General features: G+C 34.2%; 3 protein-coding genes, 1 long non-coding RNA gene and 1 pseudogene across 6 annotated transcripts; 1 reads left to right on the top strand and 4 right to left on the bottom strand.

The window, feature by feature from the left end:
* Window positions 1–21088: 21088 nt before the first annotated feature.
* On the bottom strand, window positions 21089–22998 carry LOC107904001 (cytochrome P450 71D10-like; annotated as a pseudogene).
* Window positions 22999–36833: 13835 nt separating this feature from the next.
* LOC121217206 (uncharacterized) lies at window positions 36834–37412 on the top strand. Its single transcript, XM_041092734.1, has 2 exons — window positions 36834–37095; window positions 37176–37412. The coding sequence occupies exons 1-2, from the start codon at window positions 36871–36873 to the stop codon at window positions 37410–37412; spliced, it is 462 nt and encodes a 153-aa protein (XP_040948668.1). The 5' UTR covers window positions 36834–36870.
* A 5193-nt stretch (window positions 37413–42605) lies between these two features.
* Window positions 42606–47465, bottom strand: LOC107904000 (cytochrome P450 71D10). Of its 2 annotated transcripts, XM_016830241.2 has the most exons (3): window positions 46842–47465; window positions 43999–44834; window positions 42606–43906 (listed from the first exon to the last, which is right to left on the bottom strand). In XM_016830241.2, exons 2-3 carry the CDS (start codon window positions 44674–44676, stop codon window positions 43280–43282), a joined length of 1305 nt encoding a protein of 434 aa, XP_016685730.2. In that variant the 5' UTR covers window positions 44677–44834; window positions 46842–47465; the 3' UTR covers window positions 42606–43279. The 2 variants fall into 2 exon arrangements, with proteins under 2 accessions (XP_016685730.2, XP_016685729.2); XM_016830240.2 differs by lacking the exon at window positions 46842–47465 and having other exon boundaries at window positions 43999–44924.
* Window positions 47466–65870: 18405 nt separating this feature from the next.
* On the bottom strand, window positions 65871–67049 carry LOC121216765 (uncharacterized). Its single transcript, XM_041092176.1, has 2 exons — window positions 66620–67049; window positions 65871–66539 (listed from the first exon to the last, which is right to left on the bottom strand). The coding sequence occupies exons 1-2, from the start codon at window positions 66947–66949 to the stop codon at window positions 65970–65972; spliced, it is 900 nt and encodes a 299-aa protein (XP_040948110.1). The 5' UTR covers window positions 66950–67049; the 3' UTR covers window positions 65871–65969.
* A 1269-nt stretch (window positions 67050–68318) lies between these two features.
* LOC121216764 (uncharacterized) lies at window positions 68319–71346 on the bottom strand. 2 transcript variants are annotated; one of them, XR_005912947.1, is made up of 4 exons: window positions 71130–71346; window positions 70798–71009; window positions 69721–69763; window positions 68319–68437 (listed from the first exon to the last, which is right to left on the bottom strand). It is a non-coding gene; the product is annotated as an uncharacterized lncRNA (long non-coding RNA). The 2 variants fall into 2 exon arrangements; XR_005912946.1 differs by lacking the exon at window positions 68319–68437 and having other exon boundaries at window positions 69323–69763; window positions 71130–71219.
* Window positions 71347–72089: the final 743 nt, after the last annotated feature.

Raw genomic sequence — 72089 nt, 5'->3', positions numbered from 1 at the left:
TTCAATTACTTTCAGAAAACTTTATTAGAAAACAAATCTCTTTACATAGAATGGGCTACAAATAAGGCTTTGCCCTAATACTCAAGACCTTAATCCTTTTAAGTAACGAGACCAACTCTTGTCCTCGGTCTAACTCCAATTTATACTTCACGCTCAACGTGTCGGCCTGTACTGCCAGAGCTTGTAGGTGATCTGCTACCTCTCAAATCTGAACCACATCTTCTCCCATAACATGATCTCTGTCTCTAACTTAATTTTGGAAATACTGAAGTTGATCATTCTGACGACCTTCCTTTGTCTCTAGATGCTCAATCTAAACCTCACAATTCCGCAATGCTGCTTCTAACCCTTCTATTTTACTCTTAATCTCCTCAATCTTGCTTAGACTTGCCTTTAGCTCTACTATAGAATTTCGACTTCTGTGTTGACGAAGAGACCCTTCTAACTCAACAACCTTGTCTTTTAGTTCGCCCTTTTCTTCTGGCTCTTGGACAAGCTCTTTTCTAATACTTCATTTCGTGCTTGAACCTCTTGAAATTTTCTTTCCCACCGGTCTGACTTGTTTGTTTTTCTTATTGAACCTCTTAACGCCACTGCTCTGAAGTTTTTCCAAGCCTGGCAGTTCTCATTGACAAACACAGCTTCTTGTAATCCGTCTTATCTTCTTCGGGCTTATTCTTCCCCTTCCTTAGTTTATCAGCCTCGAGCTTCTGAACATCCACATCCAATCTCAAATTCATCTTTTCCTCCTCCATTTGCTCTATTTTTTTTACTAATTCTGCATTTCTTCTTTCAAAGTCTTGCTTTATGATTTCCAACTCAGAAGGGATAACCCGCAAGTGTTCATCTATTGACTGACTATTTTCTGAACTTGGCCCAGGAATGTTATCGTTGATCCTCTTAACCCACCACTCGCTATACTTAGAAGTTGTCATTGGACCCACAGCTAATCCATTCATTCAGTGAGTCTGATTCCATACATTGGCCATCTCACGAGCTTTCTTTTTGTAACCTTCACCCCCATACAAGAATTCACCCTCGGCCAGTCCCTGAGTTGCGGGCACAAACTGCCTTGACCTGTATTACCTTAGCACTAGCAATGAGGCATAACCAACAGCTCCCCAAATTCCAAGCAAAGGAACCCAATCAAAATCCGTACACCAATATAGGATCTCATCTGGAAGCAACCACGGAGCTCTCCACTCAATATCCTCCTCTTGAAAATTTTGGAAAATTGCCAGCCATTTCTCTTCCGAGATGTCATCCCTCTTTAGTGTAGCCACTATCTCCTTCAATGGTGAATAAATTTTAGAGAAGACCCGATACGAGACTTTATCAACCTCCAAAAGTGACTATGGAACCATGTAAGTAGGAGCTGCATACATCCAATGAATCTATCCTCTCCTGCTCTCCGGCATGTATTCAGTGACCTGAAGGTTTTTGCCAAAATTACCGGGAGTGGTGTAACTCTCTTTTCAAACCGATCAAATAAGTCAGTGACTGTCTCATCAACATGTCCCAAAGTCTTAGGGAACACAACCAAACCATATATACTTAAATCAAAGACATCTACCTTCTTCTTTGTATCTGGGTGCGCTAAAATGAGGTCCTTTAAATTTTTCCAAGGAATGCACCTGCTATCCCCCTTTTGCTTGATCCGAGCTGTAACCCACTGCTCACTTATCCCTATTATATTCATCAGCTTCCTCAAGAAGGTCGGTACATTTACCGCTTTTGAATAGATTCTGTCTATTTGAATCCTTGAACACAGAAGTAAAGCCATGTATTCTTCTATTGTAGGCACTAAATCGACCTTCTCGAACGTGAAGCAACTGTAGGCCGAATTCTAAAACTGGGCAAGAGCTCGAAACAAACGCTTGTCTACCTTTATATCAAGGAAATAAGGTAAATCCCTATAATTTAAATAGAATAACTGTCTCATCTCATTATTCCATTGATCCCAAATCTCCTTCAACTCCTGCAAGTTGTTCTGGGCTACGCTAACACGGGTGAAGTCCCTTAATTCTGATACGTAACCCTCAACCAAACTATCACCATTTTCGCGCTGTGTCATCTCAGTCCAAGTTTGGACAGCCGTATTGTCTTCCACTCTATCAAGAAACATATTTTCCATGATAAACTTTCTATCTAGCAACCGAATACGAACCAATGCCTTTATAATGAAATGCCATGTAATTGTAATGCCATGCAATCAGAGTAAAACACAAAAAGTCAGTATCAATTAAATACAATACAACCAAGAAATAGTAAAAACTCCTAATTAGGTGTCTGCTAAGGTTAAGAGTAATTCTACCTAAAGTGAGTTCTTAAGGTTCACTATATGCGGTTCGACTTCTAGAGCATAGGTACTAGAACCAGCAGATTCCTCGATCCTCACCCATTATAGGCTCACATAAACCGAGTTCGGTTCAGGGGAATACATTTCCCTATGGCTGCACAGAGATGAATATCTCACGAAGACATAGGTACGGATGTATCCCGAAAGTGATCCACTATTCTGCACAGAGGTGAAAACCTCACAAAGGAGTAGCTTCTCACTCCCACTTAAAGGGGTAAAAATGACCGACTTATGAAATGCAAAATGCAAATAAGCTAACAAACTTAAGCCAATCAAACAAGTGTGTGACAATGAAAGCCAATGAATGAAAAGGGGAAATCATGATTTAAAACAACTTTTAGATTTTCGATAAAAAGACAAAAAATAATCAATTCATGGCTTGACTCTTTGAAGTCCCTAGTGAAGTCGCCAAGCTGTCGAAACCATTTTTTTGAAAATAAAAACTAGTTATCGACTTTAAAAACAAAAATAGGAGTCGCACAGATCCTTTATTGAGGTGTGATTAGCTCTCCTTAAAAATGATTTTGGTTCACAAAATTTGAGAAAACGGATTCGAGAGTCAGTTAGTCATGAGGAAGGGTTAGCACCCTCGTAACGCCCAAAATCGGTACTAAATTGATTGTGTAATGTCTTAGTGTCGAAAATTTGAAAAAGATTTTAAAAGAAAATTTTTTATCTTGAATGAAATAAAATAATAAAACATTTTAATATTTTATTTTAGTCTATTCATGTTATGTTATATTATTCCTTGTGTTTATTTCCTATTGTGATTATTTTCTGCAAGACATATTGTTTTATTTTGTGGATGTTTGAATTCTGATTCCTTTCATAATTTAAATTGCAAATTTCATCAACAATAGTCCCTCTTTATTTTTTTAAACCAAATTGATTAAAATCACCTTTGCAAATAATTCACTCAACAGTCCCTGTGAAAACGATACTCTTTACTTACTACTTATTACTTTTACGATCGTGTACATTTACACGTAATCACCGGACAACAACATCCCATAGGTATCAAATTAAAATATTCAATTTTAAACAACACAAACTTTAAAGCCCATTTATATAAAATACTTAAAAATCTCATAATTTAATCAATCCTAAATTTTCACTGTCGAAACCATTTTTTTGAAAACAAAAACTAGTTATCGACTTTAAAAACAAAAATTAGAGTCGCCATCGATCCTTTATTGAGGTGTGATCAGCTCACCTTAAAAACGATTTTGTTCCACGAAATTTGAGAAAACAGGTTCGAGAGTCAGTCACGCACGAGGAAGTGTTAGCACCATCGTAACGCTCAAAATCGGTACCGAATTGATTGTTTAATGTCTTAATTTCGAAAATTTGAAAAAGATTTTCAAAGAAAAATTTTTATCTTGAATGAATTAAAATAATAAAACATTTTAATTTCAAAGAAATAAAACATCACACCCAGTGAGTTAGGGCGCAATATTTTTTAATCTTCAAAATTAAGTTTGTCTTTTGATTTTTAAAACTCATGCATTTAAACCTAAGAAGGATATTCGGTTATTTAGGTCTAATGAAGAAAATCGAAACCCAGTAAGTTAGGGCACAATTTCTCAAAATTCCAAATACCGAATATTGCCCTTTTTTTAGAAATTCTTATTTCGAGATGGCAAAACATCGTGTCCAGTGAGTTAGGACCCAACATTTTTTAATTTCCGAGAATAAGCTTTTATTTGAATCCGTGTGATTTTATTGCAAAATAAATAATTGGCTCTCTAAATTCATCGAAAGAATTGAAATCCAGTAAGTTAGGACACAATCCTTCTCGAAAAACGTGAATGCCAAATATTTTTAAAAAATTAAGAAATAAAATAATTTTAATGCTTTAATTAAAAGAAACTTTTTTTAAAAAAACAAAAATATATACAAATATATTTTAAAATGAATGTTTAATGAAACGATTTAATAGATACCATAAATTTAAATAAATGTTATATGAAAATAATTTTAAAAAATAATTAATACAAAAAAAACCTTGAAATAAAACTACATACCAAATAATTCTAAAATAAAGTAATATGTAGTAAAATGCTATATATGCTTGAAAAATAAGTAAAAATAAAAAATAAACATAACAATGATCGATAATACTAAAAATAATGGTAATATATAATACAATAATAATAATTGTAACTTAATAGCAATAATAATATTAACAAACTAATATTTAACTTCATTAGTAAAAACAAACACAATGGACTAAATTATAATCAAAACAAAATTGAAGAGAGAAGAAAAACAAAATCAAATTAAAACAGAGGACTAATTTGCAAAGTATGCGTAACATGAAGGGCCAAAAAGGGCAATTAATCCTGCTTTCAAAACACTACACAGCATTGGACCAATTTAAAACAAAAATAAAATGTGCAGTAAAATTTAAAAGAAATAATAAATTTAATTTAAACACACTGTAAAAATAGGGGACCAAAAGGGAAATTAATCCCGCCTTCCAGAATGCTGCGTTTTAGTACGAGTCGAATTGAAACAAAAATAAAACATTTAGCTAAATTTTTTTAAAAAATAAGAAATTTGATTTAAACATACTATGAAAAACAAGGGGACCAATTGCACAAATTTCCCATTTAGGGCAAGGACGCGCGGACCCTGCTTGCGGGTTGGGTCAACGCACGGATCCAGCCCACACCAAACGGCGCCGTTTTGCTTTTATGATTAAAAACAAAAAAATTTCTAAAAAACACATTTCATTTTCCCTTTTTTTTTCAAAAAAAGAAAACAGAAGGGCAAACCCTCTGCTAGGGTTGTCTTTAACCCAACTTTCCCTAGCCGCCGCAACAACCTCGACGGACTTGAAGCTCTCCTCCGGCTCTGATTCGAACAAAGGAAATAAGGCTATGCCCTCCTCCACGCAGGTAAGAATCTTTTATCCTTCTCTCGTTTATTTGTTTTAAAAAAAAAGAAGAAAAATGAAAGAAAAAAAACAGTAGTTGGAAGAGGGGAAAAAATGGAACTAATTCGTCACCTTAAAAAATGTTTCCTTTTGATTCTTTGTTTCTCTGTTTTTAGATTTGCAATTGTGTAACCCTTTTACAAAAAATATTTGACTTTATAGCCGAATCTTTACAGAGAAAGCCAAAAAAAAAACAACATTTTTACAACTTTTGCTACATTTTCGATCATTCCCACTATTCGTGGTTCGTGCTTCTGTTGCAGGTGGGTACTGGAGGAGATGTCACGGACTTAAATTTTTCCCACGCGATCCGTGCGGCCTTAGGCAGCTTCTTTGCTAAAAAACGCCTAAGTCAGCCTAACTTGCAACGATAAAGGATTCAACAAAATTCCCTCAAGGCTTCCACGAAGAACAGTAGAAGAACAAAGTAAGAACGAACTTTGAAAGATGAACAAAAGCCACGGAAAAGAAAGAACACTTGAGAGAAAAGTTTGAGTGAATACTTTCAAAATTATTATTGATAACTGAATGAATTACAATGAGTAAAGAGGTCTCCATTTATAGTTGAGCCTCCCTAAAATCAACGGTGTAAATCAAAGTACATCAATGGCTACAATTAAAAGCTGTATACAATCAGAACTCTAAGATTACATAATCATATCTTCTTGGATCACTTTCCATATTTACCAGGCTCTTGAGATGGGCTTTTAATCTCTCCAAGCAACAGGTCAGTTTGATTGGGCCAAATGACCTCCCTCAAATACGATAGATCGCACAAGTTTGTCATGGTTACGTGCTCCCATGCGCAACTCATGACATTCTCTCTTACTTGTTCTAGCGACGCCCTCGTCGCGTCCTCCTTATGGAACTGGTCAATCTTCCCTTGGAACTGTCACAATGCCTCGGTAGGTTCCCAACTTGCTTCGCTATCGGGAAGTCCCTTCCATCAAACTAAGTACTTATGCTGTGGTCGATGCTACTTTTGTTTAATTACCCGAACTGCCTCAATATTTTTGACTTCACGATCGTACAACACCTTTACCCCCATCGGTGCTCGTTCGAACTTGCCTCAATTCGGATCCTCTTGATCCCCATGAAATGGCTTAAGCATGCTTACATGGAAGACCGGGTGGACTTTGATTTTTGCTGGCAACTCAAGCTTGTAGGTCACCTTGCCTACTCTCTTCACAACTTTAAACGGCCCCTCATACCTTCGCACAAGACCCCTGTCCAAGCCAGTATATCGCAAAATCAAGTGTAGTTTAGCAAAGACTGAGTCACCCACTTGAAATTGCACATCCCTTCGGTTCTGATCGGCCCACTTCTTGCTATGCTTACTTGCCTTGTGTAAACAAGCTCTAGCCAAGTCATTCTTCTCTTGCCAATCTTTTACAAATCGATAGGCTGCCGGATTTGGTCCTGTATAATAGGTCACAATAGTGTTGGGTGTGAGTGGCTGTTGACCCGTCACTATTTCAAATGGACTTTGATTCGTAGCCCCACTTCGCTGTAAGTTGCATGAAAATTGGGCCACATCCAATAACTTTGGCCAATCCCTTTGTGTGGCACTCACGTAGTGTCGAAGATATGTCTCCAACAGTGCATTTACTCGTTCAGTTTGCCCATCAGTTTGTGGATGCATGCTCGTAGAGAAGTTCAAATCTGAGCCCATTGACTTGAACAACTCCGTCCAGAACCGGCCTGTAAATCGTCCATCTCGATCACTGATAATAGATAGTGGCACTCTCTAATATTTCACCATGTGTCTAAGGAACAACCAAGCTGCTTCCTCAGTAGGGCACTCCTTACTTGTCGGAATAAATATCGCATACTTTAAAAACCTGTCCACCACAACAAGAATACTCGCAAACCCGTTAGACTTGGGCAAACCAATAATAAAATCCATGGATAAACTCTCCCATAGCCTTTCCGGAACTGGCAAGGGTTGAAGCAAACCGGCTGGAGTCTTTAACTCAACCTTGTCTTATTGACACACTAGACAAGTTTTCACATAGGTTTCCACATCAGCACCCATGCGAGGCCAGTAATAACGATCCTCCAAAATGGCAAAAGTGCGATGCATCCCTAGATGGTCTGGCCATTTCGAGTCATGACACTCCTTCATGACTTCCTTACGTAGTTTCCCATAATGGGGCACATAGAGACGGTGTCTATGAGTGTATAACAGCTCCCCATCAAGCCAAAATCTTCTCGTTTTTCCTCATTGGGAAGCTCAATCAAATTTTTGGCCACGGGATCATGGGACAACCTCTTTAGAATGCGTTCCAATAAAGAACCATCAGGTTGACTAATTGTTGCAAATTCTATCTTTCGACTGAGTGTATCAGCCACAATGTTGGCACTTCCTGGTTTATATTCCATCGTAAAATCAAACTCCGCTAGTAAAACCTGCCAACGAGCCTGTTAGGGAGACAACTTTTTCTGGGTTAGAAAATAAGTATTGGTAACATTATCGGTAAGGACCACGAACCTGGCATCAGTACTCCTCCAATAGCAGAATCTGATGCATCCGTGCGTACCTTACAAGGCTTCGAAAAATCTGGCAAGACAAGTACGGGCTCCCTCGTCATTTCTTGCTTCAATCGATCAAAGGCCTTCTCACATTTCGGATTCCAATCCCATACCTTTCCCTTTTTCAACATGTCCGTTAAGGGATTCGTAATTCTAGAGTAGCCTTCGACAAAGCGTCGATAGTAATTTGCCAACCTAAGGAAAGATCTCAGCTCCGTTACCTTGGTTGGAGGCTCTCACTCTGAAATAGCTTGAACCTTGCTCTTATCCATTAGGATCTTACCACCTCCCACAATGTGGCCTAGGAGTGACACCTCTTGTTGGACAAATGAGCATTTCTACTCCTTGATGAACAACTCATTTTCCCTCAAAGTTTGGAACACCTCCCTCAAGTGTCTCATGTGCTCTTCAACAGACTCGCTATACACCACAATATCATCAAGGTAAACAACCACAAAATGATCAAGAAATTGTTGAAGTACCTTATTCATTAGGGTGCAGAATGTAGCTGGGGCATTCGTGAGTTCGAAAGGCATCACAAGGAACTCATACGAATCGTACCGTGTCACACAAGCTGTCTTTGGTTCATCCCCCTCGACTATCCGAACTTGATGATACCCCGATCTCAGATCTAACTTGGTAAACCATCTTGCGCTACCAAGCTGATCAAACAAATCTGCAATAAGAGGAATAGGGTACCTATTCTTCACAGTGATCTTGTTTAGAGCTTAATAATCGATGCACATTCTCAAGAACCCATCATGTTTCTTTTGGAACAATACTGGCGCACCGTATGGGGATTTAGATGGTCTAATGAATCCCGCATCCAAAAGTTCCTTCAATTGCTTCCGCAACTCTTCTAATTCTGGCGGAGACATACGATAGGGGGCCTTCGCTGGCGGCACCACATTGGACACTAACTTAATTTTATGGTCCACCTCCCTCTCGGGTGGAAAAATTTTAGGCAACTGAGCAGGCATTACATCTCGAAATGATTGCAACAATTGACCCACTTCTTTCGGGGTCTCACTAACAGACTCTGTGGTCTCTTCGATTTTTAAAGTGGCTAAATATGAGACTTCATTTCTACGTACACCTTTAGCAAACTGAATTGCTGACAGTGTTTCTCCCTCAAAGCTTCTTTTCCTTGTCACTTTCACCATACATTGATGTTTCGCGTCTGAAATCACCATGTAGTTGCTCGAAAGGGCAATAAGAGCATTAACCTGATCAAGGAAGCTTAGTCCAACCACAAAATCATAATCATCAAGTGGTATTACCTTAATAGATACCTTCCCGGACCATTTGCCGAGCTGAAGATCCACTCCCTTTGCAACCTCCTTGATTGGAACACTTTCTGAGTTCACTATTTTGATCCGACCCACTTCATTATCTATCTTGAGGCCCAGTTAGCCTCCTCGAACATGAACAAATCAAAAGTGCCTGTGTCAACGAGCGCATTCAATTTTCTGCCAGCCACAATGATGTCTACAAACATCAAACCATGGCTCATTCTATCTTCGACTCCCCCTAGTATCGAACCAAGATTGTTATCCTCAACATCAGACTCCCCTTTTACTTCTATAGCCGTGAGAGCGGCCTTCTTTGGGCAGTCCTTGATCATATGTGGACCATCACAGTAAAAGCAACTTATAGGTCCAGTCTTTCTCTTGTCCCAAGGCTTCTTACCATTGCCGTTCCTAGTGGGCCTTTCTTTATCTCCTCTGCTATTACCCTTTTGATTAAATCTGGGCTTAGGAGAATTGGGATTGTCTTTCTTCCCACCAAATTCAACAAGCAATTTTGCTACGGACATAGCCTTGGTGAGTTCTTGAACTCCTTGGCGTTACAACTGTTGCTTCGCCCGCGGTTTTAATCCGTCCATGAAGGAAAAGAATGCCTCTTTCTTCTCCATATCTGAGATTTGGAGCTTAAGTTCACTAAACTCCTGCACATACTCCCTCACAGTGCCTTGTTGCGCAAGCCGACGCAACTTTGCCCGAGCCTCATCCTCGGCATAATCTGGGTAAAATTGTGCTTTGAACTCACATCAAAACTCCTCCCATGTTTCGATTTCGGTCCTACCATGTCTCACATCAGTGGACCTACGACGCCACCATAATAAAGCAACGTCAGATAAATACATCGCAGCAATAGTTACCTTAGTGACATCCCCCGTGATGCCTTTGGCACAGAAGTATTGCTCGATTCCCCACAAAAAGTTGTCCACATCTCTTGCGGACCTTGTTCCCTTGAACTCCTTGGGCTTGGGAACATCAATATTAGGCTTGAGTGCGACAGCAGCTAACCCACCATTGCCCAAAATAGCCTTATAGATTGTGAGTTCACTCTTCAGCTCCGTAATCTCCCTTTTCAAGGCCGCCACCATAGCCTCAATGGCATCATCTCTACCAGTCAACTGTTCCACATTCTCCGACACATACACTTTGAGTTGCTCCTGCATAGACTGCAATCCATCATGGAGCCTATCATCGACATCATCAATCCTCTTCTTGATATCCCCCACGGAATCCTCGAGAGTGACGACACGGTCCTCTAAAGCTGACAATATGTCCATCGAGCGACTAGCTTTCCTAGACCTCCCACGGGTCTCCATTCCCTCAACATTCCCAACAACTTCTTTCGACATCTTTCGATGGTGGCTTCGAACCTTAGCTCAGATACCAACTGTCACGGACTTATATTTTTCCCACGCGATCCGTGCGGCCTTAGGCAGCTTCTTTGCTCAAAAATGCCTAAGTCAGCCTAACTCGCAACGATAAAGGATTCAACAAAATTCCCTCAAGGCTTCCACGAAGAATAGCAGAAGAACAAAGTAAGAACGAACTTTGAAAGATGAACAAAAGCCACGGAAAAGCAAGAACACTTGAGAGAAAAGTTTGAGGGAATACTCTCAAAATTATTATTGATAACTGAATGAATTACAATGAGTAAAGAGGTCTTTATTTATAGTTGAGCCTCCCTAAAATCAACGGTGTAAATCAAAGTACATTAATGGCTACAATTAAAAGCTGTATACAATCAGAACTCTAAGATTACATAATCATATCTTCTTGGATCACTTTCCATATTTACCAGGCTCTTGAGATGGGCTTTTAATCTCTCCAAGCAACGGGCCAGTTTGATTGGGCCAAATGACCTCCCTCAAATACGATGGATCGCACAAGTTTGTCATGGTTGCGTGCTCCCATGTGCAACCCATGACGGAGACATGCGCGACGTACGCGGAGCGACGTGGGTGAGGTTGCTACTGCGGTGCTGGGCAAAAGGGCTAGGGTTTTTGGAAATAATTTTGGGCTGTATTGGGTTAATGGTTTGGTGTACTGGGCTTGAAATTAATTGTACTTGGGTCGGGCAAAATGAGCTATTACATTCACTAATATAAATTAAAGGAATAATAAACTTTTTCAAATTAAAATAGCACTTTATTAAGCAATCATCCATCCATCAAATTAAAATAACAATACAATCGTTATTAACAATTAAGAGGAAATTGAATGCAATGCGATGGAATATTGTAATGCATCCATCATCGCCAACTCTAATGTAAAAATTTATGATTATCAAACAAATAAAATCAAAAGTCAACATAACTCAAAACTCATAATTACAACTAATCATAGCCAGATGGGTCGATGCAAAATTTTAAATATTTTTTTCTAAATTTGAGTCTAGACTAAAAATATTAAATCCGAGTCCGATTCGACTCGCTTGTATTAATTTTTTTAGATTATTTTTATATAAAAATTAAAAAAATATAATACATCAAATATACTAAAAACATTAACATGTTTCCCAAAACTGAAAATAAATTAAAAAATTTTTTATGCTTAAATAACATTAATATAGTTGCAACTTAGCAAGTACTTTAAAATAGTAGCAAAATTAACAATAAAATAAGAGTTATACAATATCTAAATAATAACAATATAATAGTAATAATATAATAGCGAAATGGTAGCAAAACAACAACAAAAAAGTTTAAGCTGACTCGGGTCCGACCAGACTTAGGCCTAAGCTAAAAATCATACCCAAGGCTTGGTTTGTTTTAAAAAAAAGATCTTATTTTTTTAAAACCAAATTTTCGAGCCTATATTTTTATTTAAACTCTTTCACTTTTTAAACAGACTTCCTGACCTTAACAGGTAACCTGACCTATAATAAGAATGATTTCACGTGTTGTATGTTTGCTATTTTGGGGGGTTCTTATAAACATCAAGCAACCATGAAAAAAATTTCCACGAGAGAAACCAATTTTGAAACCCTACAAAACCTAATGCCATTAAAAGTCACAAAAATTACTTAATAATAATAATAATAATAATAATAATAATAATAATAGTGGTGTATTTAGCAGTTGGCAGAGACCCAACCCTTTTAAAATGGAAAATCATTATTTAGGCTCTTTAAAAATTTTAAAATTTTAAATTAATAAAAATAAAATTATATATTAACCCCTAAAAATGATAAAAAAATTAATTTAATTTTTTAAAAATTAAAATTTAATTTGAACCCCTAAAATAATTTTCGGACTTCGCCCATGAATGATAATGATGGTGGTGATCATCGTGATCATGCAACGATTTTATCCTTCAGCGAAACTTAATGCTAATTAGGAACTTCAATATTTTTATTACTCATATACTATAAGTATAATAAAATTATATCAATTAATGAAAGATTATATATTACTAGATATTATAAAAATAAAATTTTTAATAGTATATAAATAATTATTTAGGATCTTTAAAATAATATAATTTTCACAAATATAAAAAATATCTAATTCAGAATTGAAGTTGACTATTAGACTTAACGATTAGCTTTTAACATGAGCAGTAACAAGGAATTTAGATGATTAATTAAGCGCAACTCCTATTTTGCAAGTAAGGCTAAATTCAATTTTGCTAAATTTTAGAATCCCATTCCTCCATTTTCTTTTAGCTCATCTCCATTCACTCCAATGGATTTAGTGTTTTCCATGGTTTTTCTCTCCGATTCCACGCAAAATGAATTTGGAAGCTACCTTGATTCAAACGAATAGGATAAAAACTGTCACCAGGGCCTAAACAGTAGCACAAAAAGCAAAAGAGAGTGAGTTTTTCATAACAAAAACTTGCATAAAAGAATTTAGACTGATAAATCATAAATTTTTCCTCCTTTTCAATGGTCTACGAATATCCAACTGTACTCAAATACACAAATAATTTTGAAAAACTTTACTCGCTTGCTTTGCATCATACTCAATGAACTTTCCAATGAAATTCCCAAACTACTTTGCCACATTCTCCAAAAAATAATCTAGTGGTGAATCATGGATTTGAACCCAAAAGAAAGAGTAAACTAATGGGATCTACATTGGATCCTCATTTTCTTGTAAACGATGAATAACCAAGAGATGGTTATTAAACGTCCACGGGGCTCCATTAACCACTCGTTCCACATCAATTTCATGATAAAACTTAAACATATAACGTTTCCCCCCTAAATTTGTAATCTGAACCCCCCAAGAGGGTGCCATAAATTCGAAATCGTATTTCTCATGGCTGGGAAATGGACGATACTTGCTGTTAAAAAAATCCTACCAAACAGAATTCATACATCAAGAGTTGAGTATTCACATCACTCGGGAGGCTCCAAGCCTCATCTTCACCATCGTAAATATTCAGATTTGCCATTCCTCTCTCCACCATCGTAAATATTCAGATTTGCCATTCCTCTCTCCATAGGCTTCAAAAACAAATCCAAACACCTAGAACAAGTGAATCCCAATAAGAATGAAACAAAATATTAGATCAAACACCAACGACTAAAAAAACAAGAAAAAGAACCAAAGATGTGCCACAAGAGCAGACTAAATTTACTTATTTATAAATTTTAATTGGTGTATAATTTTAATATTAATTAACCGATAATTGAAATAATTGGAAATCTATTCAAAGAATAATTCTATTTTACATTAATAAAATTAATAAAATTAAAAAGAAAAGAGTAAAATTAACATAACTCATTCATGTCAAAGTTTTATTAACTAATAATTATAAATTATAATTATTATAATTTTTTATCATTTTAAAATTAAAATATAATTATTTTTAAAATTAATTGAATAATATGATGGAAAATAAAAGAGGTTGTGGTGAGACATGATGTAAATAGTGTTGATTTAATTGACATGTTGTCCTTGCCGTTTTAGCTAAGGTTTTGACTTTCATTATTTATGCTTGTTTAGATATCTAAACTAGTTTTCAACAAGAAATTAGGTTGTGTTCTTTATTGCTTAAGAGATGAGCTTTTATAAGGAAAAGTGCTTTTCTCTGAAAAGCAATGCAGAACAGACTTCATTTAATAGCAAATTTCTAACTTATTTGAAGTGTTTTTGGGTAGATGAAAAAGCAGAATTTTTTAGCTTTTTCAGCCAAAAAGTACTTTTGGGCTAGTCTTTTACTTTTTTAGCCACACACACAACGCTAGTTCTTTGCTCTCATCTCTTCTCTCATCGCTGGTTTTTTGTTCCTCTGCTAGTGTTGGTTTTTTGTTCCTCTACTGGCAAATGGATAGTTTTCAGAGAGGTGGTTGATGGATTTGTTCTCTTCTTATTCTATTTTCTGGATGGTTTCAAAACATCATCAGTCTTTGTCCATTTTTATGTGTGTTGTTTTCTGTCTCTTCTTCATTTGCAAAGTTCTTTTTTTCAACTTAATTACTTTACTATATATTAATTCTGATTGCTAAATGCTAGCATTTCCATTCTTTTGAGCTTATCTCTGGAGGTTACACTGGCTTTTTTCTTTTCTTTTTGCTTTAGCTTTTGCCTTTCTGTATATATATTCCCAGGTTTGAACTTAAACATCCAAGCAATTTATTCTATTTTTTGAAATTCTTTTTTTCTCTTTTAGTTTGGTGATTCTATTGTCACTACACCAAAATAGGCTTTTAGCGGCGTTTTTGAAAAAGCGCTGCTACTGCTCAGGGCTTTAGCGGTGTTTTTGAAAAAGTGCCGCTAATGCTCGGGGCTTTAGCGGCGTTTTGAAGTAGCGTCGCTAATGCTCGAGCCTTTAGCGGCATTTTTGAAAAAGCGCCGCTAATAATAATAAAATCTAATAACCATTTCAATTATCTCATTCTTTGATATATACTCAAGTAATGTTTGAATTATTTTTTTTATTATAAGTTTAAAAAATTAATATTTCGTTGTATTTATTATATAGTGGTCAAATTTACATTTAAATGATAACAAATAATATTGTTTAATACAAAATGTTTTTATAATTAAAGAGAAGTCCTAACTCCTAACTGTTTATTATTATTTTCAATCACAATTTATTTAAACTACTTTACTAGAAAAAAATATATTAAATTATGAGTAAAATAAAATATCATAAAACTTAAATTGTTGTGTTGTAAAGAATAAAAAATAGAATAAATTTTTATAAGAATAATAAATTTTGATAGTTTGACTAAATAAATCAAAGAAAGTAATATAAAACACCAATTTATACAAAATTTTTAACTATTAATTATTGTTTAATTGATTTTAACTATATTTTATGATTATTAAAGATTTAGGGATTTTTTTGGATGGTATTTTAAGGAGTAGGGGGTATGGATTTAGGGTTTAGGATTTAAGATTTAGGGGTTAGGGGTTATGCTTTAAGGGTTAGGGGGATTTAGGGGTTAGGGGTTAGGGATTTAGGGTTTAGGGTTTCAAGGGTCAGGTTAGGGTTTAAGTTTAGATTAATTAGTTTTATTAATTTATATATTAAATATGTTCTTATATATTTGTAAAATAGATAATAATAAATTTAATATATTGAAATTATGAGTATAGTTTATATTATTTAAGAGATATATAATAGATAGATGATCACTTTATGCATGTAGATTGATTGGTTAATTTAGGGTTTAAGGTTTATTTTAGACTTGTTAAATGATACAATTAATTAATACTTGTATATTTAAAAACATTTAACCCTAACCATTTGATATTTTTGATATGGATATTTATATATATCGGTAATTAATTATTTAATTTGGATAGGACCAAAATATAAGAAAAATAAAATAAAAAAATAAAAATGAAATAAAAAACTAAAATTTATACATGTATCAAATACTTTTAAATATTACTTAAAATTTTAATAATTATTTACGTAAAATTTAAATGAAAGATACAATAAATAAATAAATAAAATATGTGAGATTTAGCGGCGTTTTTAGCAAAAACGCCATTACTATATATTCAAATTTCCAAAAACGGCACTGTTTCGATAGGAGAATTTAAATTTATTAGTGACATTTTAAGAAAAAAACGCCGCAAAAGGTAGACATTACTGGTGTTTTCGTAAAAAACGCCACAAATATTTATTGCATTTTTCGTTACGGCGTCGTTTCAGTTTAGGGATTAAATTTTAGTTGTGGCGTTTTTCCGAAAAGCGCCGTAAATAATATTTAAACTTTGGCAAAATGACACCGTTTCAGGTAATTATTAAAAATGCCGCAAGGATGTATAAATGTTTTTGAAAACGTCGATTCAGGTAATTATTTGTGGCGTTTTTTAGAAAAATGCCAGAAAATTGCCTTATATTTTAATAAAACGGCGCCATTTCTTTCTGTACTTGAACTTTTAGTGGCGTTTTTTATTAAAACGTCGCAAATGTGGATGCAATAACGGCATTTGTCCGCAAAACGCCACAACTCTGAATTAAAATTACCTTAAACGGCGCCATTTCTTAAGAGGACATTTAACTTAATTCATTCGTGTCGTCCTTTACCAAATTGAGAAAGAGGGAAATTGAAGAGAGGTTAGCAGAGAAATAGCGAATCGAAAGGGAAGAAAATTTCAAAGAAAAATACGAAGGAAAAAAAAAGCAGAGGTTATCTCAGCAGTCAACCGAAACGAAGCAAAGTTGGAATCGATCTTTACACGATTGTTGGGCGAAGCTGTGAGATTTGTATCCCAGGTAAGCCGTTTTTGTCAATGGTCGATTAAATTTTTAGGGTTTTGTTTTAGTCCTAGCTATTTGGGATTTAGGGTTTCGATTAAACTAATTCAACAATGGACTGAAGCTAATTATAATCGAAATAAATTTTTACGGTTTGTTTCTGTGTTGCCTTGTTGCTGTAGTTTCATTTGCTTCCTTAAACGATTAGCGAGTGACTTGAGTCAATTAGTTGAAATCAGTTATAAGTTTTTACTACAGTTTGATCTTCGAAATACTTCTTAATCAATATATTTTATTATAACTATTACTTGCAGATAAAATAGTTCGTTGAACGAGTACAATAAATTATTTTTGAAGTTAAATTGAATATGTATTAATTTATGCTAATTTTATCTACATTATCAGCCACCAATCAATAATCAGTATATAACTTGTTGGATACATATAGCAAAAGTAATGTCCAAGTATTAGAGTCGTGTTTGACATGACAAAATATATGTTGGATTGGTGGTATCCATGCACTAATCTTTTAGAAATTAAAAGACAAAAATGAAATCTGCATTAAGTTGTTTGATTGGTGGTTGATAAATATGTGGTGTATGTTTGTTAGTTACTCGAGAGTTGAGACATTAACAATTACCTTATAGGGTTGGGACCCTTGTATAATATATCTTAGCTATATATGTATGCTTTAAAACATCCACTAGGGTTGAAAATTGGACCACACAACTTTTCTGCAGGCCTATCATTGAGTATAAAGAAGAAAAAGAAAAAGACAAAGAAAACCTTCTTTCAACTTTCCATTGCTTCACTTCAATTGATTGAATCGTACAATTCAAATTTAAATACAAAATTCAATATTAAATATAGTTAATCATTATTTCTTTTGAGAAATCATTATTAAAATTATGGTTTTGGTTTAAAGATATTTTTAAGTTAAAATCTCACTATTTATAAATTTTTATTTAAAAAATTGATACGAGCCAAGGAGGTGACACTCAAGGGGTTGTTTTTCCTAGTGGTCCAATTACTCGAAGCAAGACACGACAATTAAAATTAAAGATGAATGCTTTTGTCCAAGACTTTGTTGCTACAAATTTAATTCATCATGTTCGTGACATTGACAAATACGAGAATGCAATTCACTGGACCAATCTTGGAATAGTGAAAGCCCATAAATTGGTGGATTAATCTTTTATGTATATTATTATTATTTACTTAATTCTCATTGGTTGGGACACATCATTTATGAGTTAAGTAATTTTATTGGTTAGGTTATTATTTATTTATTTTCTTAGATAATTTTAAAGAGTTTTATTAGGATTCAATTACTCTTGTAATTTGCCTATAAATAGGCTTGTTTTCTACACATTGGAGGAATAAAAAGAAGAGTATTTGTTTTCTTTCAAATTTGTGTGAGGCAAATTTTTTGGGAGTAGAGTGATTCTTCTCTTGCTATTTAGTTTGGAGTTTGTTACTTTCGAGGGTATTTCGGAGTTGCAAATATTCAAATTTATTTCCCGTTCATCGTTGTTTCTAGAGGTTTTTTCTTCTAGGGGTTTCGTAGGGAGCCGCTCAATCATTGGCGTTTTTGGTTACAAGTTAACCAAGAGTTCCATAGGGCAAATCTATCTTTTTTATTATTTATTTATTTATTATTATTTTAACTAATTTTATTTATTTTCGTTTTATTTCTAATTTGTGTTTCTCTTGTGTCTAGATCCGGGATTCCGCATAAAAAATAAACGAATTCCTTATTTACTTGTTCCTAAATTTTGCATTTAGGCTGTAGTTTCTGTGTTGCCTTGTTGCTTTGAGATTCTTAGCTGAAACAGTGGCACCCTCATGAAGGAAACACTGAGGTACTTAGCAGGCATTGTAGGCCCGAATGACTATGGCTCCAATATTTGTTCATATGATCTTGTTTGCGCATATTGCTTTCGTATTTACGCTGTAGTTGCTGTGGCTTCATTAAACCCCAAACCGATTAAACGATTAGCATTTAGGCTGTAGTTTCTATGTTGCCTTGTTGCTTTGAGTAATAAGAGAAATATGAGTAATTAGAAAAATTCAAGGGCCAATTTTTTGATTAAGATGTTTCAGCAGTCGCAACATCCGCCGTCATAGTGTATTGTATAAAATTTTTTATCATTTTAACTTTTAACATTTTTGTAAAAATAATATGAATTATATTTTATTTATTGATTTTTATATTATATTATTTGTTTAATTTGAAATATTATATAGATTTATTGCTTTTGGCTGGTTTAGATTTGGTTGCTTTTGATTTGTTGCTACAAGAGGGCTGAAAATATGAAAAATTTTATTTTACAAATATCCCAAAATTAGTGGTGTTTTTTAAAAAAAGCGCAGCTAAAACTCACCAAACAATAGCGGCGTTTGTGGGAAAAGCGCTGCTAAATGTCATATTCTATAGCGGCGTTTTATTTCTATAAACGCTGCAAACATTAGCGACGTTGAATATAGCGGCATTTTTTGCGGCGCTTCCAAATACTTTTAGTGGCGCTAAAAAACGCCGCTAAAAACCTGTTTTGGTGTGGTGTGTTTGAAGTATATATCATGTTGAGTTCATGGTTTGGTAAGGTTTGGAAAGAAGCCATAAATACTTCTAGTTATTTAATGAATTCACTTTAAATTGTAAATGCTATTGTAAAATTTTTAGTATTTATATTTGGTATATAAATATGATCCCTTTTTAAAACTTTAATCTAAATATATGTAATATTTTAATTTGTTAGGTTTATGTTTTCTATGTTATGTTAATATCTAATATGAGTTATATATTCAAATACATTTTAAAATAAAATAATACAAATGTGTTAAAAGCATTAATTAAAAATAAAAATAATTTTTATAATAATACAATTGTGTCAATATCTAATTACAAATATTTAATTAGTATATTTAAATATTTAAATATAGTTTATATATTGTAATTAAATTTAATAAATAATTAATATTAATTACTTAGAAATATTTAAAATTAATATTATATATTAAAATATTAACAATAAGTTATAATAAATTATTTTTTATATTTTTGCTAAAATATCATAATATTAACTAATTTGAACATTATTTAAATACATATTTGTTACTTTATAATATCATGTTTAAAATAAACATTTTATTATTTAAAAGTACTTTTTGACAGTAATACAACACTTTAATTTTTCAAAAGTACTTCTCGGCCCTTAGAAACACGTATTAATAAAATTTATAGAAAAAGAAAACAATAATTGCTACTTTCTGCTGTTCTCACTTCAACAATCCAACTTGTCCTTTTACAATTTTCAAATTTAAAGTTAAACTCGCGAATTCTTGCATCAATACGGATTAACCCCGCAACCTACAGCGTGGCTCCATCATTGCATCACCGCCAACCAAAATGGATTAATACATATTATGGGAACAACACACAAATGACACCACTACAAATTAGGTTCCTTGGTAGGTTTCCAATGGAAGGACGCGGTGGGAGACTAGCTTCCTTGGTAGGTTTCCAACGAAACACAAGTTGACTTGTAAACCCTAACTTTAGAGTTTAAAATTTTATTTGATAATTTATCAAATATTTTTTCTTAAGAGTGAGTATTTAATCGGATCGAATGAAAAATTTTCTAGTTAACGAGTCATATTTTATTATTCTAATTCGATTTAAATTTTTTTCAAATTGAGTAAAATTGTTCGAGTTAAAAAATTAAACATGTCAAATTAAAATCTTATTACAATATAACTAATTAAAATAATTCAACTTTTTTAGGGTTAAATCTAAATTTTTTTAAATCTGTGAAGATTCGAATGGTGATATCAATTATCATAGCAAATTAAAAATAATAATTAAAATTTTAGATGATCTAGGCATTCTAATTTATCATCCAAATATATAGCAGATAGCATTAACGTAGTTAAGGCTATCTAGACAAGACCTATGGGAGGATCTAACTCAGCATTGATAAGGAGGATTCTCCAGTTGCTATCATAGTTTGAACATTGAAATATTTCACATATTTTTAGAGAGGACAATCAAGAGACCGATAGTCTGATTAAACTGGCATATAGGGGAAGCCATGGATTGCGAATTTTTGAAGTGGCCCTATTTAGGGGATTGAATTAGATTATGTAATCTCTACTTATTTTCTTTTTATCAACTTTATAGGTTAGTGAGCCTTTAATTTAGCAATTTTATAATAAATTTTTTATTAAATTCCGCGACTTAACCACATTATAGGAAACACAAACCTATTAACATACAAGTACTGGAAATAAGAATAGTGTGAAATTGAAATCAATAACATTGAAATCATCAAATTGTTCAACGATGCAGAAAATAAAGTCCCAAATCACATCCAGCTCTTAGAGACAAATATATACACACGACACAATGTGAACATAAAAAGAGTTACAAGCACGACACCATATTACAAGCTCATAGAAGTATGCAGCATAAAGGTGTGCCTCTAGGCAATTGTAATGGAAGCATGGTAAGGACTCGGAACTAGGACAAGATCATTTTCCCTCTTCATAGATACGCCGAACTTCTCAGTCATGTTCATATCTTCTTGCTTCATTCCCCCCGGCAATTTCCAATCAAAATGGAACAACAGTTGGGCAAGTGGCAGCTCTACATTTGGCAGGGCGAATAATATGCCTGGACATATCCTCCTTCCTGCCCCAAATGGGATGAACTCGAAATTTGTCCCTATGAAATCAACTGAACTGTTGACAAACCTTTCAGGCTCAAACTTTTCAGGCTCAACCCAATGATTAGGATCTCTCCCGATTGCCCATGCATTCACAATGACTCTGGTCTTTGCAGGTATTTCAAATCCATTAACCACACAATTCTTGCTACTTTCTCTTGGAATCAATAAAGGTACAACAGGGTGCAGTCTTAAGGTTTCTTTTATAACACACTTGAGATATTTAAGTTGATGAACGCCTGTTTCATCCACATTTCCTTTGCCTTCAAACACCTGCCTTGCCTCTGCTTGTGCTTTTGTCATAACTCTTGGGTTTTTAATCATATCCGACATTGCCCATTCTACTGCTGTTGCTGATGTCTCACTTCCGGCACTGAAAACATCCTAAAACAATGTAATAAATAACATTATGGCCATTAACATTTGTGAACAACTACCAAATTCCAAGTCAATGTAGTGAAAGGAAATCGACTTACAAAGAGGACAGCTTTGATGTTGTTGTCAGTTAAGGGAAATTCGCCATCCTCCTGAAGCCTTAAAAGAACATCAACCAAATCTTCCTGGTCTTCATCTTCACTTCTGCCTTTTGCTCTACTTTCTTTGTGATCATTAACAATGTTCCCAACTATCCTGTCGGTTTCTCCATGAATCTTTTCAACTCTATGCTTTAGACCAGAAACAACATCCAAGAATTTAAGTGAAGGAAAAAATTCGGAAACAAAGAAACCCGAGTTCACCTTGCTTTCCTCAGCAACAACTGATATGAAAGCTTCTTGATCTTTGCATTTCTTGCCAAAGGCTGCCCTCGCTGTTATTGTATAACTCATTGAAAAAACTTTCTCGGTCAGATTCACAGCCAACCCTTCATTTGATTTTATGGTTTCGACAAGATTCAACACTTCCTCTTCTCTTATGGATCGGAAGGAAGCGACCCGAGCTGCACTCAGAAGCTCCGATGTGCAAATTTTCCGCAGATTTCTCCAATAGGTTCCATATGGTGCAAAGACAATATCAGTGCACTCATAAGTTGTCATCTTGGCCACAACGAGAAAAGGCCTATTAGCAAAGACGATATCATGTGTTTTCATAATCTCTTTAGCCATTTCTGGAGAAGAAACGACCACGGTGGAAACTTGACCCAGTTGCAGATGCATGAAGTCACCATGTTTCGTAGCCAAGTCACGTAAGGTGCGATGGGGTAGACCAGAAGCGGCGAGCTGGTGCAGATTTCCTATCAATGGTAATTTCAAGGCCCTGGAATCAACTTTTGAGTTAAATTCTTAGCTTTTGATTTCCTTACACTTGTGATTACCATAAACAAAAACAGGAGGAAGCTGATGAGGAGCTGGAATAAGGGTATCTGGAACTCCATTATTGGTAATAGCTTAAAGAAGCCTAGTTTCCAAAGAAAGAAATTGAAAGAAGTGATTTTTCTTTTCTTTTCTTAATGAACCTCAAACTTTACTTGACTTTTCTCGGCTACTAATACAATTTAATAATTATTTATGAATAAGATAAGAATTAATAGCCGACAACGATAGCTGGACTCTCACTTTTCTGGTTCAATTTTTTAAAGTTTATGGATTTTTATTTAAATTTTTAACTTCTCCGAAAATTACTCTCTGTTTTGCATGATATGGATTTGTATCATTCCCAGCTTTCAACTACTATCCTCGTACTTCGAATTTCTTTGAGTATGGACTTAAACAATACGAATCAAACACATAACTAGAAACGATTTAATCATTTTCAGTCAAATAGAAACTGATAGAAATGGTTATTCGCAAAAAATAAATTTTCGGACCTATATACTGACCTTATCCCATAGGCAGCAACATTTTATCTTTTGATCTTTGGACCTATAATTTAGCATGCTTTACACACTATTTAGTAATATTATTACTAGCTATAATTTTAAGTCATACACAATGAAATTACCTAAACATCTAAACTCAAAAACATTATAACTTAAAGCTTGCAGGGCACAAACCGAATTTCTAAGGCTTTTAACACTTGCTTATGCAAAGAAAAAACACAAACAAATGCATGTAATTATTCCCGATAACGATCAAATTATACAGTAGATTCAAAGTTAGAACAGAAAAAAAGTGAAAGGAACTCGAAAATAGTACCTCAAAGGAACTAGGATAGGAGTCAAATGGAGTCTCCCCTACTTCAATAGCATCAGTCCCCATTCAATAGATACATCCCTGACTATATATAAACAAAGAACACTAGTCAAGTAATTAAACAGATCAAAAACTACAAACAAGCTATAAATGATAAAAATTGCAAACCAATCAATCTAGGAAGAAGGAGATTTAATTTATTGACCTGAAATCCAGCTGTCTTCTCAAAGGTAGTAATCTTATGCACAAATCCAAAAGCTGAAAGTACCTGCATTATTAAGTCCTTTAGAAAGACAGAATGGAAAATAAATCAAGTAAAAGGACTCCAAAAAGTCATTACAACCTATAATTTCCATTAATAAATCTGCCAGAAAATAAGGAATGGAGATAACTTCAACTTACCAGGTCTTAAGCATCGAGACAGAAATAATAAAACATATTAACAGAATACACCTTAACAATTGCAGTGATGCATTTCAGATTTTCTAATGATGTTAACAAAAATTATAGAACATGTAAAATCTATGAGTTTGCTGAAGTACTAGAATGAAGTAAAGCATAAAAAGAAAAAAGGATGAAAAAATTGACCTATATGTGATAAGAATCCTCAAATCTTTAAAAAAAAAACAAAAGCTAACAAAGGTATAAAAGATTTTACCCGAGCATAGAAGTAACCACCATGGCATAAGTAATTCTAAAAAATTCAGGAAATAAATGATACCATGCCAAGCAGCAAAATGAGCCAACATAGCATCTTAATCCATGAAATTTTTAATATGACATAAGAAAAGAAATGTTGAAGAAACAAAGTGGCTAACAACTGATACTAAGGAACATAAAATCATGGTAAAATAGTATGAGAAAAGAATTGAGGAAATTATTTTAAAAGAAAGAGGAAAAAACAAAACAAGAAAAAAACCGAACCTTGGTATGAGGCCAAAGTTGATAAGGAGACACATGCATTGTGCAACCTTCTTTACCCGATTCCCACTCCACAACAAAGCGAGCTAAGACACCTGATCCAAAGCAAAACCACAAACTCGACAATCCTACTGCCTCAATTCTGAAAGACCTCCTCATATGTTCTGATAACTTATCGACAGCCTCAGTAGGTCCTTTGCCTCCACCTGGTGCTTTAACATCAGAGTTTGCATTGCCTTCTTCAGGCTTGTCATCTGCTCTAACCCTGAGGGATGAGGGAACATGTAAACAGAATTATATAAAAACATCATAACATATATGAGTTAATTTAAAATATGTAAAATTCATTCCTGCAAGATTCATTAAAGGGTATAAGGAAACATCCTGCCATAGGATTCAATGATCCTGAATTAAAAAGTTAAAACATATTTACAATGGGAAAGATTCAGCATACCACTTTGCAAGCAAGAATGCCACCGAGGATGGAAGTATAAGGAGTGAAAGGATCAGCTAATAAGTAATTCTTAACCAACATCGGAGCCTGATTTTTGTAAGACTTTATAGCCATACTTGTCTGTTTAGGCACTGCTGCCATATATTACAATCACAATATCACCTTAGTAGAAAGAGTACATTCTCCTAGTTTTGTCCCTCCTTCATTCATCAATTCTGTAAGAGCCCATTTTTGCCCGGGCCCATACCAACAAAATAACCCAAATAATAAAATCCAAAATAAAATCCCAAGCCCAAAATTTGGCCCAAAATTAGGAAAACCCTAACCCACAAAACTTAAAAAAAATTTCAGCTATCAAAGGAAACCCTAGCCTCCAAGCGCCGCATGTGTGCCACTCCACCTCCTCGTCTGCCACGCCCACTCGCACGCCTCTGCCACCATTGTCGGCCACGACCACCTGCAAGAAGCCAAGCAGAAATAAAAAAATAGAAAATAAACAGTTGTAATTGGTTATAAAAACCGAAAATCTCACCATTGTAACTTATTCTTCCGATTAAAAAAAACAAACACACTTGAAATAAAATAACAAATTGCTTCCTCTTTCGATCTATTTTATTCATTATTTATCTATTTTTTCATTTTTTTGAATACTTCCTTATTATTATTAAAAAGAAAAAAGGGAAAAGGGGAAGAAAACCACCTGAATCGGCCCACTGAAGCCGTCGTCGTTGTCGGCTCTTCGCCGTCGTCAGACGCGAGTTTAAGGAGAGGCCCGAAGCTTTTCTTTTTTCCCCTCGTTTCCCCCCGTTCCTTGGCCTCGATCTCTGAGTGCGCTGCAACGCGCGGCCTGAAGGCGCCCTTGCATGGCTCCGGCCACCAGGCAAGGGAAGGCACGACGGCGGCTGGGCCTGGAACCCGAACAGAAAAGGGGAAGCCTCCCTTTTATTTTTCAATTTTCTTTGAAAGAGAGTGAAACGGCAGAGGGAGTAAAAATTTTTGCTTTTATAGTGATGAAAACGGCGCCGTTTAAAGGGGAGACCTGCGCACTTTGCCCTAATGGTTTATTTGCGCTTTTGGTCCCTCTAGCTCTGCGACACGTTCCATGTAGCCTTTCAATTCTTTTAATTTTGGCCGCATATTTTTTTCGTCTGCTCCAATTTAGTCCGCGCATAAATGCGACGCTTCAGGACTTGGGCTTATTTCCCGATCAGTCCTCCGTACTTTGCGCGCGTCTCATTTCAGTCCCCTAGCCTTTAAATATCTCATATTTCGGCCCCAAATCATTTTATTTGTTTGCGATTCGCCCCCAAATTTTAGTTTAGTTTTCAATTTAATCCCTTATTTGTTATTTTAGTTATTTTATCATTAAATTAGTTATTTTAATATTATTATTACTATTATATTACATTACTATTATTATTGTTATCTATTTATTTATATTTATATTTAAAATTTCAGTACATATATATACTTATATATTTTTATATATTTTACAACTTATGTACATACCTATATATTTATATACATATTTTCATTTTCATAAATATATACACGTACACATTTTTCTCTAATATATATATATGTATATATATACTCATATACATTTCTTACTATATCTTATAATTTTTATATATATATACACGTACATATTCTCTATTTATTTTAAATATATTTTTTATATTTCAGATTTTCTACATGCATATATATATACTTATCTATTTACATATTTTAATTCATATACCTATACATGTATACATATTTACATATATTTTTATATTTAATAATCTCACAATACGTATACATACATAGATTTTTCATATTTTCATAATTTTGTGTACATTCATGTATATACGTTCTTTACATCTATTCGTTATTTATTTATTTATCTTCATTTTCATTATTATTTATATTTAATAATCTTATTTCCGTTGCTATTACTCGTGTTGTTTTTATGCCATCATATTCATTATTGTTTTGCTATGCATATTAACACCATACATCAAAAAGAAATTTTTTTTAATTAAGGAAATATTTCGCGTTTGGAAAATTCGAGAAAACGTGCCCTAACGTGCTGGGTTTCGATTTTTCGTTCGACCAAATAGCCAAATATCCTTTTTAAACTTTCAAAATAAGGCAATATTTCGTATTTAGAAAATTCGAGAAAATCGTGCCCTAACTTACTGAGCTTCGATTCTTCTCGCGTTGATCCTAAATAACCGAACATCCTTTTGAAATTAAAATAAATGAGGTTTAAACAAAAAATAAAGGCAAGCTTACTCTCGAAAATACGATGTGTTGTATCCTAACTTACTGGACGTGACATCTTGTTACTTCGAGATAAGGAAGCATTTTCCATTTTGATTTATTTGAGTAATTTTAAAATAACAATATAAGGAGGGATCGTATTTTAAATTCTTTTTGAGTTTTTAATTTTCGACACTAAGACATTAAGAAATCAACTAGGTACCAATTTTGGGCGTATCGAGGGTGCTAACCCTTCCTCGTGCGTAACCGACTCCCGAACCTGTTTTTGGATTTCGTAAACCAAACTCGTTGTTTTAATAAAATCAAATTGTTTATCAAAAACAACCATTTTACGAGGTGACCCGATCACACCTCATCAAAAAAGATTGGTGGCGACTCCCAATTTCGTTTTATTTTCAAAATCCAAGTCGACCCCGTTTTTCAATCAAAAAAATGGTGTCAACAGCTTGGCGACTCCGCTGGGGACGTAAAATAAGAAAGTCAAGCCACGAGTTGATTACTTTTTGTCTTTGTGTCAAAAAATTGAAAACTTGATTTAAAGATAAGGTCCTTTTATTACATTTCATTTGCCTTTATTTTGGCTTTTATTATTTGTATATAATTACTGCTTTGTTTAGAGTTTAGGTGTATATTTCTGCACATTCCATTGTATGACCGTTGGTCACACCTTTTAAGTGGGAGTGAGAAACTACGCCTTCGTGAGGTTTTCACCTCCGCATGGGATAGTGAATCGCTTCCGGGATACATCCGTACCTATGTCTTTGTGAGATTTTCATCTCCGCATGGCCATAAAGAAATGTATCCCCCTGAACCGAACTCGGTCCGCATGAGCCTATAATGGGTGAGGATCGAGGAATCTGCTGGTTCGGGTACCCTTACTTTAGAACCAAACCTCATGTAGTGAACCTTAGGAGCCCACCCTAGGTAGAACCACTTCGAACCCCTAATATTCACCCAAATAGGTGTTCTATTTATTCTTGGTTGCTTTTGCTTTATACTAACCTGTTTTCTTTTTGTTATGATTGCATTGCATTTTTATCATAAAAAGAGGTGTTGATTCACGTTCGGTTGTTAAATAGAGAGCTTTTCATAAGGAAATGGGTTTCTTGATAAAGTGGATAATAATACGGTTGTCCGAATATGGTCCAAGAAAACGTGATAAGAGAAGGATGATAGTTTAATGGAGAACTACACAACCATTGCTCCGTGGCTCGAGAATTCAAGGTGACAAGGATTATTCGAGAGCCGCTGAACTTTCTTAAAAGAGAAGCCAACGAGCACCACGAGGTTGAGTGAGCAACGAGTCACGGCCCGGATTGAGTAAAAAGGAGATAGAAGATACGTCCCTTTTGAAGAGTTCGTGAGATTTATCTTAACGCTCAAATGAAGAAGAGGATCGAATGTCTCCGCCTATGAGGGCAGAACCGTATATATATCCATTTTATGTAAAGAGATTTGTTTTCTAGTAAAGTTGTTCTAATAGAATTGAACCAAGAATCAACGTCTCTTTTTTGCATTCATGCATCAACATTACATTGCATGCAATAAATTTCCTAAAATCCAAAAATACGCATTCATGCATCAACATTACATTTCATTGCATATAATAAATTTCCTAAACTTCAAAAATACGCATTCATGCATCAACATTACATTTCATTTTATATAATAAATTTCCTAAAATCCAAAAGTACGTCGAGTTTAGAACTCTAGTACAGAACCAGATGGATGATATAGAATTGAAATTCTTTGAATATATCGATGGCTTGGAAAGTAAAGATGTTTGTGCCTTTGAAGAAGGAATTAAAAAACCTATCAGGGATTTGTTTCTACATCCCTAGAGGTGTTCTAAACAACTGGACTGTAGAGGAGATTCTTGTAATTTTTTAAAACCATTTCAGAGTAATATTTGGAACGCTCTTATTGCTCTAAGCCTGGAAGCAATAGAAAATTCTTTTGTGAAAAAGGCACATGTCCACTATTCTTTATTTCAACGAAATGCATCTTTGTGTCTTGTTTTGGCAAACATTCTCTTGTTCCTCCCATTTCATTCCTACTCATACCATACAGATAATTATCCTTTGATTCATTAAGCTCTTTGAGTCTTCCTACGTCCCTAAAATAGGTCTCCAAATATCAATGATATGAGCGATACTGCTATTGACTCAGAATCTCCTTTTGAGCAAGATATGTGTCTAGAGGAACCTCAAAACTTCGAAGATGATCGAGACTGTAGCTTATCTCCTGATTTGTTAAGGATGGTAGAGAAAGTCGAAAAATAGATCTTACCTTACAAAAAAAATCAGTGGGAAATTGTGAGCTTAGGAGAGGAGAAAAAAGTGAAAATCAGAGCCTGTATCACTCCAGAGATAAAGCGGGACGTCATTGAGTTACTTTGAGAATTCAAAGATGTTTTCGCATGATCAAGATATGCCTGAGCTACCAAGACATGTGGATGCTGTTGAGGCTAAAAACTATTAGAAAATGTCCATAAGTGTGTCTGAGGAACACATGCATTGATTTTGAAATGGCCAAGTAAATCATAAGATTTAGGTACTGCTGGTCCACCATGGAACGGGATTGCGTCAGTCATACCAAGAAATGCCATAAGTGCCAAATTTATGGGGACAAAATTCATATGCCTCTATCTATTCATGTTATGACTTTTCCATGACCTTTCTCTATGTGGGGGCATGGAGGTCATTGAGCTAATCTCGCCAAAAGCTTCTGGCGGTTATCGATTCATCTTTGTGGTCGTTGGTTACTTCATAAAGTGGGTAAAGGTTGTTTCATATGCCAATATCACAAAGCTGACAATCAGAAAATTTCTTGAAGAATCATATGTCAATATGGAATGCCAAAAATGATCATATTAGACTATGCATTGAATTTGAACAACCGCACGACATCAGAAGTTTGCAGTCTATTCAAGATTGACATCATGTCGCCTCAAAATGAACAGTTCAGTGGAGGAAAAAAAAGAGCAAAAATAAAAAAAAAAACTAGAAAATAAAAAGCAAAAAAAACCAAAAATAAAAGAAAAGACCTCTACTGGGGCAACTCAGTTCTCATTGGTATATGGAATAGAGACAGTCTTACCCATCGAAGGTGATATTTCTTCCCTTCGAGTCTTGTCAGAATTGAAGTTAGATGAAGCAGAATGGATCCAGGTCTGATATAATTGAAGAAAAAAGGTTAAAAGCTATCCGTCATGGTCAAATGTACCAAAAGCAAATGATGCGAGCTCACCAAAAAAAGGTTCGCCCTAGAGAATTCCATGAGGGGACCTAATATCGAGGAAGATCCTTCCCATGCAAAAGGACTTCATAGGAAAGTGTATGTCAAATTGGAAAGGACCTTATGAGGAAGGCCTTATCTGAAAAACGTCGATATTGACCGAGATGGATGGCAAGAACCTGCCTAATCTTGAGAATTTTGATTCACGTGATGAACACTTCACTTGAGAAAAAAGAAAAAAGAAAGGAAGAATGAAAAAAGAAAAAGGAGAGGCCAAGGTGAAAACCCGCAAAGGGCGCCTTGAGACCAAAGGGTTTTGAATTGAAAACCCAGGAATGGGCAGTTCAAATTTTGATCAAAGGTGGGGCATGCGGTAGTCTTGCCCTTTCTAAATTAATAAGAAGGAGAGATGCTACATCTTGGGGCATCAACAAAGTCTTCTAGGTCTTCTAGACACATATCAAGTTCAAAAGGGTCTTCAAAATGTTTGGGGCAGAGAAACTCATGCTATGATATCTGGGGCACCTATTTTCATTTCATTCATTTTTTGTATTTTTGACAAAATACGCCACCTTGATTAATGTATTCTCATTTTGTATTCTAGCAAATTTGCTATCTTGATTAATTTGTTTATTTAGAGCTTTACTCTTAACAAATTTCCATCTTATCCATTGTGATAATCTTTTTCATCTTATTCATCTCGTATCTCAGCAAAAAATGCTATCTTGATTGATTTGTTTGTTTAGAGCTTTGCTCTCAACAAAATTTCATTTTGTCCATTTTGATAATCTTTTTCAAGCATTTTTCATTGAAATAACGATTAATGGACTGACAATACTCATGCAGAAGAAGTTCTGCATATTACTCTGAAAGTTTCTAAATAATACAAGGACCTGAAACATGACTATTGTTTATAACTAACCAAACCTAAGGGTTGGAAACATTTGAGAAAGGATAGTCTAAATTGAGACTATTTCTTTGAATCTTCTGTCAAAGATACTTGCTGAACAGGAAAACATCAGTGATAGAACCTTGACAAACAAAGAGGAACGATAACCCAAACATTAAAAAAAGGATCATTCTCATGACATTCTACATTCATGCAAAAATCATTCATACACATCTAGTTAGGAGCATTTGATTTATTCTGATCATGTCATCCTAAACACTAGGCATAAATAGGTCCATAAAATGGATTTTACAGGTCATGTTCCCCAGAGAACAGATCAAAGAAACAGATCCTATACCCCTGAAGTTGCAGTGGGATGGATTGAAGTCATAAAAGAAAGCAGATCTTGTCTTCATGTATTGGCGTGAAGTAGATCGAAAATAGCAGGTCCTGTCTTCCTATATTGGTAGGAAGTGGATCGAAGATGCAGATCTTGTCTTCCCATACTGGTAGCGAAGTAGATCAAAGAAAGAAGATCTTATCTTCATGTATTGGCGTGAAGTAGATCGAAGATGGCTGGTCATGTCTTCCTATATTGATAGGAAGTGGATCCAAGATGCAGATCTTGTCTTCATGTATTGGCGTGAAGTAGATCGAAGATAACAGGTCCTGTCTCCCTATATTGGTAGGGAGTGGATCGAAGAAAGTAAATCTTGTCTTCATGTATTGGCGTGAAGTAGATCGAAGATAGCAGGTCCTGTCTTCCTATATTGGTAGGAAGTAGATTGAAGATTGCAGATCTTACCTTCCTGTATTTGGCAGCGAAGCAGATCGAAGATGGCAGATTTTACCTCCCTGACTATAGTGGAGTACATTGAAGCCGATAACTCTATCTCCCTGTATTTGGCAGTGGAATAAATTGAAGATTGCAGATCTTGCCTTCCTGTATTTGGCAGAGAAGCAGATCGAAGATGGCAGATTTTACCTCCCTGACTACAGTGGAGTACATTGAAGCCGATAACTCTGTCTCCCTAGACAGCAGTGGAATAGATTGAAGATTACAGATCTTATCTCCCTAAGCAGTAGTGGAGTAGATCGAAGATGACAGATTTTACCTCCCTGTGACTACAGTGGAGTACATTGAAGCCGATAACTCTATCTCCCTGGTTGGCAGTGGAATAGATTAAAGATTGCAGATCTTGCCTTCCTGTATTTGGTAAAGAAGCAGATTGATGATGGCAGATTTTACCTCCCTGACTACAGTGGAGTACATTGAAGCCGATAACTCTATCTCCCTGTATTTGGCAGTGGAATAGATTGAAGATTACAGATTTTGCCTTCCTATATTTGGCAGAGAAGCAGATCGAATATGGCGGATTTTACCTCCCTGAGATTACAGTGGAGTACATTGAAGCCAGTAATCTTACTTCCCTGGGAAACAGTGGAATAGATCGAAGATTACAGTCTTATCTCCCTAAGCAGTAGTGGAGCAGATCGCATCCAGTCTTATCTCCCTAAGTAGTAGTGGAGCAGACAAAACCACAGATCTTATCTCTCTAAGCAGTAGTGGAGTAGATCGCATTAAGTCTTATCTCCCTAAGCAGTAGCGGAGCGGACAAAACCACAGATCTTATCTCTCTAAGTAATAGTGGAGCAGATCGCATCAAGTCTTATCTCCCTAAGCAGTAGTGGAGCAGACAAAACCACAGATCTTATCTCCCTAAGCAATAGTGGAGCAGATCGCATCAAGTCTTATCTCCCTAAGCAGTAGCGGAGCGGACGAAACCACAGATCTTATCTCCCTAAGCAGTAGTGGAGCAGATCGCATCAAGTCTTATCTCCCTAAGCAGTAGCGGAGCAGACAAAACCACAGATCTTATCTCCCTAAGTAGTAGTGGAGCAGATCACATCCAGTCTTATCTCCCTAAATAGTAGTGGAGCAGACTAAAAACACAAATCTCATCCCCATGGAGTCGTAGCAGAGTAGATTGAAGCTACAAGGCGTATCTGAAGTTGCAGTAGAGTGGATCGAAGCAACAAGACGTAGCAGGCTGGAATAAGGCTACTTGAAGAAGATGAGCACCAAAAAGTCAAGACTCGGCAAGACCGGGCAAAATTGGCCCTTTTGATGTCTTTGCTCTATTCTCGTTACACGAAAATGAGCAAAGAGGGGCAGCTGTAAAAGCCCATTTTTGCCCGGGCCCATACCAACAAAATAACCGAAATAATAAAATCCAAAATAAAATCCCAAGCCCAAAATCTGGCCCAAAATTAGGAAAACCCTAACCCACAAAACTTAAAAAAAAATCAGCTATCAAAGGAAACCCTAGCCTCCAAGCGCCGCATGTGTGCCGCTCCACCTCCTCGTCTGCCATGCCCACTCGCACTCCTCTGCCACCATTGTTGGCCACGACCACCTGTAAGAAGCCAAGCAGAAATAAACAATTAGAAAATAAACAGTTGTAATCGGTTATAAAAACCGAAAATCTCACCATTGTAACTTATTCTTCCGATTAAAAAAAAACACACTTGAAATAAAATAACAAATTGCTTCCTCTTTCGATTTATTTTATTTATTATTTATCTATTTTTTCATTTTTTTAATACTTCCTTATTATTAATAAAAAGAAAAAAGGGAAAAGGGGAAGAAAACCACCTGAATCGGCCCACTGAAGCCATCGTCGTCGTCGGCTCTTCGCCGTCGTCAGACGCGAGTTTAAGGAGAGGCCCGAAGCTTTTCTTTTTCCCCTCGTTTCCCCCCGTTCCTTGGCCTCGACCTCTGAGTGCGCTGCAACGCGCGGCCTGAAGGCGCCCTTGCATGGCTCCGGCCACCAGGCAAGGGAAGGCACGACGGTGGCTGGGCCTGGAACCCGAACAGAAAAGGGGAAGCCTCCCTTTTATTTTTCAATTTTCTTTGAAAGAGAGTGAAACGGCAGAGGGAGTAAAAATTTTTGCTTTTATAGTGATGAAAACGGCGCCGTTTAAAGGGAGACCTGCGCACTTTGCCCTAATGGTTTATTTGCGCTTTTGGTCCCTCTAGCTCTGCGACACGTTCCATGTAGCCTTTCAATTCTTTTAATTTTGGCCGCATATTTTTTTCGTCTGCTCCAATTTAGTCCGCGCATAAATGCGACGCTTCAGGACTTGGGCTTATTTCCCGATCAGTCCTCCGTACTTTGCGCACGTCTCATTTCAGTCCCCTAGCCTTTAAATATCTCATATTTCGGCCCCAAATCATTTTATTTGTTTGCGATTCGCCCCCAAATTTTAGTTTAGTTTTCAATTTAATCCCTTATTTGTTATTTTAGTTATTATATCATTAAATTAGTTATTTTAATATTATTATTACTATTATATTACATTACTATTATTATTGTTATCTATTTATTTATATTTATATTTAAAATTTCGGTACATATATATACTTATATATTTTTATATATTTTACAACTTATGTACATACCTATATATTTATATACATATTTTCATTTTCATAAATATATACACGTACACATTTTTCTCTAATATATATATATATGTATATATATACTCATATACATTTCTTACTATATCTTATAATTTTTATATATATACACGTACATATTCTCTATTTATTTTAAATATATTTTTTATATTTCATATTTTCTACATGCATATATATATACTTATCTATTTACATATTTTAATTCATATACCTATACATGTATACATATTTACATATATTTTTATATTTAATAATCTCACAATACGTATACGTACATAGATTTTTCATATTTTCATAATTTTGTGTACATTCATGTATATACGTTCTTTACATCTATTCGTTATTTATTTATTTATCTTCATTTTCATTATTATTTATATTTAATAATCTTATTTCCGTTGCTATTACTCGTGTTGTTTTTATGCCATCATATTCATTATTGTTTTGCTATGCATATTAACACCATACATCAAAAAGAAATTTTTTTTAATTAAGGCAATATTTCGCGTTTGGAAAATTCGAGAAAACGTGCCCTAACGTGCTGGGTTTCGATTTCTCGTTCGACCAAATAGCCAAATATCCTTTTTAAACTTTCAAAATAAGGCAATATTTCGTATTTAGAAAATTCGAGAAAATCGTGCCCTAACTTACTGAGCTTCGATTCTTCTCGCGTTGATCCTAAATAACCGAACATCCTTTTGAAATTAAAATAAATGAGGTTTAAACAAAAAATAAAGGCAAGCTTACTCTCGAAAATACGATGTGTTGTATCCTAACTTACTGGACGTGACATCTTGTTACTTCGAGATAAGGAAGCATTTTCCATTTTGATTTATTTGAGTAATTTTAAAATAACAATATAAGGAGAGATCGTATTTTAAATTCTTTTTGAGTTTTTAATTTTCGACACCAAGACATTAAGAAATCAACTAGGTACCAATTTTGGGCGTATCGAGGGTGCTAACCCTTCCTCGTGCGTAACCGACTCCCGAACCTGTTTTTGGATTTCGTAGACCAAACTCGTTGTTTTAATAAAATCAAATTGTTTATCAAAAACAACCATTTTACGAGGTGACCCGATCACACCTCATCAAAAAAGATTGGTGGCGACTCCTAATTTCGTTTTATTTTCAAAATCCAAGTCGACCCCGTTTTTCAATCAAAAAAATGGTGTCAACAAATTCTATAACAAATACAAAAAATGGCAGTCAAGAAAAGAAAAGCTTCAATCATGTCAAATATAGAATAGAAGGTAATAGAGAAACATGGATATAGAGGAAGTTTCCACATTTTGAGGCTACAACCAACCATACGATCTCACAAGCAAACACTAAAAGGGGTGAGTAATCAAAGCAGTTACCAACATCCATCTTAATCTAATAAATATCAGATGTAAAAATATTCTCCATTTACAAATAACTTCAATTCAATCATGTTGAAACAAACAAGAAACCAACCAAAACTGTGAAAGTTTGATCAAAATGAAGAAAGCAAATAATAAATATTTGACTAAATACAAAAAACATTTCCATTTCAGAAAAGAAAATGTAAATACAATGCAAAAGGCATTAAAATTATAAGAAATCCATGAGGAAAACACAAATAAATTGGCATGAAAAGTAACACAAGGCAATCAAAGGTTACCCAAGTTGAGCACAACAATTATGATACCTCTGAATTAAGTGAAGAAGCTCAACGAAGAATAGCCACAATTGTTACCCAAGTTGAGCACACCAATTATCATGAAGTAGAAGAATATGTGTTAAGCAGTGTATTGGTACACCATGAAACTTATTTCACTACGCAACCGCGTATGGATTTAAATTATACAGGTCAAATGTGGGTGGACGAAGTATTAAATGGGCACGATGATCGTTGCATGATTAGTTGTAGGATGCCAAAAAATATATTTCACAGCTTGTTGCATGATTTGCAAACAAATAATGGCTTAAAGAATGGGAAAGTATCGGTGATGGAGAAGTTAGCATTATCATTGTACATTCTTGGAAATAGAGAATCAAATTCAAATGCAACAGAGCGATTTCAACGATCTGGGGAAACTGTTAGTCGAATTTTTACTGATATGTTGCATATATTTGCTCGAATAGGACTAGACACGATTAAACCCATTGAAGGTCAATTCGAGGAAGTACCGAACCATATTCGACATGATACAAGATATTGGCCTCACTTTAAGGTAAAATTTACACAATCTTTATATTTTTAAAACATAAATTATTTCTAACTTTTATCTCATTACTTGTATTTATTTTAAAGGATTGTATTGGGGCCATAGATGGAACACACATAAAAGCATGCATTTCGCCTTCTTGCCAAATACCTTATATCGGAAGGAAATGGGAACCAACTCAAAATATTATGGCAGTTTGTGATTTCAACATGTGCTTTATTTTTGCATTTCTTGGTTGGGAAGGAACAACACATGATAGTAGAATTTTTTTGCAAGCACTTAGAAAGCAAGAGTTGAAGTTTCCACACTCTCCACCAGGTTGAACTTTAATTTTTTAATTACTTTTTACATAAAAAATATTAAAATTTTTAATTTATTTTTAAACTTGATATTAAATTTTACTTTTTTGTAGGAAAATATTATCTTGTGGATTCAGGATATCCTTAAATGGCAGGTTTTCTAGGTCCATATAGGGGGGAACGATATCATTTTTAAACTTGATATTATGTTATTTTTGCACTTGTTAACGTAGTTGAATTTTAAACTAGAAGGCCTGATGATGAGGCATTTAGTTCGGATGATGATGAACGAGGGCTGCTACATATTATGTATGTATATATATATGTTATAGTAGTTGATGAATGCAATTGTCCCAGAATTTTTTGATGTCATTGGAAACAGGTAGACAACATGTTGGCAACACATTTACTGAATGTAATTACCAAGTGATCTAATGGACAACAAACTAATACCATGTTGTCAACGTGTTGGCTGCTTCTATTAGGATTTTGTACATAAACTACTAAGTTCATTATTCAGTGGTAATTTTGTATTAATATGATTAATTTATGTTAGTTAACTATTCAATTAATATCGTCTCAAACTTATTCAAACTCAACACATACAAATTTGCTTATATTTCACCAAAATAGGCTATTCAAAAGTCGGGAAAAAAAGTCGTAAAAAACATGGGACCTCAACCAACTATGTAAGGTGTTGGCCCAGGTAAGGCCTATCCCAACCTGTTTAAAGTTGCCTTAGATGAGTCAATCCCAACCTTTTTAAGGTTGGCATAGAGTGGTCTATCCCAACTCTTTAAAAGTAGGTATATGAATGCTTTATTCTGACCTTTTTTGGGTCACCTATTTCCTCCTATCCCAATCTTTTTTAAAAGTCGGCCTTGATTAGATCTTTGCCGACCTTTCAATAAAGGTCGACCTATGTTAAATTATGCCAACGCTTTTTCCAAAGCGTTGCGGTACCTGTACCAATAGTGCTAACAACGATGTTTTTAGAATCGTCGGGAGAATTGTCGAGATAATCTATGCCAACTTTTTTTACGTCGTCCTAAGTAAAAAAAAATGTCATCGTTGGCCTATTTTGTTGTAAAAATTGTTGCATATAGGCATAAAATTGCAGAATGGGTTTTATTATAATTAAATTTCATTAATTAATGCAATTAAAGTTGCATATGGGCATAGAATTGCGGTTGGATAGGCAGAATGAGTTTTAATTGCAGCAGTTAAATACACTATTAAGATTGAAATAGATATTTAAAAATATAAATAGTGTTGCAATAAATTCATCAGTAATCACAATCTACATTCAATAATTAACCATTAAAATTAAGTTAGAAATTATATATAAAATTATATTTTAAAATATTATTTATTCAAATTCAATCTAATATCAATTATCATGTTTTTAATTAAACTTATATATTATTATGTCTTAATTTCATAACCATAATTTTAGTGAAACGTTATAAAATTTATGAAAATTTTAAGAAATAATTAAATATACAATACTAGTGTGATGAACAGGGTAAAAAATTAGTTTTCACTTATTTCAATATATTGAAAATTAACCTCTGTATGCAACGAACAAGTAAATTAAATAGAATTGAAAAGATTGAACACGCAAAATTTAACGTGAAAAAACTCCTCAAATAAGGATAAAGAACTATAGGCAAAAGGAGAGTATAAAAGATGGAGAGAATTAAAAGAAAACCCAAAGCTCCGCAAGAAAAATCCTTCGAAACAAAGAACAAAATTCTCTTAATCTAAATATTTCTGTTGTTGTAAAACCTGAACTAACTAAATAGGTTGAAATTCGTAGCATATATGACTACAAGAATGCTAGTATAATCAAAATTTAAGTGGGATACTAAAACAAAGTTTAAATGGGAGAAAAAAAGTCGAAAAATTTGGACTACACGTCGTGACGTGGCTTGATATGTCATCGGGGCGAAGCCTTGTTGCTCACTGGGACGAGGTGTACTGTTTGATCAAAATAAGAGGCACTCTCCTACACAATAGAAGATTTAAATTTATAAAATTTTATAATATAAATTTGGTTTAATTTAAAAAAAATAAACATATTATAACATAATTCGGAGCGTTGACAGTAACAAGTGTTTATGAAATTGGTAACAGGAAGAAGCACATTAACCCAACATGTTCAACATGCAGATAAGAAAAGGAAAAACAAGCTGCCTCCAAAGCTAAAATTTTCATGTGGAAATGCACATATGAAGTTTTACCAGCACCTACCCACCTTAATCATAGAGGATTGAATCTCCCTTTTTCCTAAGCCACCAAGAGAGCATAGAACAGATGTTGAAATACATCCAAAACATGCATGATGATGGGATTCGTGGTGAATGGAAAGATGGGATTTGTGGCAATATAAAATTGAAGATAAGGCATAAGCTTATTTTATATAACATATAAATGATGCTTTGGTGTTTGAATCATGTATACGTAATTTGCGTGTTAAAATACATCCAAAACATGCATGTTACTTAAATATGATTTAGCTAAGGCTTCTAATTTCTTTCGGTTATTTGCATATACAACCCTACAGTTTTTCTAATGTTCTTAAGTATATATCACTTAAACTTGATAAACTTAGAGATCTCATATTAGAATTTTAATGTCAAACTCTCTCTATATTTTCAGTAATTCTAATACAACTCTTTTGCTTTTTGCCTCTATTGAATTCCACAATCTAATCACGCTAAGAATGTGATTGGTTGAGTGAAAGCAACGGAAAGATAAAAGAAAAGACTAAAATAGTGAAAAGAGAATAAATTTTGAGTGTGATTAATGTAAAGAGGCAAAGATAACATATATATACAAGCACAAAATGAAACTTAGAACTCAGTAGAAGAACTTTGAACAATAGATAAAAATCAATACATTGATTTAAGCTCTTTTTACATCAAATATAATAAACTCAAATTAATTATAACAAGTCAGCTAACTAACACAATTACCTCTGTCGAGTCATGTTGCTAAATCACTAACATTCACCCATCATCTTTATGTTTTTGTTAACTCCAACATTCACTCATCAGGAAGCTCCTTTACTCGCAATCGGTCTCACTTTGTTGGGTCCAAAATTGATATTTGTAGGGAAAAAACAAGCAGTATTAAGATTAGTTTCAACTGCTTCAAGCACAGAAAAAGAACCAAGGCAAAAATATTCACTATGTTAACACATTGTACAACAAGTGATTTTAACCTCTAAATTTCCCCCCTTGAAAAATGAACAAAATAAAGTGCTCTTAATTTAGCGTACAACTTATACAAGTCTCAACAATATATAAGTAATTTAGACATGCTAGTGTACCATATCAATTACAATCAATCTTTCCTTGAAACTAGCATGATAATATGCATAAGTAATACCTTCAAAATGGCTCAAGATAAGTCTTCAATCTTCAGTATATGCTTTCAAGTTCTACCTAATTCGATCTGATCCATTAAACTTGAGAAGTTGATTCCGTTTATCCAAATTCAAATCAATCTCTAAGATATGTTGCTATCTGTCATTTAGATATTAAGGATGGACTAACAGTCATCCAAAGTATCCACAAGAGTTATAGTGTTAAAATTTGTTAATTTAAAGATGGCAAGTTTTCTAAGTAAATAGTACCAATCAGTTGACATTGGTCCAGCCACTACTTAAAATCTGTCTCAACAAAAATATTCAAATTTAAATATTATTTAAATCACATTAAATTTAAAATTTTTGAATTTGTGATATTATCACTTATTATCCCAAAATAAAAAAGTCTTAATTCGATTGATTTAGGCATTAATACTAGTATAGGAGGACATGGATTCAAAAGCGCCCAAACATTATACAAAAAAGGAACATATATGATAATAACCTATTTAAAAAAATTAGCAGCTGACTTCATATTTCAGTACTCAATTCTGATCTACAATTCTTTTATTCAATTCCACGACTTAAGCACGTTAAAGGCAAAAAAGGGGAAAGAAACTATAGGGTGGTAACGGAGAGGAGGAAAGACCAAGCGATTAACGTAGAACTGTTGGAAACACGAATTAACCCCCTGTATGTATTGAAATGAATAAAATCATCAAATTCTTTCTGCTATTCAATGATCCACAAAAATAAACTCCCTCCACCAACCCTCCTTCTGCTTTCACAGAATAACAAATATAAAAGGAAAATACGAGCACAACACAAATACTGCTACCAACATTAAACAAATCTAGAAATAATAATGTTATTGTCGAAACCTTTATTTTAAAATGAAGACAGAGTCGCCACCAATGTTTTTTATCAAGCTGTGATTGGATCATCTCGAAATTTAATCATTTTAATAAAATAGTAAAATTACTAAAATTGTGATTTTCGGTCTACAAAATCCAAGAAGTAGGTTCGGGAGTCGATTACGTATGAGGAAAGATTAGCACCCTCATAATGCCTAAAATTGGTACCTAGTTGATTACTTGATGTCTTAGTGTCGAAAATTGAGAATTTGAGAAGAATTTAAAATGCAACCTCTTATATTTCGAGTCAACTAAGAATAAGAGCCGTGTCCCGTAAGTTAGGGGCACAACATCATGAATCCTCGAGAATAAAGAGTATTTGTCGTCTAATTATTATTGAAACCTTATAAATTTTGATCTTAATAAGGATGTTCAATTACATTGGTTCGAGGAAAATGTCTACCTAGTGAGTTAGGGGCACAATTTCTCGTGTCCCCTAGATAAAAACATTGCCTCGATTTTAAAGACTACTTATGCATTGCACGAAAATCGATGCTACATCTACATGCGATTAACTTATTTGAACGTGGTACAAAATAAACAAGTGCATGTAAGCATAATATACAATAAAATAAAATAGCTACATAGATACAAATGAAATAATATTATAATAAAAGAATAAAATGATTGTAGTAATAGTAATGAGGGTAAAATAGTCAATGACGATAATAATAACATGATATTAATAATAGTAATAATAGTAATTATAACCATGACATAATTAACACCATATTTAATGTCAAAAATTTAAAAATATAACCACTCAAGGATGAAAATAAAAATTGCATAATTTAAAGGGGCAAAAATGTAAATAGTCATAAATTAAAAGTGCTGGAAATTAAAAAGAAAAAAATAAAGGGGATGAATTAAATAAATAAAATACTAAATTGAGACTAAATGAAACTGAAAGTATAAATGACAAGAAAAACAAAAAAAAAGTATAAATTAAAATAAATTAAAATGTAGGGATTAAAAGGACAATTATCCTAATCCTCTATACACATGTCACTCCCCAAAGGGTCAACGGTAAGAGGACCAAAAATAAAAAAAAATTAAATTAAATGGTGGAATTTAAAAAGAAAAAAAAATCAAATTCAAGACAACATTAAAAGTGCCTAAAAGTGGAAGGACCTAGACAGAAATTATCCCATCCTTAAAAAAGCACACGGATCCTGAGGGGATCCAGGTCGAGTCTTTGGGTTATATCAAAACGACGTCTTTTTGGGGCTTCTGAGACCAAACCAAAACGGAGTCGTGTCGCACACCCTATTTAAGTTTTAAAAAATCTGAAAAAAAAATTATTTGTGCTCTATTCTTATTTTTTTTTATTTTAACTTTCTTCATAAGGATGGTGGGTCTTCGCCGTGACCGTCGGTCATCGGCAACAGAGACCGCCGCGTCTGATGGCCGGACGAAATTGGCCCTTGCAGTTACATTTACCATGCACAAGAAGCATGAACACTGATAGCGTCGGCTATAAATACAAATATAAAGTGGTGGGCTATTAGGCTAAATAACAATACATATATAAGCAAACAAACAACTTTGAGATTCAATCCCTACCTAATAGAATAATGCAGCATAAGCTAAGGTTGTTCCTGCCTCTAGGCAACAGTAGTGGAAGCACGGTAAAGACTTGGAACTAGGACAAGATCATTTTTCCTTCTCACAGATACACCAAACACCTCAGTCATGTCTATATCTTCCTGCTTCATTCCCCTTGGTAGCTTCCAATCAAAATGGAACAACAGTTGAGCAAGCGGTAGCTCTACAGTTGGCAGAGCAAATAATATGCCTGGACATACCCTCCTTCCTGCCCCAAATGGGATGAACTCGAAATTTGTCCCTATGAAATCAACTGAACTGTTGACAAACCTTTCGGGCTCGAACTTTTCAGGCTCAACCCAATGATTAGGATCTCTCCCTATTGCCCATGCATTCACAATGACTCTGGTCTTTGCAGGTATTTCAAATCCATTAACCACACAATTCTTCATACTTTCTCTTGGAATCAATAAAGGTATAACAGGGTGCAGTCTTAAGGTTTCTTTTATAACACACTTGAGATATTTAAGTTGATGAATGCCTGTTTCATCTACATTTCCTTTGCCTTGGAATAGCTGCCTTACCTCTGCTTGTGCTTTTGTCATAACTCTTGGGTTTTTAATCATTTCCGACAATGCCCACTCTACGGCTCCTGCTGATGTCTCACTTCCGGCACTGAAAATGTCCTAAAACAACATAATAAATAACATCATGGTCATTAAAATTTGTGAACAGCTACAAAAATCCAGGTCAATGTAATAAAAGAAAATGGACTCACTGAGATGACGGCTTTGACGTTGTTGTCAGTCAAGGGAAATTCACCATCCTCCTGAATCCTTAAAAGAACATCAACCAGATTTTCCTTGTTTTCATCTTTACTTCTGCCTTTTGATCTACTTTCTTTGTGATCGTTAACAATATTCCCAAGTATCATGTCAGCTTCTCCGTGAATCTTTTCGACTTTATGCTTTAGACCCAAAACAGTATCCAGGAATTTAATTGAAGGAAAAAATTCGGAAACAAAGAAACCAGAATTCACCTTGGTTTCCTCTGTAACAACTGATATGAAGGCTTCTTGATCTTTGCATTTCTTGCCAAAGGCTGCCCTCGCTGTTATGCCATAACTCAGTGAAAAGATTTTGTGGCTCAGATTTACAGCCGATCCTTCATTTGATTTTATGGTTTCGACGAGATTCAGCACTTCCTCTTCTCTTATGGATTGGAAGGAAGCGACCCGAGTCGCATTCAGAAGCTCCGATGTGCAAATTTTTCGCAGATTTCTCCAATAGTTTCCATATGGTGAAAAGGCAATATCAGTGCATCCGTAAGTTATAATCTTAGCGGAAGCGAGAACAGGCCTATTAGCAAAGACAATATCATGGGTTTTCATAATCTCTTTAGCCATTTCTGCAGAAGAAACGACGACAGTGGAAATTTGACCGAGTTGCAGGTGCATGATGGCGCCATATTTCGTAGCCAAGTCACGTAGGGTGTGATGTGGTAGACCAGGACCGGCGAGCTGGTGCAGATTTCCGATCAAAGGTAATTTCCGTGGCCCTGGAATCAACCCTTGAGTTAAATTCCTAGCTTTAGATTTCCTTATACTAGTGATTGCTGCCATAAACAAAACCAGGAAGAAGGTGATGAGGACCTGGAATAAGGATATCTGCAACTCCATTGTTAGTTAGTAACATAACGAAGACAAGCTCGAAAGAAAGATATCAAATGAACTGATTTGTTCTTCTTCTTTGGGGGAAATAAGGCTAAAATTACAGGTAACGTGTCTTTTCATTTACAGGTATGATTTCAAATTATTTCCACATTTTTTGTAATAAAATGATATTTCCATGTTTGAAAAAGGTCATGTATTCTATTATTATATATAATTATTATTAAAAATTAAAATAAATTTTAAAATTTTAAAATAAATAAATCACACTTAAAAACATACAGTCAAACTGAATTTCCATTCAATATTTTCGGCTTTATCTGACAATGTCTAAAAAAAACAAAACAAAAACTGTGTGGTTAGATTTCATTTTGGGGAAGGTTTTTGAATTAAATTATGCATATTTCTTAATACTGTAAAAAGAATAGTTTTCTACAAGAAAAAAGCCGATTATCTAAAGTTACTACAAATTTATAAGATCCAACTCTCAAATCCATTTATTATGTTGGTTTCCAAACACATAATTTGTGTGTTTAAATACATCCAAAATAAAAATTCTTTTTGAAGGATACCGATGAGTTCTCTCTATGAAAACTCTGACTTTGAAAAATCCATTTATGAGGAGTTGATCCCTAAGAAAGTTCGTTATAGAGGCGGAGATGTTGATACAAATAATAATATGATGATCGATTCGTCCCTCGAAAAACCTATCTCGTGGAAGGAAATGCTTGTCGGCCAATCGTCAAAGGATACTTTCAATGTTTTGGAAGGAAAAGATGATCTAGATATTTTGGAATAGGATATTCAAAAATCTTTTGTGAATGGCGTACCCTCCATTTCTTTCTCGGATAGGATTCATAAATTTCTTATTTAAGGTATGGAGAACACAGTGATTTTAAAGCTTCTTGGTCGTAACATTGGTTTTTCGATTTTGCAGAATAAACTGTAAAATCTGTGGAGACCTTCAGCGGCTTTACATATGATGGATATAGAAAATGGATATTTCTTGGTTAAATTCCAGAATAAGTTGGACTGTGAAAATGCTCTTTCTAAAGGTCCTTGGATCATCTTTGGTCAATATTTGACGGTTCAACCTTGGACGTTAGCCTTTGATCCCACACAAGCTTACCCTAGTGTTGTGATGGCATGGATTAGATTTCCTGGTTTACCTGGTTACTTATACAATCATAAGATCATCACTGAAATAGGGGAAACAGTTGGAAAAGTGGTTAAATTGGACATGAACACGGATAGTAGGACTAGGGGACAATTTGCTAGATTGGTTGTTTATGTTGACCTGGAAAAGCCGTTGGTATCCCATATTTTGATCAACGGTCAAAAGCAAAATGTTGAATATGAATCTTTATCTACAATTTGTTTTCACTATGGGAGATATGGACATGTGGAGAATTCTTGTCCTTTTAAAATTTCTGAAAGCCCTAGTGAAATGGAGAATGCCCCGTCGGAAATGTCATCGGAGATTCAAAACACGATCAAGGTTGGCGTGGAGAAGGAATACGGGAATTTCGGACCATGGATGATCGTTGAAAAGAAATCAAGGCAGAAAATTAGAGAAAACATGAAGAATTCCTTTAATATCCAACAGATTGAAAAAGAAGGATCCCGATTTAGAGTCCTTAATAATAAAGATTCGCACAAAGAGGATGTTGAAGGTTTTTTACTGGATTCCAGGCGTTATAAAGGAAAAGAAATTTCACATGGCAATTCTAAGGGGAAAGAATCTGCTACTTTCTTTAATGGTCGATTAGAGTGGAGAAAAAACAGTATTAATAATAGTAATTTAAAGGAGGTGGGTTTGATGGAGAATGGTGGCCCTATTTTTAAAGTGAATGGCAGGCCAAATTCAGAGCCTAGTAAGTCCAATTCTAGTCTGAAGGAAAACTTACACAATATAGAGAAGTCTGTTAGTAGTTTGGGCATTGGGGTCTTACCTGCTGGTCAGGCCCAGGGAGTTTTAGACTCTTCTGTTCCTGATTTGGTAGCCCAGCATTTCTCTGCCGCTGATGGAAGGGACAGTCGGTCTTTTACAGCAGTTGAAATGTAAACAACCCCAGGCGACGGTATGGATTTCAGGCTTGAAGGAGAAAGTTCTAAAAATCGGACAGTTTTGGAGGATACAAGACGAGACATTATTGCTGTTTCACTGGATGTTGGAAATCTTGATTCTGGTCAACATTCGGTGGTTGTATTTCATAAAAGCTCCCAAACCAAGGAAAATAACAATGCTCATTCCCCTAAAAATTTTGATTCTTCTCTGGTGCTTTCCTCTGGTTCGAGTAAAGCTTTTAAAAACAGAAGTAGAGGTCAAGCTAAAAAAAGTCTAAACTCTTTCATGGCAGCAATTCTCGCTTCAAAATTTCAGGAGCCCAGCGAACACCCTTAAAGGAATTGATGGAACATCTCGCCGAGAGCATTTCCACCTTTGCAACTCCTAATCTTGGGGTTGTAAATAGTGTTGAATCTGGTGCACAGATAGAGGGAGAAAATGCTCTTAGACAGTAAGGATGTTCTTATAGTCCTTATATGTTTTGATATTTTTTTGATAATTTGTTATTGGGGTTTTGGTATATCTTATCTTATTTTATTTTATTTCTTTATTATGGCTTTAAATTTAAAAAATTTTTCATGGAATTGTCAAGGGTGCACTAGCAGGAAGTTTTTACGAGTCTTTTAGGAATATAATGCAGAGCACAGGCCTGATATTGTTTGTTTGGTGGAACCGAGAGTGAGTGGTATAAAGGCTAATCTTATTATTGAAAAATTGGGGTTTAAATATTCTTATCGGGTTGAAGCTATTGGTTTTTCAGGTGGCATATGGATTAGATGGAAGGATTTTATCCAAATTCATATTGTTTGAAACCATCCGCAATTTATTTTCTTACATGTTAATAATCTTATTCCTAATAATTTTTTTTATTTCCCTTGTTTATGGCAGTCCTGATAGGTCTAAACGACAGCTTCTTTGGGAAGACTTAAAATCAGCTAATTCTAATCTTTCTTTTCCTTGGTTAATTATGGGGGATTTTAATGTTGTCTTATCTCCTTCAGATAAAAAGAGTCCTGTTTCTATTGGTAAGCGCTGTGATTTTTTTGGTAATTTTGTTCACTCTTGCGAGTTGTAGGATTTGGGATTTAATGGACCTGCTTTCACTTGATAAAGAGGCGGTACTTTTGTCAGACTTGATCGGGCCTTAGCTAATGATTCTTGGGTGTCTGCTTTTCCACAATACTCTGTCCATCATCTTACTCGTATTAAGTCTGATCATAGGCCCCTCTTGTTATCTACTATACCCGACCTTAGCATTTCTCAAGGCAGACCTTTCAGGTTCTTAGAGGGATGGACGAAGCATAGTGATTTCTCCAACCTTGTTAAAGAAAGGTGGAATTTTTCAGGTAATATGGTTGAATCTTTGAATAATTTCACTTTTTTTGCTAAAGATTGGAACATAAATACATATGGCTTTTTGGGTACTCATAAGAGAAATCTTATGAGATCACTTAACAATATCCAAAAGACCTTGGAGCATTCTTCCTCTACGTATTTAGCAGGAAAAGAATTGGAAATTCAGGATGAGCTGGAAAATGTGCTTGATCATGAAGATCTACTTTGGAGACAAAAGGCTCGATGTGATTGGCTTCAATTGGGGGACCGAAATATAAATTTTTTTCATAGTCGCACGTTGAGGAGAAGGAAATTCAACCGTATCACAACCTTACGCATTAATAATGGGGAATGGTGTACAGATCAAGACATCCTGTAGGCTAAGGCGGTGGAATTCTTTGAAGGACTTTTTGGAGAGGATTCTTCTACCTTGAGGGATATTCCAAATGTTGGTTTTCCTAGCTTTAATTCTTTAGAGATTACTTTTCTGGAGGCTTCTATTACTAATGAGGAGATTAAAAGGGCATTTTTTTGACATGGCTCCTTTGAAAGCTCCTAGAAGTGATGGTTTCCATGCTCACTTTTTTCAAAGTCAATGGGATATTCTTGGGAACGATGTTTGTCAGTGGGTTAAAGATATTTTTGATGGACGTCTGATTGAACCAGAATTGAATAATACGCTGATTGTGCTGATTCTTAAAAAAGAGAGCCCTGAGGACTTTAGCTGCTTTAGGCCCATTAGTCTTTGTTCTATTCTCTACAAGTTGGTAATCAAAATAATTGCGAATCGGTTCAAGGTGATCTTTCCTAAGCTTATATCCCAAGAACAAGCTGGGTTCATAGCTGGGCGTAACATTTTTGATAATATTATTTTAGCTCAAGAGATCATCCATTCTATGCGTTGCAATAGGAAATTAAGGAAGTGGATGGCTATTAAGTTAGATTTGGAGAAAGCCTACGACATAGTTAGTTGGGACTTTATAAGTGCTTCTTTGGTTGTTGCTAGAATCCCTGTCTCCTTAAGGAAAGTAATCATGTCAGCTATTTCTTCCTGTTCTATGCAAATTCTATGGAATGTGACGCCTACTCAAAAGTTCAAACCTAAGAGAGGAATTCGTCAGGGTTGTCCTTTATCGCCTTATCTTTTGGTGCTTTGCATGGAATGGTTAGGACATTTTATTCGGACTAAAATTGACTCTGGAAAATGGGCTCCAATTCATCTTTCTCGCACAGGCCCTTCAGTTTCTCATTTGTTCTTTGCGGATGATTTAGTGATCTTCTGTAAAGCTCAGCTTGACCAAGCTCGTCTACTGGATAGCATTCTAACTCAATTCTGTGAAATCTCACGCCACCAAATCAGTGTTAGGAAAAGTAACATATTCTTTTCCAAAGATACAGAAGCTAATGTTCGTAATCAAATTAACCAGCTTTTTGGATTTCAGGAAGTCTGAAATCTTGGCACCTATTTAGGTGTTCCTCTTTTACACGAAAAGATTACCAAAAGTACCCTGAGCTTTATTGTGGATAAAGTGAGGAAGAAATTATAGAGTTGGGACACTAGGAAGTTATCCATAGCAGGAAGAATCACTTTGGCCCAATCAGTTCTTCTTTCTATTCCTAATTACTTCATGCAGTCCTTGATGATTCCGAAAGGTGTTAGTGCTGACATTGAAAGATTGGCCAGGTAGTTTATTTGGGGTAGTACTGATGGGCATCCCAAAATGTCTTTGGTGGGTTGGAGTTCTATTTGCCAACCCAGGTCTCGGGGAGGCCTTGGGTTTAGACATTTGGAAGATCAAAATTCATCTTTTCTTATGAAGATTGGATTTAATCTTGCATCTAAAAGTAATGCGCTTTGGGTTCGTATTCTTCGTGCCAAATATGGTTGGAAAGATCATTTCCCAAATTCTATCAACAGAAGCCAATGTTCTCATTTATGGAGGGCACTTTCTAAGACATGGCCGCTTTTTCAAGAAAATATTGCATGGTCTATTAGAGATGGTGCTAGTGCTTGATGTTGGAAAGATCCTTGGATTCCAGGTTTGGGCCCTTTAATTTCAAAAATTCCTCCTTCTGTTAACCTTGATTTGGATTGTTGTGTTAGGGAGATGGTCAATTCTAATGGTAGCTGGAATCTGGATTTGTTTCGTGCCTGGGTGTCTAAAGATATAATAAATAGAATCATTAGCATTCCTCCTCCACACCCTGACTCTGGTTCAGATAGGATTATTTGGTCCGAGTCTGTGTCTGGTGTCTTCTCGGTTCGTACTGCTTATTGGTATTTGAAAGAGAATTCTTGGAATTCCCAGGAGGTTTACTGGAAGATTGTTTGGAAATATCCAGACCCTCAAAGAGTAAGAGTCTTTCTTTGGCTTGCTTTTAAACAAAAACTTCTCCCAAACTCAGAACGATCTAGAAGGGGAATCAGTCATTGCAGCTCCTGTTCTATTGTGGTCATGATATTGAAGACTTCGTGCATGTTCTCAGAGATTGTCCTTCCGCGCAAGATGTGTGGCGGCTTGTAATTTTAGATCAGTTAAAACAAAGGTTTTTTTTCTGTTTCTTTTCAGGATTGGCTTACTCTTAACCTTTGTTTTCATGAAAGATTGCAGGATTATGGTCTCATATGGTCATGCCTGTTTGGATTAGTCGCTTGGCGTATATGGAAAAATAGAAATCTTTTTATCTTCCAACACATATCTTGGTTAGCATCGGAAGCGGTGAAAGTCTCCAGTTGCTGGGACCGACACTACACCTATCATGTTGGATATCACTTTAATAACAAGCAGGGCTCTTCTTTGATGGTCAATTCAGATGACAATTGGGTGTTTTTATTCAATGATGGAGCTGTAGCCAGAGATTCTGGTTATTCTGCAACAGGAGGCGTGGCTCGTGACGGGATGGAAATTGGATAGTGGGTTTTAACCGATTCCTTGGCATGTGCTCTCCGTTCAAAGTTGAAGTTTGGGCTATTGTTGATGGGATCATCATTTTATTTAATAAGGACTATAAACGAATCATTATTATGACAGATAATCTTGAAGTTGCCCAGATCTTGGCTGATATGGACTTGGAAGATTCAGGGATCACCGTGCTCCGAAGAACTCTTCGAATCTTGCATTCAGAAGGGGAGTGGAGGATAAAGCATATTCCAAGAAATCAAAATTTGGTAGTAGATCGTCTTGCTAAACTCAGTTTGAGTTGGAAATCAAGCTTACAAGTTATTGATGAGGCTCTTAAGGATCTTTTAGATTTATTACAAGTAGATAAAACGAATGGTTGCTTTATGTAATTGATGTTTTTCATTTCACCAAATAAAAAAATACATCCAAAATTTATCTATTTCATATAATTAAGCTCATATATGATTTAGCTATATGGATTTAAGCTTTTATTTTCTTTTGGTTACTTGCATTTGTTTTGGTTACTATTTTAGAAAATTGTGCTACCAAGCTTAGAACAAGTAGTAACATTGTTTCATTTAAAAAAATAATTGTGTGAGAATAGCTATATCCGAAACAACTATTTTCAAAATAGGGTTTCAATTAAGAGCAAGTTCCATCTAGTGTAGCTGTCATTTGAAAATTGCTCATTTTTTGGATAACGAAGATTTGGAACAACTCTTGTTTAGAACAATTGTTATTTTCATAACAATAATGGGTTGGAACAACTTCTATTTAGAACAATTATGTTTCTAAGAAGAGTCATTATATAGAGTAAGCTCTTCCAAGAAAAGCATCACTATAGAACAACTCTTGTTAAAATAAACTCTATGTTGAGAACAATTCATGTTTTGCACAAGCTAGAATGATCCTTATTTAGAAACAACTCTCGTTCAAGAACAACTCTTCTTTAAGAATATATTGCGTTCTAAAAGATGTTTTGCATATGTGTCATAGGGTACTACTTCACCAAAGTAGAAGATGTGAAAATAAACTTATAATATGGCAGGGTTCATAAGTAGTTTTTACTCTTGGAATATTCCAAAGGGCTTAGATTGGTGGACCAGATATGGAGGAAGTTAAGAGGTTTCCTCTTAACCTTTTCCTTAGCATTGAGGGCTTTTTCCTTCTTTCAGAAATATAGTGAACTCTTATTCTATCACACCCTAATTTTTACAAGTCTTTAAATAAGAATGAGTAATTGGCTTGATGGTAAAGAGCTTGTGAATTAATCTTTGAGACCCAAGTTCAAGTCACCTTTCACACATTTCTTTTTTTTAAAAATTTCGCATTCCGGGGTCAACTCAAAGTTGCCGTCCATTTGAGTTGTTAACACCAAACTTTTCTCCTCTTTTCTCTCCTCACTCTTCTCCTTTTTCCTCTCCCTTTTCTTTTCTCTTTCCTTCCCTTTTGTTTTTTACCTTGTTGCCGCCCCTACCACTCTAAAACCTTAATTCTCTGTTGATTTTCTTTTCATGTTTTTCTCTCTTGGTTGCCCTTTCCCTTTTCTTCTATTTTCTCTTCTTTTCAAATTTCCTTCTTTTTTGCTTGTACTACCATCCCTTCCACCTTGCACCGTCCAGTCTATTGTCATTACCATCACTGCACTCCTTTTACTCCATCACCATCCTCCCTTTTTTGTTGCCTCACTCCTCCATTGTCGTCGCGTCGCCATTGCACCACCACCGCTGTTCTCTTCTTTTTTTCTTTTCTTTCTTTCCTCTATTTTGTTTCTTCATAGCTGGAGTGCCATATTCCTTTCTCTGATCTTTTTCTTTTCCTTTGCTAAATCATCATCATTCTTGTGTTCAGATCTCTATTGAACCCTTTCTCTATTTTTGCTTGACAGTAAATGGTGAATTAACTTTAAAAATTAGATTTCATTTTTACATCTTAAAATTAGCTTTAGCCGAATCTGAACCTAGAGTTTGGTTGATTCTAATATGGTGAATTATTGTGTACTTTAAAGTCTAGATTTGAACCACTCGAACCTTCATTGACGGTTGAAGTTATTCACATCTTCCTTTTCGTATCCATATAAAGTGTACGTTGTTGGATCACATTTTTCTGTTTTGGCTGAACCTATTAAAGATATTAGTCGATTCTAACATACGTATTTTTTGTATGTTAATGTTCATACGAGATTCAAATCTGGATGAGATCTCATTAAATTTGTTGTGAAGAAGTGCATCGATTTAGATATGGTGTTGTTTGGATGTGCAGAATAAGGTGTGAGTCTAACCTTGAGTGTTTTGTACTTAAGTGATGAGTACGATAATTTCATGTGTTTGAGCGATTGGTCTTATGATTCAAATGATAACCTAACGTGATTTTGTTTCCTTAATGATGGTCGAATGTGCCAATATAATTTTGTGATGATAACAAATGTAAGGATCCCTTAACTGAGGTAATGAGGTGTTGGCCGAATATTATGTGATTCTAATTAAAACTGGCCAAAAGTGAATATGTGTTTTCTTTTATGTTTTGTTATGTGTACTATTATAATACATTCTATATTTTTTCACATGTTCTGTAATGTTAAAACATGCCTATTTTTATCGACATTCTATTAATACATGTCCACTATTTATGTTATTCTGATTGCATGTTTAAACATGCTCACTGTACTGATTTGCTACCATCACTTTTATGTCATATTGCATTGCATTAAGGTTGGGACGAATATGAAATGAGGAAGTTCTGGTAGCATATTTTCCATTTTGGTAGTTTAACCATGTATTTCTAGCAGTTTATCTACAGATCTAGTGGCTTGTCCATATATTTTTGGCAGTTTATCTGCAATTACTGGTGGCTTGTCCACAATATGGTGTGTAGTAATAGATGAATTCTAGGGAACTCTTACTATGATGTGTAGCATGTAACACTCCTAACCCATATCCGTCGCTGGAATAAGGTTATGGAGCATTACCAGAGTTTATGTTTCAAACTATCAAAAAATTAAACATTTAATTCACAACATCAATCATAGTAAAAATCAATCAATAACATACATGTTGTCCCTTATATGAGCCCTTGATGCCTAAAAACACATTAGAACAAGACGGACTAAATCAGAAACATATAGAATTTTTCAGAAAAAGGTGAAAATTTTCAAACTGTAGGGGTCACACGGCCGTGTGGCCAAGCCGTGTGACTCACGTGGCTGAGACACATGCTTGCGTCTCAGGCCATGTGGGCATTCAAAGTAGGGACACACGGTCGTGTCCCATCCCGTGTCTGTGCCCGCGTAACTCTCTAACTTGGGTCACACGGCCAAATCACACGCCCATGTGCCAGGCCGTATACCCTTCGAAATGGCCTCATACGCCCGTGTGCCAAGCCGTGTAACTAACTCACTTGCAACCCTTTGTAAGCTACAAGGGACACAGGGTCATGTTGCATGGCCGTGTGTCACACACGGCTGAGACACATGCCCGTGTCTTTGGCCATTGGGAAGAAAAATAGGCCATGTCCAAGCCAATTTTCTCACCTAAACATGCACACACCTACAACCAATTTTCCAAATATAATCAAGCATTCCAAAGTGCACCAAACCATGCAACATCAAACTATTCAAATGAGATGCATGTGTATACAACTAATATGCCCAAAAGACACCTCAATCACAACAATTTAACCATGTATAACCATATGCATAGTTTAGCCAAAAGTTCACTTATCACTAAGTTTATGCCAAAACTTACACTTTGTTTACCTATCAAATTCACACCAAAAGTATCAAATTTACGATTCATCATTTAGCACCATTAGCCATATAGGTCAACTACATTTCACATACCAAAATAACCATGTTCAACTTTCATTAACTAAGCATCATAAAGGCTATAAAATCAACCATCATAAGGCCACATACATATATCAACATATCAACCATTTCAATCATTCAAAATACCATAATTACAAGCCGAAACATAATGACTAAAACATCAACCAAAACACCTATACATGCCATTATAATCAAGACTTAGAAACACCAAAATCTACCGATTTAGCCGATGGATAATGTGATAGGACTTTGACAAGCTTCCAACCTGAACAAGCTTCTGGTTCACTATAAAACATGGAAAATAACACTGAGTAAGCAAAAATGCTTAGTAAGTTCGTATAATATAAAACTTAACTTACCGTTTTAATACATAACATTTATTAAATTAACATGGCATGATCCAACCAAAGCTTGGCCAAAGCCTAATCATCCACACCAAAAATGTTAGCATACAAGATATAAATCATAAGCACTTTAACATGAATAGCCATTTAGTCACAACATATATCACATGAGTTTATTACTCATCTCAACTTACAATATTACCATGTATCACCATAGCAAGGATTTTCATGTCATGCTTTTACTATTTCCTTTCTGAATAATTCCTGTTGAACTATTTAGAATACTGTTAATACCCGGGACAGCTCACACAAGGTATGCTAACTCATATAACTATAATTCGTTAATTCTTGTACATATATGCTCACATGAGTTGTGAATAAGTATGCTCACACGAGCTATGAAAATGGGCCTGCTTACATGAGCTATGGGTCAGAACGTAGCTATGTGATGCTAATCACAAGAGTTGTAGAGTATCCGCAACACATGCCAGACCTCAACCATCGGTAGGACGTTCAAGACCAGCACCCGAATCATGTAAACCCTAATGACTTGTCATTTGTATCCTACGAATTCTTAAGGTTCAAACGGGGCTCGATAGTCTACGTAACATCGTTTGATATGCGACAGATTTATAGATAACAGTTCATGATACATAGGTATTTTAAAATGAGACATATAAATGAAATATAATTACACAAACTTACCTCGACGACAAAACATCCGAAACTTTATCTTTGTCTCGATCTATAGTCGTACGAGGTTTGTCTTGATCTAAATGAATAAATTCAATTCCGTTCAATAATTATTCTATTCAATTCAATCCAAACTCATATTTTTGCAAAATTACATTTTTGCACTTATTATTTTGATTTTATTTCAATTTAATCCATAGCTCATAAAATAAAAATTCATGAACTTTTCCATTAACCAATCATAGCTGAATTTCATATAGGTCCCTAGAAAGCCCTACATTTTATTTATTTCAGAATTTTACCATGAATATTTTCTATTTTCAATTTAATCCCTAATTGACAATTTCATCAAAAATCACTTAACAAAAGTTGTTTATCTAACAACAACTAACCATTTCCTTCTTGAAAAAAATTTTAAAAAATCTATATTTATTCATGGAAAAGCCCTAATATTTTAACAGTTTTATAAATTAGTCCTCGAGCTAGCTAGATTAAGCTACAATGATCCCTAAAACATGGAAATCATTAAAAACAGGACAAAAACTACTCACATGCAAGCAAGAGAAGTATGGCTGAATGTTCAAGTTTACATGGTGGTTTCCTTCTTCAAGATTTCGATGGTGTTAATCCCTTAAGGAAGATGATACCTTTTTTTCTTTTGTTTTAAACTAAATTATTAACTTATTTACTAATTTAACTTTACTTATAACCTTTAAAAATTTCATAACTAATGTCCATTTTTGTCCACTCAATATATCAATGGTATAATTACCACATAAACCCCTTAAATAATTAATTTCATAGTCATTTGATACCTTTAACTAATAGAACTCAAGTTTTACACTTTATGCGATTTAGTCCTTTTTATCAAATTAAGCATGCAAACGGTAAAATTTCTTAACGAAATTTTTATACGGTAATACTAACATGCTGTAGACATTAAAATAATAATAAAATAAATATTATCACATCAGATTTGTGGTCCCAAAACTAATATTCTGATTTCATTGAAAACGGGCTGTTACATAGTAGATGTTGGCTAGGAACCTTTGTGAATTCTAAAAATATTGCATTGCTATATATGAACATGCATAACATTGAAATTTTCAATTATGTACTATTATGAAATTTTTAACATCGGTTGTCTTGGGTGCTATATTTTATTTATTGATTCTGTTCTCTTGAGTTATGAGTGACACTGAGCTTCTTAAGCTCAGTCTTTAGTTTATTGTCTTTTCATATAACCAGCGTGGTTAGGATTTGGGTTCGACAATCGAAAGAGTATCTCGAAGAATTTTTAATAAACATATTTTAAAATTTAAAATTTATACTTTATGTTATTTGGGATTGTAATGTATTATTTGAACTGTAGCATAGGACTTTAATTTGGGATTATTTTGGCATGCATGACATTTAAGTTTTAAAATGTTAAAACTTGGAAATTTATTTAATTATGCAAGAAACTCGGGTTTTAATTAAAAATTTGACAAATATCACTTTTTCCACTCCAATATGAAAAATGAGTTTTGAAAAGTAAATAAGTTGGAAATCAACTAAGTTTTCACAAATCATCAACCTTTGTAAAGTATATATATAAATCAATTGTTTTATGTTTAGAACTCATACGTTTTTGCAAAACTAAGGTATTTTCGCGATTTTATATGGAATGATAAGCAAATGGTTTCAAAAATATGTTTTGAAATTTGATGGTTTTACTAGGCCATTTCAGTGGTCAATGTAACCTTCAGAATTTGGTCATAACGTCTAGGCCGGGTTTGGGAGGTTACATATTCATTATTTCCATCAGCATCACAAAAAAAAAACGTTTCATTAATAAAATGAATATTAATGTCTTTGCAACTTACAATATCATTCAATACTCATATTAATTGTTTAGCTTTGTAGCTCCCCTTTTTTTAAAATCTATAAATAGGAGTCTTTCACAACTTGTGAGGGGACTTTTGGCATTTTGACATTTTGATTCCCAAAGCTCTCTCTAAAACTCTCTCAACTTGTTTTTTTTTCTTAGCCTTATCATTTGCTACGTTTTCCTTTCTCCATCTTACCAACCACCACCTGTCGCAACGCTTAGTGTTATCAAATTAGTTCTAGTCTTTCTCTTCACCTATTTTTGGTATTTCTTGTTCACTTGTTTGCAACGATTTCTCTCCCCATTTAAGAAACTTATACACATGTTTAGCCATACCATCTTAATAATTTTTTCAAGTATATCTCATGTAACCTAATAAACTTGAACAATCAAACATCTTGTATTAGAATTTTAAAATTTAAGTCAAACTCACTTAATTTTTGTTACTACTTTTAACTTCATATTTTAGTAATAAATTATGATGTATATATTTTTATAACTTTTGTCTCAAATGGAAAAAAGAATACCATAGAATGGTGTAACATCCCTCACCTGTCTTTGTCGCCAGAATCAGATTATGTGATGCTACAGTAATTAACAAAACAAGGACATGTGAATTTAATTCAAAGATTCAATAAATTATAATCAATATCTTAAACATTCAAAATAACATGATTATCATACAAATTCGAACTTAAATCAAGCTTACGAAAGCTCTTAAATTGAATTGGAATCCAATAAAGTCTTAATTAAAAATTTAAAATAAAAAGTGGGGAAAAATCATAAAATAGGGTCACATGGTTGTGTATCCAAATTAGATCAAAAACTGAAGCCGTGCAAAAAAAATTCATACGATCATGTCGCCAAGCTGTGTAACAAAAATTCACACGACTGTGCAGCCAAGCCGTGTGAGAGACTATGTCAGTGTTTAACCAAAACCACAATGATCATACGGAGCACACGACCATGTCACTTGCCCGTGTGTGATACATGGTCGTGTGTTAGCCTGTGTGTGCCAAAATATGCCTTTTAAATCAAGTCATACAATCAATTCTTACTTGTGTAAAATACAAACCTTTAACCATTCATTAGACCTATTCATAATGCATCAAAATAGACCTAAAATACAACTTATAAAACCACCCTAAGTGCCTAACCAATATCCCACAATTGACACCTCAATTCAACAATTCACAAGCAAACCATTCATCATCAAACATAAAAAATATCCATACCTGACTACCACTACATAATTAGCATTCCAAATGCCAAGATTTCATCAAGCAAGTTTTACCAAAATGACCAAAAAAAATAAGTATCAATTCATGCCACAACAAGCCATTGCATATTAAGGCTTAACATTACACATAAATTTACATCAAAATGGCACAAAACATAATTTTCAACTTCACATTATATAACCATTTACACCTATTTATATGCCACTTATAACTAAGCCAAATTAAGCAAAAGTCTATAGCAAAAGAGTTGGTGGATAGTGTGAGATTTGGAGACGATCCAATCAATAGTATGTTTTTCGACAATCTACAAGAAAGAAAAATGAAATAAAGGTAAGCTTTCTTAAAGCTCAATAAGTTCATATGAAATTAAACTCAACATACCTAGTTGTTCATATTTTAACTAATCGAAATAACATATAGAAATATTATTCCATTGTCGCCTTACACATTTCATGACATAACCAAATTGGTTAGTACATCATTCCATACATATAAATAACATAATATGTATAACAACCATATTCAATTCATAGATAACATTTCCATTCAAATACATCTTTTATGTCAATTCAATTTCATGTTTAGTTTTTCTCGAGAAACTATAGTAAATTAACTTTGGATACTCGGGATAACTTTGCTCATATGAGCCGTAAATAGGGGCATTAAACATTACTCAATACTACTCACATAAGCTGTGGAGAATTCACAACAAATGTTGGATCTCAGCCATTGGTATGGTATCTACCACCGGTACGTAGTACGTGATAAAATATAAACACTAACACATAGTCCCTAATACAACATGAACACTGGTACAACATACTTGATAATATAGTCATTGGTACATAATACATGATATAATGAAATCACTGGTACAAAGTACCTAATACATTAAACCCTAATGACATGTCATTTGTATCCTAATCATTCACTAAGTTCTCACAGGCCTTTAACCAATTTCCATATATATATATGTAACATCGTCTCATATAACAACATGGTCCAATTACCTTTCCATATCATCTCTTTATTCATTCCCAACACATATAAATATCATATTTTGCAATTCAATCCTTCAATATAAATGTCAATATTTATTTCAAACTAATCATACAAATACATTTATACATAATACATATATGAATAGGAATTAACCTAGTACGAGCTTACCTAACCAAAACAACAACAAATACACAACACCATTGATTATTCAATAATTTTTTCTTTTTCGGGTTTATCGATTTATTGATCCGTTTCTTGATCTATATAATAATTTAATTCAATTATCAACTCCAAATACCTTATAAAGTCTAAAAATATGCATATGACCTTTTATTAACATTTTACAACATTTTCCTAAACTTTTACCTTTTATTCAATTTAGTCCCAATTACAAAAACTATTATATCTTTCACAATTAGACATCATTTTATGATCCAATTTCACACACATCCTTCTAAGACTCTCTACTATTCATATTTATAAAAAAAATTGATTACAGTTTCATCAACTTTTCATTTTAGTCCTTAAATGCGAAACTAATAAAAATTACTTTACAAATAATCATATTTCATGATAAAGCTTCAAACTTAACCATTTAACATCACAAACCTTAAAAATCAACTATGGTAACTTTTCAAACTTTAGTAGTATTCCATAATAGCCATTGGGCTTGTTAGGTTAAGCTACAATGACATCAAAAACATAAAATTTACGAAAAAATGGCTTGAAAAATACACCATGCATAAAGAAAGAAGCTTGGTTGATTCTCTTCTACCCTAACAATGGTATTTTCGATTCAAGGAAGAAATAAAGAAGATGATGATGATTGTAACACCCCGCAGATGGGCCTTAAAGTTATAGCTTCTCAAGTGAAGGGATTACTAGTGTATCGGTGAACTGGTGTTTGCCAAGAGTGGTGTGAGCAAGGTGTTCGCTAAAAGAGTATCAGTAAGGGTGTTCGCAAGTAGCAGTGTACACCAAAAGTTATGGTAAGTGGGTTCGCCATTTTCTTTACAAGATAGGTTCGCTAGTGTGGTGGCAAACTGGGGTTCACCAGGTAACTTGTGGACTGAGGTTTGCTGCTCAAAGATACAGTTAGACTCAAACTAGGAAAAAGAGATTCAATGTACCTAGGAACACTATACGTGTAAGTAACAACTTTCCTAAGTTAATTAGAGTATCCTAAGATTTCCAAGACTCTTAAGTCTATAAATAATACTTTTAAATTCTGTGAATTCTTCACTAAACATCCTATTATCAAAGTCCATTTTCCTAGTTTAGAATGTACCTATCAAGGTAAGTCTCTGTTTCGTTGGGTGTGATTGTCCAGGTTCGTATTACATGAATTATGTAAGTTTTGTTCTGTTTAAGAAATATATTTATGTGTATTGTTGCGAACCAACCGGATCGTCTACCAACAAGGATAAAGGCAAAGCTAAACTTTTCAAGTTATCTATTTTTTGAGGAGTGATTGAGCTCCATTATGAGTATGTTCTCTAATTAGCTTTTAAAAAGTATGAGTGGTTTGGAATTATTTAGAGTACAATAATTGCTATGATTTTCAGTTTAACTTAATATGTTTTCTAAGAATTATGTTTCCAAAACAAGTTTAAAGGTAAGTTACTGAAAAGCTTTGTTTTAAACTACGATACTCTATTTTCACTTACAATTTGAAAATATAATTTTAGCACAATTTGTGTGAGCTCTTATGTGAGCTAAGGTTTTCAAAAAATGTTTTAAGAACGGCTTTATAAGTTGTGTATCAGCAAAGCTCCTCCATGAGCTAAGGAGAAGTTGTGTATCAGCAAAGCTACCCTTAAGCTTATGGATAAGTTGTGTATCAGCAAAGCTCTCCGTGAGCTAAGGACAAGTTGTGTATCAGCAAATCTCCCCTGTGAGCTTATGAATAAGCTGTGTATCAGCAAAGCTCATGCGTGAGCGAAGGATAAGGTGTTATCAGGGAAGCTCCTCTGTGAGCTTATGGATAACTTGTGTATCAACGAAGATCCCATATGAGCTTAAGTGATGAACTTGTGTACCAGCAAAGCTCCCTATGCAAGCTTAAGTGATAGTGCCCTCAGTGAGCCCAACTCTATGTGAGCTAGGTTGGATTATGTCCACTAAGATAAAGTGAAAAAGTAGTCTTGTGACTTTAGGCAGACTTTGTTCGTAAGTGAGAACTGGTCTTCCAAGCTAAGGCAGACTCTATTATAAGAAAGTGTTTTTGAAAAGAGTAAGAGCTGGTCTCGTAATTTGAAGGCGAACTCAAACTTTAATTTTTAAAGGTTTTGTGAAACAGAATAGGCTCGTGATTTTAATGCGAACCCTACCAAGGAAGTTTTAAGAAAATTAATAATTTTTCAAACTAATTTCCAAAAGTTATGTTTTCTCAGAAAAGGGTGACTTGGGTCTCACAACATCATCCGTGAACCCAGCATGCAAAACATTTTCAAGATAAAGTTTACTACTATTTTCAAATAACTGTTTTAAGATATATTCCAAGAATTCTAATTATTCACTAAGTTCTCAATGAACTCACCCACCCCTTTTACTCCTTCTCAAGTAAGTAGGTCGCGGATGGCATGGGCAAGTTTAATGATTGGGCAAGGACGTTCCTGAGAAGATATTGACGAACCTAGGTTAATGACAATGAGATTTTTGTTATGGGCTTTAGTTATGTTCATGATTTTGTGACTCTGATAATGTTATTTAAAGATTGCTTCTTTTATTCTGTTTGGTTTTCTAGTTTATTGTAAACCATGTTTTATGTACTTAACAATTCATAAAAAAAGCCGATGTTATTCATGCATGAGAATAATGTGTTTGTATATGTCTAAGATAGAGTTAATTTAAGTTTATTTCGTACTATGCATGTTGCGTGCTATAATTACATGTGAAACCCAGTAAGGATTACTAAATTTACATGCGTACCCTTAACTCAGCGAACCCAATGTTACATGCGATCCCATGTAAGCATTACTACCCTTGATTACATACGTACCCCTGTTATGTTTTTTTATTAATTGCGAACCACTAGTAAAATATGCGAACCTTTATATGTATGCTTGTGAACTTGTGTATTTGCATGAACCCTACTAAAGTTTAATTGCCTTGCATGCATGATCCTTTCAACTGTGAAGTCTTTTATGTAGGCGAGCCTATGTGATATACTAAGTTGCGAACTCATATGTTTTATGTTATAAGAACTATGATTACATTTGACGACAATCTCAGTTTTGCTGAAAACTCTTAAGTGCATTGCTATAAGACATGCAAACCTGTTTATGATGTTTGTGTAGCTCACATGTTTGCTTATTGTTTCCATTGTTGTATTTTGAGTTAGCGTAACTTTTGCTAAGACTTAAGTGGTGTGTTGGAGGTTAGGTTGAGAGTTAATGGAGAGTCACTTCGGTGGCTAATGTAGCTCGTCAAATCCAGGTCAAAACTTCTAGGTCGAGTTTGGAGTGTTACATTTGCTGGTATCAGAGTTAACCAGGTTGAGCTTGCCAAATTAAGGGCAACCTGAGTAAGTTCACTAAAAAATAGCGAGGTGGGTTCGCTAGAAAGTGGCAAAGTGTGCCTGCCAGAGTTGAAAAGGTAAGTTTGTTTGTATGAAAAATTTGAAGTGCACTATTTTATGATTATTTGTTGGGGTAGGACTAGGAATAAACATCGCTTCGGTTTAGCTATATCTTCTGCAGGATAGTGTCTCGAATCATCCATCTACTATCTCCTGACTCTGTAAGTAAGTTATGTTCTTTGCGAACAGTGTTCGCGTAAAAGTCTGCTTTATGTGTGAACAGTGTATGCAAGTGCAAGATTGCAAGGTGCGAACTGTGTTCGCAAGTGAAAGCCTATTATGTGCGAACTGTGTTTGTAAGTATGTGTGGTATTCTGGATACCCAGTTATTTGAGTACTGTCTTACTCAAATTAGTATCTTGTGCATGATAGAAAAATCAAGAATACAACCTCGTAGAGTGAATGCGAACCATGTGAATGAAGCTTCTAACCATGCAGAAGCCAGCCAAATTTCAGCTATGTAGAGCGACACCCCAGGGTAAATGTTTTGGGAGAAAGCATGAAGCCTCTAGTTCAGACTAAGGTTGAAGCTTTTCAGCGAGCTATTGGAACCAATGTTGCACTTGTGAATTGTGGACTGCCATTGGAATGTCTGTGAACTCTAGGTGGTAAGGAATTTAGTGGTGTCCGTAGAGCTAATCCCACTAAGGTTGAGTACTGGCTTGAGGGTGTTAAGAAAATCCTCGAGTAGATGGCCTGCTCTGATTTGAAGAAGTTCAGATGTACTGTGTTCCTACTCATTGGCGAAGCACATCGTTGGTGGAACACTGTAAAACGTGGAACTACTGTTGATTGACTGACATAAGAGTTCTTCTTGGGAACTTTCAAAAAGAAGTTTATGGGAGAACTGTAATGACCCGATAGTCAGGGGTGTCAGAAAGTGTATTTTTGGGACTTCGTACCCATAAATTAGACCCATAAATATTTTTATTAAATATTTACGAAGTCATATTAGAGACGAATTCAACTTTGGAAAGGTAATTTACATGAATTAGGAGCTATTATGGTACAAGGACTAAATTGCATAAGGGTTAAATTTGAAATATTAGATTGAAATAAACTAAATGGGCTGAAGTAGCAATTATGCCACTTAATTAATGATTTTGTATAGGTGGTTGGTTATGGTTAAGTGTAATGCATGTATATATATTTTATATATGTTATAATATAAAGTTAATAATAATAATTATTATAATAAAATAAAGTAGAAGAAGAAGAAAATGCATGACACTAGGGGCTTTAAAGTTCAAATCCAAATTGGTTAGTGCAATTTAGTCCCTATACTTGTAATTTTTACGTTTTTGGAATCCCAGTACCTAAGGCTACCCTACCCATGTTATAATTTTTAGTATTGTTCAAGATTCTAAATGTTAACATTATTGAATAGTTTAAGCATTAGGGATTAAATAGATATATTTTTAAGTTAGAAATGGAAAATGACTAAATTGTGGAATTAATTATTGATTTTGAGTAATAGGGACTAAATTGTGAAAAATTTGAAATTAAGGGCTTGATTTGGAAAAGAGGAAGATAAATGTAGTTAGAGTGAAATTAGCATAAAAATATAAAGCTAAATGTGAAGGTTGAAAACTAGTCTCGGTTTAGGGATTAAATTGAAGTTTAAGCAAATATAGTGTAAAATTTGAAATTTAGGGTCTGTTTGTTTGGCAGTAAAATGTTTTCCGTAAAATGATTTCTGAAAAATATTTTACTTTTCTGTAAAATGATTTACTGGAAAATATTTTCTGCTGTTTGGTAAATCTGTGTAAAATATTTTCTGCTGTTTGGCAGATTTCCTGAAAATATTTTCCGGAAAAGTTGTTTTTACATATATTTTACATATATTAATATATATATTTATTAATATATTAATAAATTGTTTTTACATATATTGCAATGATTTAATTATAATAATACTCAATTATTAAGCTACAATATTAATCGTTATAAATTGAAAAAAACTAATATCAAATAAATTATTTGTAATTGTGTTAAAAAATAAGTATTGAATAATTATAAATTGCTTCGAAACCACAATGAGTACTAGAAATAATAATATTATCCAAATACATAATTAATGGTACACCACATAGTAACAACATTGTCCAAGTGCATAATATTACACCACATATATCCAAATACATAATTAATGGTACACCACATAGTAAGAACATTGTCCAAGTACATAATATTACACCACATAAATGTATCAATATCTTCAATCCTGAGAAAATTTGTGAAGCCAAATTTTTTTATGCTTCTTATTTTTAACTAAAAAAAGTTTGGCCTCTGATTCATGATTCCCTAGATAATCAAGCACAGAACACAAGAAGTCTTCATCAAATCCTTCTTCCTCCATCGACATCACTTGTTCGTAAAGTTGTGATGTATTATCGGCAGTAAATTTTTCCAAAGCATTAGCAATTTTGCCAAGTTGTTCACCCACAAATTTAATTTGTTCATCAACGAGACTTTCTTGACCACTTTTTCTTTTACGTTTGGATGTGCCAGATTCACCCACAAATTTAATTTGTTCATCAACGAGACTTTCTTGACCACTTTTTCTTTTACGTTTGGATGTGCCAGATGAAGATACATTTGTTCTTACCTCTTCAGCCTCTTCATTGTTGCAGTCTACAGGCATTGAATCTTCATTACCATCATCCAAATCTATGTCAGTAAATGTTCTGGCAAAACTCCCTGTTGCCATATCTTTGCCAACAACCACAACCATTTCATCATAATCATCAATGCTTTTATTCAAAAATGGTTCATACTTCTTGTGTGCCTGTTGGATATTATACACAATTAGAATAACAAGTAAAAAACAATTGAAATATACTTAACATATATATATACATATATTACCATCACTGCTGCATCATATGTCGCTCTATCACATGTGATCATTTTCATGTTATCATCCCATCCAAAACCACTTTCACCTCGAATTTTGCATATAATCTGCCACTGGTTTTTTACTGTCCTCAAATGATTTTCCACATGCTTCGCATCGCATTGGACTTGGAATCTTTCAGAAATGGCGTCAACAACCCGATTAATAGAAACTGCTCTGAAACTATTAGAAGGTTTATTTCCTTTTTGAGCCTCCTCTACTAGAATTTCAAGGAAAACATGTTCCATCGGTTTTGTCCACTTGAATTGCTTGGAGGTCCATTCTTTGTTGCCCTTACCCATTCTACAAAATAAATTCAACCATTTCAATATCCAACAAGCTTAAAACATAATAATAAATTCAATATCCAACAAGCTTAAAACATAATCAATATCTAACAAATTCAAGACATATATCAAAATCCAACAAACTAAAATTTCAATATCATTATCCAACCAACATTTACAAAAACAACATTCAAAAAATTTTAATACTAAAACATACATAACATAGAAACAACAACCCTAAGCCCTAAACCTAAATATTTCTAGCCATATAATCAGTCCACATAGTTTGTGCAATTTCATCTCTCTTAGCAGACCATTCTCTTGCTTCTTGTCTTTCTTCTCGCTCCGTGAGAGTTGGTATTATCAAATCAGACTCAGACACCTCGTATAATCCTTGATTAAGTAAATCACTAGGATCAACTCCCATTATATGATTATGAATGATACAACAAGCCAACACTATATCTACTTGAGTTTGAAAATTCCAAAATGGTTCAGCATCTAATACACGAAACCGTTTCTTCAAAATCCCAAAAACACGTTCAACAGTGATTCGTAATGATGAATGACGAAGATTAAATAGTTCCTTTGCATTTTCAGGCCCTTCAGCACCAAACTCTTTTAAATGATATCGGACACCACGATATGGGGTAATACATCCATTTCGGATGCCATATCTAGCATCAGCAAGATAATATTTACCTACAATTTTACAATACATAATTAATACTAATAAATTATGAGCTTATTAGAACTATTTCTTATTTTATGATAAATATTACCTTCCGGAATTCTTAATCCTCCTGGACGTGAAAGTGAATCATTTAAAATACGAGAATCATGTGCACTACCTTCCCAACCAGCTAGAACATAGGAAAATTTCAAATCAAATGTAATGGCAGCCAATACATTTTGTGTTGTCCCCCCTTTACGGCTACGAAATCTTCCTTGCATGCTAAGTGGAACGGATGCACGAATATGAGTTCCATCTAATGCTCCAATACAATCTTTAAAATAAGGATAAAACCTTGGATTGTTTCTAATTTCACTAGGAGTTGACTCATCAGGTAATCTAATAACTAGTCTATACAATTTCAAAATAGCTCTCAATACAACCCTAAAGTAACGGTGAACTGTCTCAGTTGATCTATAATATCTAGATCCAATCACTCGAAACCTTACATTATGACCAATTATATGTAAAAATATAACTACTTGCTCCCTAATAGTGACAACTTTAGATGATTGTAACAAATTATTCAGACTAAGAATATCACATAAATTAAAAAAGGCGATCGGTCTCATCCTTATCACATCAATACAATGCTGGTCACCACTATATAAAATACTATTAATATAATTTTCTCTTTCATTATCTCGATTCACACGAGGGCTAGAAGCAATTTCCTTCCTAGTTTTTAATTTTTTAATCCAAAGAGCCCCAAAAGCTAAGACTGAAGCCACGACCCCGACAATTGCATTCCTTTCTTTATTACGATCCATCTACACAAAATAAAAGTTACCAAAATTTTCATAAGATCACATATTAAAAGTTACCATGACAAAAGTGCATACATACATATCAAGCTAATTATAATTGCATTAATAATTTATTGAGAAATTAAACTACTTTCTTTGTACCAATACTTCAATAAATATTAATATATTTATAATTGGAAGAAAAAAGAATCACATTATAAGTTATAATTGGAAGAAAAAAGAATAATCGGATATTAATGTTCTAAAAAAACTAAAGGAATCACATTATAAGTTATAGTTTTTAATATCAAAATTTATAGAGACCAATTTAAAATCTAGATTATAGAGACCAATTTGATATCTAGATTCTAGTTTGAGGATGTACTAATCAGATTTTTCGTAAAAGATTTTGATATCGATTACTTGTAAATAAAGAAAAACGAATAAATTCACAAAAAAAAAAGATAAAGAAAAACGAATAATCCATATTTCATTATGTTGTACCTTAATTAAGTTATTAGCCATAAAAAAGATAAAAGAAAACCGAATAATCCATAAAATGAAAGCTTAATAAAAAGATAAACACAGAATTATGTTCCGAAAGATTTAGAATTTTTTCTTTCTTGAGTTTATTTGTTATTTAAATTTTTTACTTATTAAATTTTTTAAAGTTGCTCGTTAACCTTACTTAAAATTAAATTTTAATATTTAAATTTTAAATTTGGTTAATAAAAAAATTTTAAAGTTGGTAAAAAATAATTTTTTCGTATTGTTCGTGCATTAGTCGGGGTGAAATGTTTTAGTCAATGTACACTATACGAATCAAAATTAAAATCGATGTAAGAAAAAATCTTAGTTATTCAAACGGCATCCACCAAGAAATGCAACCAAAACCAATGTACAACCTACTACATTAAAACAGAAACTGTGCCATTTGCTTAACCCACAATATTTCCACAACCATATCATGAAGCAGTTTTACACTCAAAGTGTGTGCACAACTATTTAAAACCATCCACATGCTATGAATTTGTTCTTGTTAGCTCTACCCCATTCTCTTTTAGCATCATTGGAATAATATCTCATAATTGGGATAATATCAACAATGCAGCACTGCCATTTATGAAACTGAAACCTTGATAAATGAAATGAAATATTGAACTGAAATTGCATTATGCTCAATTATGACTATTTTCTATATAAGAGCGTGTTAAAAGCTATGCCTCCGAATGAGGCTCTACGGCACAAATGCAAGTTTCATTTACCAGCATTTCTTTCACTTCTCACAACTAGTCAAAGATCCTCACCTTGGCCTGCTTTGGGAGGGAAGGCTTGATAGAGAAAAAATGGCTGCAGAAGGTAAAACAGATACTTAAAACATATACTTAAAAACATGAACCACAAATTCCTATATATGTAACTGTGAAACAAATATTCAACTGCTCTAGAGAACAAAGGTAAAATAGATACTTAAAAACATGAACCACAAACCCTGCTTACGTAATGCTAGACTTAAAGCATAATAAGAAGTTTCTACTTTAGTCTTTTTGGGAACAAAAATGGAGAAAAAAAATACTAAACATTCCAAAAAAAAAAAGAAAAGGAAACTATGATAAGCTAAATCGCTAATGCATAAAATATAATCACTTAAACCAAAAACAGAAAGAAAACGAAGAAGCTAATTTCTTGTTCTTCAACATCAAATGTTGTAATTCTTTGAACATATTATTATCAGATGCATATACATATATACAAATCTGAGTACGACTAACATAACATGGATACGATGAAGCATTGCACGAAATAGAACGTGCAAAACAGAATAATAAAACAAAATCAAAGTAGAAATCATTTTCTCAACGAGTTAGTAAACGAGATAGTGACAAACAAACAGAAAAACACAGAATTCTGATCAAAAACCAAAAATCAAAAGAAAAATAAAAAAACAACACATTGATCAAAAATAGCGAAACAAGCTTCGATTTGCTAAAAAATACACTTAAAATCAAACAAAAAAAGCACGCACAGATCAGTGAGAGCAGAGGTGATATTTAGCATAAACAGGGGCCAAAATCTTTCTAAATATGGACAAGAAACCGATTCACAAAACTAACATCAATGGGGTAGACATGCTGAAAAACGTAACAGAACCTGGGCTAAAACTAGTAATGAGACGTATCAAATTCACCAACAAACTAGCAAGAAAAATGTAATGCAGAATGGAGATTAGTTCAAGACATTTTAAAGTAACCGTAAAGAGAACGTTCCCAATATATCATCAAATTTGTATAATTAAAACTGGATGAGATAAATTATGGATCTAAGAAAGATCGAAGGGCAGAATTGATATTTTAGGGTTTCAAATTGAGAGAAAAATGACTTACAAGTTAGGTGCATATCGATAAGATAATGAATCTGTGAAGACGAGATTGTTCACAAAGAGAACACCAACAACAACACCGCCACGCCAAGAGAAATCCACCAAAGAAATTTAGAGATAGAGCGAGCGAAAGAGAACCCAAGCAAGTCTGTGAAGAAAGTCTGCCCAAGATAAGCCAAACACCACAGCCAAACTAGCAGAAAACCCAAGCAAGATCTCAGACAAAAACAAGCAGAAAATCCCCAAATCAATTTATAAAAAGAAGAAGAAATCAAGGGAGGAAAAGGAGCCCGAAACCAAATCAAGGGAGAACGAAAGGGAGAAGGGAGAACGAACGTGAGAACGAAACCAGATCGGTGTAGAGAGGAGAAGGGAGAACGAGAGTGTAGAGAAGCGAGAATGCTGGAAAAATCAGAAAATGTCTTACTAATTCCAAATCGGTAAGACGTTTTACATGAATTGGGGCCTTTTTTACCCGTGTTTGTAAAACATTTTCCCTTAGGATTTCATTTTACACCAACCAAACACTGGAAAAGGTGGAAAATATTTTTCGAAAAATATTTTCCACCAAACAAACGGAGCCATGTAAAATTGAAATGAGTAATGTTAATGTGATTTAATTATTTTATTCCATAGCTAACGTCGTACCGAAATTCTCGAGTAAAAGGGAAAGGATAAAATTAACGTTGAATAGCTCAAAATTCACGGTTTGTGTTTTTATAATCCAAAACTAAATAGTAGATTGTTGCATATTTAATTGTTTGCATATGGTGAGCATTTGAGGTGAGTACTTGGCACTTGAGATTGAATTGAATTCAAAGTTGATTGGAAATAGATTGATTTTGTATATTATGAAATATGTTGATTATATGAATATTGAATTGACTCTATGTGATAATGTGTATATATGCGAAATTGAGACATTGATTGTATTGAAAAGTGAAATGAAACCCTATTAACTGTTCGGGCTGAGTCAGATATGGGCGGCATGCCATAGGATAAGAAGAGTTCAGGGATTACTTCAACCTCGATTTAATGAGGCACTGGGTGCCAATTTGTTTCGGTTTAACCGATGAAATAGTATATGTCAATTTATATAGTGTTGGGTGCAGTTATTACTTCAGATTTATCCAATTAGACATTGGGTGCCAAACTGGTGTGTTAGTTGGACCTGTGTATCCATCTGAGTCTGAGTCGTGTTAATAGGGAAAATAAACGATAAAATTGATGTGTTCGATATTAAAATGATATGGTTGAGAAATGGAAATGAGATGAGAAAATATTGAAATGGTAATG

This window comes from Gossypium hirsutum, chromosome D05, assembly GCF_007990345.1.
Source record: "Gossypium hirsutum isolate 1008001.06 chromosome D05, Gossypium_hirsutum_v2.1, whole genome shotgun sequence".
NCBI classification, from domain to species: domain Eukaryota; kingdom Viridiplantae; phylum Streptophyta; class Magnoliopsida; order Malvales; family Malvaceae; genus Gossypium; species Gossypium hirsutum.
This window is presented reverse-complemented; position numbering and strand designations above follow the sequence as displayed.

Bases quoted from the DNA above. Each gene is read 5' to 3' on its own strand.
- LOC121217206 (XM_041092734.1), top strand. From the start codon at position 36,871: ATGGAGAAGTTAGCATTATCATTGTACATTCTTGGAAATAGAGAATCA. The intron at 37,096-37,175 runs GTAAAATTTACA...TTTATTTTAAAG, and splicing joins GATATTGGCCTCACTTTAAG to GATTGTATTGGGGCCATAGA.
- LOC107904000 (XM_016830240.2), bottom strand. From the start codon at position 44,898: ATGGAGTTGCAGATATCCTTATTCCAGGTCCTCATCACCTTCTTCCTG. The intron at 43,907-43,998 runs GTGAGTCCATTT...ATGTTGTTTTAG, and splicing joins ACGTCAAAGCCGTCATCTCA to GACATTTTCAGTGCCGGAAG.
- LOC121216765 (XM_041092176.1), bottom strand. From the start codon at position 66,949: ATGGGTAAGGGCAACAAAGAATGGACCTCCAAGCAATTCAAGTGGACA. The intron at 66,540-66,619 runs GTAATATATGTA...AATATCCAACAG, and splicing joins CATATGATGCAGCAGTGATG to GCACACAAGAAGTATGAACC.